The sequence below is a fragment of the Hordeum vulgare genome, chromosome 7H (assembly GCF_904849725.1).
Source record: "Hordeum vulgare subsp. vulgare chromosome 7H, MorexV3_pseudomolecules_assembly, whole genome shotgun sequence".
NCBI classification, from domain to species: domain Eukaryota; kingdom Viridiplantae; phylum Streptophyta; class Magnoliopsida; order Poales; family Poaceae; genus Hordeum; species Hordeum vulgare.
This window is the reverse complement of record NC_058524.1, coordinates 611,714,251-611,786,339: the sequence shown is the minus strand read 5'-3', so window position 1 is coordinate 611,786,339 and position 72,089 is coordinate 611,714,251. Positions and strand designations below refer to the sequence as shown.

The following is a 72,089-nucleotide window of genomic DNA, read 5'->3' as shown; positions in this document are numbered from 1 at the left end:
GATGACCCACCTAGTGTATATCACACATAGTTTCTTTTTTTCTTGTAGCATTTTATGGTGATTGTATGAATCCGTTAGATTGTGTTTTCTTTGTTTAGATGCATCAAGATTTCTTACTTCCATACGTCCATGTTAACAAGTGTGTGAATGCATTTACTAAGGATTAATAATTTATATGAAAAAGTATCATATAAACACTTATTGTCTTCAAGGGAATTCCTATATAATGTTGACGATTTATGTCTAATGGAGATGCATTGAAGACTAAAACTTTTAGAGTTAGATTGTTGGATCAACTAATATGGAATTAAGTTTAGGTGGAGAGAGCCCCTTTAATAATTTTACATGTGCATGTCCTCACGATAATGTAAACCAACCTAATCATACAATGGTTTTGGTTGGTAGCTAATTTATCTCTTTCTCTCTCATGCACCTCAATCCTTTTAACGAGCCGTTGTAATATCTATCATATGGACCAATTAATAAGAAACCATCAGGACCAACAGGGCTGGATATGCTTCGACCTATTGGTATCATGATTGATTAAATGTTATTAGTGCTACCCTCTTCCTATAGTCACATCAATGGCATCACCTTTTACCTCCATGTCAAATGCCCTCGGGCCTCAGCCAAACAACATCAGAAAACTCACAAGGAAACACTATGTTATGTGGGAGTGCATCTTACCCATAGCTCCTGTCATGCAAATCGCAAGTTATCTTTATGGATCTCCCTGGAAACAAAGCAAGATCATCGTGGCAACTAATAACACGGGAAGGGAGTGAACCTCCAATTTGGAATATTTAGATGGCTTAGGATCAACATGTCTTAGGTGATATCCTCAAATTTACGTTAAAAGATGGCTTGACATAGCTGGGGGCAAAGACGGGTGTGCCACAAGTATGGACCATGCTAGAGAAGATGTTCTCGAGTATATTTTGAGCACAAATCATCAATAACATGGCAAGGATTGTTAACATCCAGGTGGGAAACATCATAGCAATGTAGTATTCCTCCAATGTGAAAGAACACATGGACGAGCTCGCTTTCATTGACAAGCACATCGACAAAAATGACATGGTGTCATACCTACTAGATGGGGTTGATGTAAGTTATAACATCCTAGTGGTATTATTAAGAAATCTACCCATATTTGTATGAATATGGTATAAGTATGAGATGTGAATACCAACAAAAGATGTATCCATTTAGAAGAATGAAATAATTCAGAAGTCTCTATCTCACACTATGTGATAAATTAACCCCGGCGAGGGGGGGATTTGTAAGACCATGTGACTGATTGTAGGTTTGTTTAGGCTAATGGTTTGTGGAGGAGTTGTAGTGTATCTTAATTTTAGCTAGAATTGGAGGCCAGGACTTGACGCATCTATCAAGGACTCGGATGGGTATAGTAGAAAACTTAACCAAAACCAAAGTTTTTTAAGCCACATATTAATTCAAGTGTTGTAGCCCATATTAGTTTAGCTATTTTAGCAACCAAATACTATTGTACTATGTATTCGTATAATAAGAGATAGACAAAGTATTTATAGTAAGAGATCGATAAAGGCACGAAGTAGGACCTTCCACTTGAGGGCCTAAACCATAGGTAAATAATGTGTCTTCATTGTTGCGAGCTTTGTCGGTGAGACCCTTATATCGCCCCTTCCTCCATGTTTTGGATTACGTACAAACAACCCATATACATGGTTCATGAACTTTATGTGTCAATAGCCTCGACGCCCACATGCTGGAAATAGTGGAAGTGGCAGCAACACCAACACAATAGGACAAGGATGTGGGTGTGGCTATGACAATCAAGGAGGAAAGCTGACGACGTGCCAAGTTTGCCTCATGGTTCGGGATATTGTGTGAGTGTTGCAATCACTTTGATCACAACTAGGTTCATAATGGAGGGCATCATGCCGGTTTGCCAATAATCACATAGAACATAGATTGGTATGTAGAATTTCACATGAGTAGTAAGTGATAACCCACAAGTATATGGGATCGCGATAGTTTTCGAGGGTAGAGTATTCAACCCAAATTTATAGATTCGACACAAAGGGAGCCAAACAATATTCGCAGGTATTAGAAGTTGTGTTGTCAATTCAACCACACTTGGAGATTTAGTATCTGCAGTAGAGTGATCAGTAGCAGAGTAATATGATAGTTTTGATAGCAATGGTAACAGTAGCAGCAGCAACGTAACAGTGATAGCAGTTTTGTAGTAGGTGTAACAGCAGTAGTAATAGTATTAACTTAGCAAGCATAATATGTGGAAAACTCATAGGCACTGGATCGGTGATATTGCTAGATAATATTCATCATATAACAGTCACAACATAGAGCGACGCAGAACTAGCTCCCGTTCATCGATATAATGTAGGCTTGTATTCCGTAAATATTCATACGTGCTTATGGAAAAGAACTTGCATAACATCTTTTGTCCTACCCTCCCGTGGCAGCGGGGTCCATAAGGAAACTAAGGGATATTAAGGCCTCCTTTTAAAAGCATTAACACATAGTGAATACATGAACTCCTCATGCTACGGTAATCACCGGAAAGAATCCCAATTATTGACACTTTGGGGTATACGGATCCTAACACGTAGTAGGTGCATATAACTTGCAAGATCCGATCAAGAACATAGATATAATGGTGAAAACATAAACAGTTCAGATCTGAAATCATGACACTCGGGCGCTAGTGACAAGCATTAAGCATAGCAAAGTCATAGCAACATCTATCTCCGAACATAGTGGATACTAGGGACCAAGCCCTAACAAAACTAACTCGATTACATGATGAATCTCATCCATCTCCTCACCGACCAGCAAGCCTACGAAGGTATTACTCACTCCTGGTGGACAGCATCATGGAATTGGCGATGGGGGATGGTTGGTGATGACGAACACCGAAGATTCGCCTCTCCGGAGCCCCAAACGGACTCTAGATTAGGCCTCCCTATGAAGAACAGGAGGTGGCGGCGGCTCCGTATGGTGAAATGCGATGAAACTTCCTCTCTGATTTTTTTGCCAAAAATATTATTTTATAGCGTTGGACTTAGGGTCAGCGGAGCCACGTGGGCCCCACTAGACACCAGTTCGCACTAGGGGGGGCTCGCACGCCGTGAATTCTATTGGGCGCCTGTGGCCTCCCCTCTAGTGGGTCTTGGTTCTAGTATTTTTCATTTATTTCAGAAAAAACTTCCAAAAAATTTCATTCCATTCCGAGAACTTTTATTTCTGCACAAAAATAACACCATGGTAGTTCTGCTGAAAATAGCGCCAGTCCGAGTTAGTTTCATTCAAATCATCCAAATTAGAATCCAAAACAAGAGCAAAAGCATTAGGAAAAGTATATACGATGGAGACATATCAACTCCCCTAAGCTTAACACATTGCTTGTCCTCAAGCAATTCAGTTGACAAACTAAAAGTGATAAAGAAAAAAACTTTTATAAAACTCTTTTGTTCTTGTTTACATATACATGCTTAGAGAGCACCCAAGTTTTCAGTATAAATCATGGCTAATCATATCGACAATAACCCCTAGAAACTATATTAGCTCATATCAATGTCATAATCAACTAGCGAGCAATATACTGGAATGCAAAATTGATAGGGATGTTGAATGTACCTTGTGGGGCTTCCATGCCACACATACAGATGTTTAATGGTGAAAGATTCATGATACATGCATTTTGCATCACAATTTCATAAGATAAGTAGTCTACTTTCATGCTTTATTTGGTTAGAATTGCATCACTTTTACTCCGAGTTCACCATAAAATTCAGAGAAATGCCTAAGAGAATACCAGAAAAATTTCCATGGGCGAAAATAAAAGTTTCATGAAGAAAATCACTTTCCAAAAGCAAGGAAAAATTAAATAAGATAAATGGGATTAACTTTCGGACCACAATAGGCCATGGGCCAAAGCAAGGGACCTGGGTGTTCCTAGTGAGTCTATACGCCTCAGCTTCGCAGGCGCCTAGGGCTCACATGGCACCCCCGGTGCTCTCTTAGGGTTTTAGGTCTCTCGAGGAAAGGCAGAAAATATTGTTTCTAAGAATATTTTGTTGCCGCGTCTAGGAGAAGTATTTTCATATTTATTCATACACCATTGATTATGTTCACCATGATATATTGTCGTAGTTAAGTTGTGTTCTTGAAGCCCAGGGGAGAAAGTGAGTTGTTAATGGTCATATCAACTTGTAGTAAAGGTCGCTGTTTGATTTATGCTATGGTTTAATTATCTAGCTAGTAGTGATATGGGAACATGGATTGCATACCTCTTCACCTATATGGTCCTAGAGAGAGCATTGTGTTATAAGAAATTTAGGATGGGAGGACAAAGTGATAGAATAATCATTCCCCGAGTTTCTGGTTATAATATGAGGGGTGAAAGGGAACCTAGAGGATTAGGCTATTGTTGGGCTTGTGTCTTAATTTGTCTTAGTATTTTTGAATGCTTATTAAAGAGACAAGCATAAGTATGTGTTACTCAATGGTTTTGCATCATATAGGCTTAGGCTCTATCTCTACAACACTAACCAAGAAAAAGTAATCAATGCAAGTCACTATAGAATTAGCAATTGTGTGTTATTTTCGCTGTCCTGGAGAACTTTTTGGCACTATTCAAGATATCCCTCGATATGCCGATAAATCGGCCGATTTATCGCTTACTGATGTGTGGTCGATAATATAAATCGGCAGATATGCCGATAAACCGTGCGATTTACCCCTTATCCTGCATCGACCAATAAGTTTCTCATAAACAATATCCCCAACATTGCTTGTTAGTCCATATAAGAAACACAATAGGCTTGTCCTTAGCACAATTAATGATTGGGCCACAATTTGCTCATTGTAGTGTTACTCAAATTTAAATTCTTGCAACTCTCAACATCACCACATTTTTTAGCACTTGCAGTAAATCCTTACTATTTTCTGCTCATCAATTCCTTCTACTTATTATTGGATTCAACACTTCTAATTGCTGAAAAGATCTGCAATTGCGCCCCTACACTTGTACAACATCACATCACTACATCAATGGAAGACTTCAATAAGCGGATGGTACCATTCCATGTAGCATGCAATGCAGGGATGTTGAATGCACACTCCATCAGTGAGGGGCTTCAAATCGTAGTGGAGCCATTCAAACATGGCAACCAATGGAACCTCGATAGGGATGATATTGAATGAGAACTTTACTAGTAGTGCTTCACTGGCACCGGCTCGGATGGTTAATCATGTAAGTACCAATTTTGTGTTGTACAACCTTCAGCCGCACAATTTTGTCACACCAACTTACATGCTTAATGAGCGGGATGCAAATGGCATTCTTCCTATGCAAAACAGCATATGTTATCAACAAGCTCCTAAGGATCAACCCAATGCCTTCACAACGGATGATATTTTCTTAACGTGTGCAATGATGTAAGGACTTGTCTGATTCTATCACCGCATAATGCTACTTCCTTTTACTTTTGTTTTCTTTATGGAGATTTAACACTATCTCTAGACTTTTCAAGCTTTGCACATGAATTTGTTGAACTGGTCAGATGTATCTAAATCAAGCTTCGACTCACTGCAGTATTTCATTGGAGATGATGCTTTCGGGCGAAAAGCACCTAAGCCAAGCACATAAATAGGTAAAGCCAAAAGCAAACTAAAAGAGCACATAACATTTTTATTGATTATTCCTAACCACATGAGTATTCACAAAGACCTTACAAAGTAGTACATGAGGTAGTCTGAAGCCACCATCTTAGCAATATGTTTCGCTATTCCTAACCACATGATGAAGGGGTGTCGATACTCCGAGCCTAATACCAAACAGACATCGCATAAAAGCCTAACATCTAAAGCCAAAGACCCCAACCAAGCCACATACTGGCTTTGGGACACAACCTGATCCGACGCACTCTCATGTGTCGTCACCGTCATCTTCCACCAATCCATCTTCAGAGCAAACTAACGCACCGATCTTACTAGGCTTCTGTGTCATCGACGCCACCATGACGCCAGGCAGCATCCTCCTCCTGCATGAGTCCATCTCCACTCATCGGACGCCGAGACTCCACAGTGCCACACCGTCGAGATCCGCCGCCATGAATGTGTAAGATGAAGCACCGCTCCACCAAAGAAGTCGTCCTCCGGTACCTCAAGCCTGTGTCTACCTCCAAGAATGAGGGGGCCAAGCGGAAAATGACACCAGAGAGCCGTCGTCATCCGATCTACTAATTTAGGGTTTCCCCCAAAGGTAGCAGAGAGTTGTGGGGAGACACAAACCACGACGGTGCCTCCAGGAAGGGGCACGGTGCCCGCACGCGACGCCAAAGGCTAGGTCGATAGGGTCGACAAAGGGATTTCTCCCGGTCGTGCTCGCACCATCACACCCGGCCGGCAGCAGATCCGGCGACCAGGTGTTCCCCGAGGGCTGGATCCGACAAAGGAGCAGGCCAAGGAGGTGGATGAATCCTGGATTCAGATCTGACGCGAGGGGCGACCTCTTATGTTGTCGCCTCGCCGCCCACATGGCCGAGGATGACGGCCAGCATCCGTGGTTTCCCCCTCTGGCGCTGCCGCTTCACCACTCGAGGTCGCCACCCTGACGCACCCAAGGCCCTCCGCCCAAGCAACAAAGTAGCCGAGACCCCGCTGTCGCCATCCTCGACATTCGCACAGGCTGGCCCGACTGCTGCCTTCGGCAACGGCGAAAGGGGAAGTGGGTGGGGAGTGGTGGAGAGACGGAAAACCTAATCGCCCTCGGATCGCCCACGAGGAGAGACGCAAGGGAGAGACAACGAAAAGGAGGTCTATGAAAAGCACATGACTGGATGTTTTTTTGGCTTATAAGACACAAATTAAGCCTAACCAAGCACCCCCTTCATGAATTTTGCGAGAGATGTTTCTACATATGCATTCTACGGTTGTTGATCTTGCACATTGTTACTATGAAATTGTGCAAATTGTGGTAGTCTAGTTAGAATCAGGGTTGCGGGCTTGTGTCAACATATACTTTAGCTTTAGAATTGAAACTAATGTGCGTACGGTACTTATTAATACAATCATAGTACTGTTAGAGAATGAGCAACTCATATTCATAGGGGTCAAAGGCTAGTACATATACATGTGGTAGAAGTGCAAGAAACCCCTTATACAATGGGGATATATAGAAAAGGGGCTATACACATCTTACACACACACCCCCTCAAACTCATGGTGGGTCAACAACATTGTGTTTGAAGAGAAAGAACCCATGCTGCGCTCGAGTCTGTGCCTTCGTGAAGAAGTCTGCCAATTGTAACTCAGAGGACACATAGTGAAGAGCGAGAATCTGATCCTGCACAGCAACACACAAAAAGTGGGCATCCACACCGATGTGCTTGGTGAGATCATGCTTCACCGGGTCATGCATGATACTGAGAGCACCTGTGTTGTCTGACAGTAAGGGAGTCGATGAAGTAGCAGGCACACCAAAGTCCTCAAGTAACCATTGTAACCAGATAACCTCAGCCACTAGCACAGCCATCGCATGCAACTCAGCCTCGGTACTCGAGCGAGAAACTGTTGTTTGTTTCTTGGTCTTCCAGGCAATAAGAGAGCCACCAAGAAAGACACGGTAAGCAGATAGCGAGCGGCGATTAGAGGGATCACTAGCCCACGTAGCATCGGAGTAGGACTCGAGCTCGAGTGAGATGGAGCAGGGAAAGAAAAGGCGATGAGAGATCGTGCCACGAAGATACCAGAACACGGAGGAGGTGACTATAGTGGACAGAGGTGGGGACTGCAACAAACTGACTGAGAATGTAGACAGGATAGGAGATGTCAGGACGCGTAATAGCAAGATAGACAAGGATCCCTACGAGGTGGCAATAGCGAGTGAGATTTGGAAGAGGATCACCGTCAGAAGCACGAAGCTGAACGTTGAGCTCCGTAGGAGTCACAACAGTGGGCTCATCAACAAGAGCGGAGCGAGCAAGAAGATCCTGAATATATTTTTCCTGGGAGATGAAGAAGCCATTAGGGGTCAAAGAAATCTCAATACCAAGAAAATAGTGAAGGGGGCCAAGATCAAACATGAGGAACTAGTCGCGAAGGTGGGCCTTAACAAAGGCAATGTAGTCGGAGTCATCACTAGTGATGATCATGTCAACAACATAGAGAAGGAGAAGAGTTCGACCTCGAGGAGGCGTGTGAACAAACAACGCAGGGTCATGATCACTAGGAGAGAAGCCCGCGGTAGTCACCACAGAAGCGAAACGCTCAAACCAGGCGCGAGGGGCATGTTTTAGACCATAGAGGGAGCATTGAAGTCGGCATACCATACCATCAGGAGCATGGTACCCTGGTGGTGGGTGCATATAAACCTCCTCACGCAACTCACCGTTGCGAAAAGCGTTATGTACATCAAGTTGAGACACGGACCAATGACAAACAAAAGCCACAGCAAGGAGAGTGTGTACAGTGGTCATGTGGGCCACAGGAGCGAATGTCTCATCATAATCGTGTCCCGGCTCCTACTGGAAACCACGAGCCACAAGACGAACTTTGTAGCACTCAAGAGAACCATCGGAGCGAGTCTTAATCTTATAGTCTCACTTGCAGGTGATGTGACAAAAACGAGAAGGAAGGGAAACCAGATCCCAGGTGCCATTGCGCTCAAGGGCAGCAAGCTCCTCGGCCATCGCAAGCTGCCATTCAGGTTGAGTCATGGCAGCCTGATAGGAAGTGGGCTCAACCACAACACAGAGACCATAACGGTCAAGAGAATAGTGATCAGGTGGGGGTAAGGCCGTGCATGAAGGTTATGAATCGGGGAAGGCATGAAGGGAGGCGCTCCATAAGTAGAAAGTCTGTTAGTAGAATCATCTTCAACACGAGGGTGGCGCGTGTTGTGGAGAGGAAAAAGAGAGATGGATGATGAGGCCATGAGGGTGGGGAGGAGGATGGCGGGGAAGGTGGTGATGGTGGTGGATGAGGAAAAGTGAGATGTGCCACAGGAAGGGGGGAGACAGGAGGCACATAGGAGGATGTATCGGGAAGAAGAAGAAAATAAATATTGTCCATAGAAAAGCACGAGGAGGAGGGGCGGCGTAGTAAGAACGAGACTCATCGAAAGTCGCATCACTCGAAATGCGCAACCGACGACCAACAGGATACCAACATGGATAGCCCTTGTGCTCATCGTTATAGCCAAGAAAAACACACTCGACCGACTGAGCAGTCAGTTTGGTGCGTAATTGCGGGGCAAGAAGGACATAGCATACACAACCAAACATACGAAGAGTTGAGTAGTTAGGAGAATGACTAGTGAGACACTCCATAGGAATGCCACCCTGCAAGGCAGTCGATGGCTTAATGTTGATGATATAGGTGGATGCGGAAACGGGCTCAGCCCAAAATGGGGTGGAAGGGAAGTGGCGATCATCAGCGCACAAGCCGTCTCAAGTAGATGGCGATGCTTGCGTTCTGCAAAGCCATTTTGAGCATGGGCACCAGCACATGAGAACTGGGCAAGAGTGCCCTCTTCCGCAAGAAAGGCACGCAACATCTGGGAGATATACTCACCAACGGAGTCAGCGCGAAAAGTACGAATAGGCATGGAGAACTGGGTGTGAACCATGACAGAAAATCATTTGTATATAGAGAGAACCTCGCGACGAGATTTAATAAAGTATAGTCAAGTGTAGCGAGAGAAATCATCAATAAACAGAACATAGTAGTGATGACCACCTTTCGAATCAAAGGGAGCAGGACCCCACACATCAAAATGAACTAAGTCAAAAGGACACTGAGGTACTGACTCACTAGTAGGATAAGGTAATTGAGTATGTTTGCCAAGTCTACAACCATTACAATGTAAAGATACATCTCCCGAGACAGACCCTAAGACACCATGATGCACCAACGACGATAAGCAGGAACCACATAGGTGACCAAGTCGATGATGCCACTGCTGGAAGGTCGCGTAAGAGGAGGCATCAAGTGCATGAGAATTGGCAGAAGTGGTGACAGTGGAAGGAACATGAAGCCAGTCAACCTCCCAAATGCCCTCCGACTCCCGGTGCCGAGGGCCAGCACCAACCGCAGCCTTAGTGCAACGATCTTGAATAAATCAAGAGTCACAATCAAAAATTACACGACAACCAGAATCAGTAAATTGGGCAGCGGAGAAGAGGTTCATGGTAAGACGGGGAACATGAGAAACACTAGGAACAGAAAAAGACGAAGTAGAAAGGGTGCCATGACTAGCAACGGGAAGGGGTGTGCCATCGGCAGTGAGAACATTAAGAGGAGAATCAAGAGGTTGAATAGAATACAACGCAAAAGAATCAGAAGACATATGAAAAGAAGCTCCAGAATCCAGAACCCACGAAGATGTACCTGACTGTGTAGGTGCCGATGGTGATGAAGGGGTGGGAGCAGTCACAGCGGCACGGAACCCATCGATGAAGAACCAGAGGAAGTCAGGAAGCGCTTGAGCTGTATAATGTCCTGGCCTGTGAGTGACGGAGTCGAGGAAGATGCAGGAGTCCCACTGGAGGAAGGGAGCCTCTGGTCTCGTTGTTTGTGGCGACAATCAGACTCTAGGTGACCTGGCATGGAGCAGTAGCCACAGAATGTATCACGGCGCGACCGACCCTTCAAAACATAAGGAGGACGACCCATCCCCCCTGTGGGTGTGGGTAGGAGCGGTGGTTGATACGTCTCCAACGTATCTATAATTTTTGATGGTTTCATGCTATTATCTTGTCAAACTTTGGATGTTTTGCATGCCTTTTATATATATTTTTGGGACTAACTTATTAACTCAGTGCCAAGTGCCAGTTCCTATTTTTTCCATGTTTTTGACCCCTTTTAGAGGAGGATTTTGAACGGAGTCCAAACGGAATGAAACTGCCAAAAAGATTTTTTTCCGGAACAGAAAAAGATCGGAGAGCCGGAGAATCAGGGCAGGGGCCACCAGGGACCCCACAAGCCCTCACGGCGCGGCCAGGGGGGCGTAGCCACCAGACTTGTGGGCTCCCTGAGGCCCCTTTGCCCTAGGTTTTGCACCTATATATCCCCAAAAATTCCACAAAAAATCAGGAGATCTCGAAAGTACTTTTCCGCCGCCGCAAGCTTCTGTCTCCGCAAGATCCCATCTGGGGCACGTTTTGGTGCCCCGTCGGAGGGGGGATTCGGATACGGAAGGCTTCTTCATCAACACCATGACCTCTCCGATGATGCGTGAGTAGTTCACCATAGACCTACGGGTCCATAGGTAGTAACTAGATGGCTTCTTCTCTCTCTTGGATCTTCAATACAAAGTTCTCCATGATCTTCATGGTGATCTATCTGATGTAATCTTCTTTTGTGGTGTGTTTGTCGAGATCCGATGAATTGTGGATTTATGATCAGATTATCTATGAATCTTATTTGAGTTTCTTCTGATCTATCTTATGCATGATTTCATATCCTTGTAATTCTCTTCGAGTTGTGGGTTTTGTTTGGCCAACTAGATCTATGATTCTTGCAATAGGAGAAGTGCTTGGTTTTTGGTTCATACCGTGCGGTGACCTCACCTAGTGACAGAAGGTGTAGCGAGGCACGCATCGTGTTGTTGCCATCAAGGGTAAAAAGATGGGGTTTTCATCATTGGTTTGAGTTTATCCCTCTACATCATGTCATCTTGCTTAAGGTGTTACTCTGTTCGTCATGAACTCAATACACTAGATGCATGCTGGATAGCGGTCGATGTGTGGAGTAATAGTAGTAGATGCATAAAGTATCGGTCTACTTGTCTCGGACATCATGCCTATATGTATGATCATTGCTTTAGATATCGTCATGACTTTGCGCGGTTCTATCAATTGCTCGACAGTAATTTGTTCATCCACTGTGATATTTTCTATCTTGAGAGAAGCCTCTAGTGAACACTATGGCCCCCGGGTCTACTCCACACCATATTTTCAGCCTTACACTTTTTACTTCGTTGCACTTTCCGCCTTCAGATCTCACTTTGCAAACAATCTTGAAGGGATTGACAACCCCTTTATAGCGTTGGGTGCAAGCTCGTTTGTGTTTGCGCAGGTACTCTGGACTTGACGAGACTCTCCTACTGGATCGATACCTTGGTTCTCAAACTGAGGGAAATACTTACTACTCCTTTGCTGCATCACCCTTTTCCTCTTCAAGGGAAAAACCAACGCAAGCAAGTCTCCATCAACGTGTCAATTTCTGGCGTTGTTGTTTGAGAAGCAGTAAGAAGAATTTCTAGCGCCGTTGCCGGGGAGGATCAAGTCAAGAACTCATCCAAGTAGGTGTCGCAAACTCATCTCTTGCATTTACTTTGTTTGCGAGTTGACTCTCGTTTTCCTCTCCCCCACTTCACAATTTGCCTTTTTCGTTTGCCTTTTTTCGTTTACCTTTTTCGTTCGCCCTTTTCTCTCACTTGTCTTTCCTTTGCTTGAGTGCTATGTGCCTTCAATATGCTTGCATCTTCGCTTGCTGAAAATCTATTGATATGGATCCTCGCCCACTTGCTAATCTCTTTAAGAGATCCACTTATGTGGAACCAATTGCCAGTGAGTTGAGTGCACTTGACTTTCTCTATGGAGTTTTGCTTGAGATGCGTGAATCTGAAAATCGTGATGAAGAAATTTATTAAGTGATTCACGAGGGCCCCTTGAATGAAAATCATGATTGCAATGGTTTCACTATAAATCCTATTAGTGTCAATCATGCTAAAAATATGCAAAACCCTAAGCTTGGGGATGCTAGTTTTGCTATGTCCACTACTGGTTGCAATGATCATGATTGGGGTGATGATTTTTCTGATCTTGAAAATTTGTTTAAGCCTCATGATGATTATGATATTTGCAATATTATTGAAAGTGGGTTTGGAGAAGTCATGACTCTAGTTGATGATAATCCCACTATTTTTGAAGAGCGTCAACTTTGCATGCATGTGGATCATGAAAATAATATCCTATGTGATAGTTACATTAATTGTTGAATTTGATTATGATCCCACATGTAATTGCTATGAGAGAGGAAAATATTGTGGTAGAAACTTCCATGTTACCAAATTACCTCTCGTTATGTTGAGATTGCTTTTGTCTCTTTCTTCTTCCTTGCATTTGGTAACTATTGGTTGTCTTGACAATTTGTTTTCCTATAAAATGCCTATGCATAGGAAGTATGTTAGACTTAGATGTGATTTTCACATGTTTCATGATGCTCTCGTTGTGCTTCAATTCTTGTCTTTTGTGTGAGCATCATTGAATTATCAATGCCTAGCTAAGGGCGTTAAACAATAGTGCTTGTTGGGAGGCAACCCAATGAATTTATCTTTTTCTTTCTGTTTTGTTGCGTCCACACCATCATAATTCTGTTGTGATTGTGTTTTTTGTGTTTCTTTTTGTGTTTGAGCCAAGCAAAACCTTTATGACTAGTCTTGGTGATGGTTGTTTGATCCTGCTGGAAAAAGACAGAAACTTTTCACTCACGAGATGATTTTTAACTTTTATTCAGAAAGAGCTTTTGAGTTGATTCTTTTTTCTTCTGGTTGATATGCATTTTTCCCAGGCAGTCGTAAGTTTTCAGAATTTTTGAGGTACCAGAAGTATACGAAGTATACATATTGCTACAGACTGGTCTGTTTTTGACAGATTCTGTTTTTGTTGAGTTGGTTGCTTGTTTTGATGAAACTATGGTTAGTATCGAGGGGTACTAGCCATGAAAAAGTGAGAATACAGTAGCTCAACACCAATATAGATAGAATTAAAGTTTTCTACAGTACCAAAAGAAGTGGTAGTTTGTTTTCTTGTGCTAATGTTATCACGAGTTTCTGTTTAAGTTTTGTGTTGTGAAGTTTTCAAGTTTTGGGTGATGTTCTCATGGACAAAGAAATAAGGAGTGGAAAGAGCTCAAGCTTGGGGATGCCCAAGGCATCCCAAGCCAAATTCAAGGACGCCAAAAAGCCTAAGCTTGGGGATGCCCCGGGAAGGCATCCCCTCTTTCGTCTTCAATCCATCGGTAACATTACTTGGAGCTATATTTTTATTCACCACATGATATGTGTTTTTCTTGGAGCGTCTTGTATCGTAGGAGTCTTTTCTTTTTGTTGTGTCACTATCATCCTTGATGCACACCTTTTTGAGAGAGAGAGAGACATGCACTCATCGTGATTTTCCTAGAATGCTCATAGTGCTTCACTTATATCTTTTGAGCTAGATACTTTTGCTCTGTGTGATTCACTTATATATTTTAGAGCACGGCGGTGCGTGACTTGGTAGTTGTCTTATGCTATGAAAGAAGTCCCAAAGGTGATAGGTACCCAAAGAGGATACAAAAACCTCCATCTTCATGTGCATTGAGTAGAAAGAGAAGTATTGATTCCTCTCAATTAGTTTTGAGACATGGATTTGGTAATATTAAGAGCTATGTTAGTAGGGTGTTGTGAATCTAGAAATACTTGTGTTGAAGTTAGTGATTCCCTTAGCATGCACGTATGGTGAACCGCTATGTTAGGAAGTCGGGGCATAATTGAGCTATTGATTGTCATCCTTTGTGTTGAGGTCGGGATCGCGCGATGGTTAACACCTAGTAACCCTTCCCCTCGGAGTATGCGTTTAGCACTTTGTTTCGATTACTAATAAAAACTTTCGCAACAATTATGTGAGTTCTTCATGACTAATGTGAGTCCATGGTATAGATGCACTTCCACCTTCCACCTTTGCTAGCCTCTTTAGTGCCGCGCAATTCTCGCCGGTGCACAAACCCACCATATGCCATCCTCAAAACAGCCACCATACCTACCTACTATGGCATTTTCATAGCCATTCCGAGATATATTGCCATGCAACTCTCACCGTTCCGTCTCATGACTTGTGCCGTCACTCTCATATTGCCATTGCATGATCGTAAGATAGCTAGCGAGATGTTTTCAACGTCATACGCCATGCTAGATTGTTGCACATCCCGGTACACTGCCGGAGGCATTTCCTATAGAGTCATCATCATTCTAAGCTTTGAGCTGCGAGTAAATAAAAGTATGATGATCATCATTATTAGAGCATTGTCCCATGTGAGGAAATAAAAAAAAAGAGAAGAGGCCAAAGAGCCCAAATAAAAAAAGAGGCCAAGTGCCCAAACAAAAAAAAGAGAGAAAAAGAGAGAAGGGACAATGCTACTATCTTTTTCCACACTTGTGCTTCATAATAGCACCATGTTCTTCATGATTGAGAGCTTCTTGCTTTGTCACTACCATATGCTAGTGGGAATCTTCATTATATAACTTGGCTTGTATATTCCAATGATGGGCTTCCTCAAATTGCCCTAGGTCTTCGTGAGCAAGCAAGTTGGATGCACACCCACTAGTTCTCCTTTCGAGCTTTCACATACTTATAGCTCTAGTGCATCTCTTGTATGGCAATCCCTACTAATTCACATTGATATCTATTAATGGGCATCTCCATAGCCCTTTGATACGCCGAGTCAATGTGACCATCTCCTCCTTTTTGTCTCACAACCACCACCACACTCTATTCCACCTATAGTGCTATATCCATGGCTCGCGCTCATGTATTGCATGATAGTTATAAAAACTTTGAGAAAGTAAGAGTGTGAAAACAATTACTTGGCCAATACCGGGGTTGTGCATGATTTACATTAGTTGTGTGAGGATGATGGAGCATAGCCAGACTATATGATTTTGTAGGGATAACTTTCTTTGGCCTTGTTATTTTGAAAGTTCATGATTACTTTGCTAGTTTGCTTGAAGTATTATTGTTTTCATGTCAATAGCAAACTATTGTTTTGAATCTTACGGATATGAACATTCATGTCACGTGAAAGAAGTTGCAAAGGACAACTATGCTAGGTAGCATTCCACATCATAAATTCATTCTTTATCACTTCCCTACTCGAGGACGAGCATGAGTTAAGCTTGGGGATGCTTGATACGTCTCCAACGTATCTATAATTTTTGATGGTTTCATGTTATTATCTTGTCAAACTTTGGATGTTTTGCATGCATTTTATATATTTTTTTGGGACTAACTTATTAACTCAGTGCCAAGTGCCAGTTCCTGTTTTTTTCATGTTTTTGACCCCTTTCAGAGGAGTATTTTGAACGGAGACCAAACAGAATGAAACTGCCAAAAAGATTTTTTCCGAAACAAAAAAAGATCGGAGAGCCGGAGAATCAGGGCAGGGGCTACCAGGGACCCCATAAGTCCTCACGGCGCGGCCAGGGGGACCGCGGCCACCAGGCTTGTGGGCTCCCTGAGGCCCCTTTGCCCTAGGTTTTGCGCCTATATATCCCCAAAAATTCCACAAAAAATCAGGAGATCATCGAAAGTACTTTTCCGCCGCCGCAAGCTTCTCTCTCCGCAAGATCCCATCTAGGGCACGTTCTGGTGCCCTGCCGGAGGGGGGATTCGGATACGGAGGGCTTCTTCATCAACACCATGACCTCTCCGATGATGCGTGAGTAGTTCACCATAGACCTACGGGTCCATAGCTAGTAACTAGATGGCTTCTTCTCTCTCTTGGACCTTCAATACAAAGTTCTCCATGATCTTCATGGAGATCTATTCGATGTAATCTTCTTTTGCGATGTGTTTGTCGAGATCCGATGAATTGTGGATTTATGATCAGATTATCTATTAATCTTATTTGAGTTTCTTCTGATCTCTCTTATGCATGATTTCATATCCTTGTAATTATCTTCGAGTTGTGGGTTTTGTTTGGCCAGCTAGATCTATGATTCTTGCAATGGGAGAAGTGCTTGGTTTTGGATTCATACCGTGCGGTGACCTCACCTAGTGACAGAAGGGGTAGCGAGGCACGCATCGTGTTGTTGCCATCAAGGGTAAAAAGATGGGGTTTTCATCATTGGTTTGATTTTATCCCTCTACATCATGTCATCTTGCTTAAGGCGTTACTCTGTTTGTCATGAACTCAATACACTAGATGCATGATGGATAGCGGTCGATGTGTGGAGTAATAATAGTATATGCAGAAAGTATCGGTCTACTTGTCTCGGACGTGATGCCTATATGTATGATCATTGCCTTAGATATCGTCATGACTTTGCGTGGTTCTATCAATTGCTCGACAGTAATTTGTTCACCCACCGTGATATTTGCTATTTTGAGAAAAGCCTCTAGTGAACACTATGGGCCCCGGGTCTACTCCACGCCATATTTTCAGCCTTACACTTTTTACTTCCACTAGTGGGGATGGGGCCTTTAGCCCCGGCCCGTAAGGGGCTTTAGTCCCGGTTAACCAACCGGCACTGAAGGGGCGGGACTAAAGGCCTACCCTTTAGTCCCGGCCATGTTACAAGCCGGGACTAAAGATGCTCCACGTGGGCGCCTCGTAGCGTCCCAGGGGTAGGCCCTTTAGTCCCGGCTCGTTACACGGACCGGGACTAAAGAGTTTCAGATTTTGCTTATTTTTGGGTTTTTTTTAATGAAATTATTTTTGGGTTTTAGGGTTTTAGGGTTTAGGTGTTCGGGAGATTAACGTGATGCCTCGTTTGGTGTTCGGGAATTAGTTTTCATATAATTTAAATAGAAATAATTATGCATATATATAAGATTAACTTATCTTCCAAGCGAGCATATATATACAATTATATGGAGATCTGAATTATCGGGACTAGAGCCCGTCTATTCGATTACATGGACGAACATCAGTAATGGCCCCTAGCTACACTAAATCGTCATTTGTCATCTATAGCTTCCGTCCTCGGAAAGGTCGCAAGCTCCTCTGCAACAGCAATCGCGCGTTGCTCTGGTAGGACCTTCGTCCTCATGGCCGTGTACTATATAAGAAGAGGAGATGAATATGAATATCAATCATGATAACAAAGAATGACGGGTAAAAATAGAGGTGTGAATGTTCATTGCTTACGTCGAATCTGTGATCCTTGTGCTCAGAGGTAAACGTGCGAATGGTCTCGCAAACATAGTATCCGCATAGATGCGTTCCCCGTGGCTGCTGGTCGCACTTTACGAGAATAGAATATATATAATCAAAATAATAATCTAGCATCATAAATGTATTGAAAATAGAAGTATATCATACTACTACTTACCTGAGCCGCTCTAAAGGTCAGCTTCTCACGAAAGTCGATATGGATTTCTTCGGGGCGGCCGTAGTACTCCCGTGGGACACTCACCACGATCGTCGTTCTCCCATTCTTTGATTCACTTAAGTACCATGTATGCAAGTAACGCATATTTGTTGGGAGATCATCTTTGCTGACCAAAGGCTCTCCCATGACAAACTGTGGCTTAGGGGCTACCACAGCCTTGGGTAACCTGTCGTCTTGGGAAGCCAGAACATCTTCAACCGAGACACCCCATATACAATAGCAAAATTAAACTATTAACACTTAAGCATATACAATAGCAAAATTAAGCAATAATCTAAGAAACACTATTAACACTTAAGCATATACACTATACAATAGCAAAATTAAATAACAAAAAAAATATTTCTTCTTCTTGTAACCCTAAACTAATTTTTCCTCTTCTTCTATTTCTCCTCTTCTTCTGCTACTTCTTCTACTTCTACTTCTCCTCTTCTTCTACTACTTCTCCTCTTCTCTTCTTCTACTTCTCCTCTCCTCCTCTTCTAATTTTTTCTCTTCTTCTACTTCTCCTCTTCTTCTATTTTTCCTCTTCTTCTCCTCTCCTCTTCTTATTCTCCTTTTTCTTCTTTTCTTCTCCTCCTCTTCTTATTTTCCTTTTTCCTAATTCTACATATTACTAACCCTAATAATCTAGCACAAACCTAATAACAATAGGAATTAAATGACAAAAAAAAATATTTTTCTTCTTTTCTTCCTTTCTTCTCCTTTTTCTTCCTTTCTTCCCTTTTTCTTCTTTTCTTCTCCTTTTTCTTCTTTTCTTCTCCTTTTTCTTCTTTTCTTCTCCTTCCCTTTTTCTTCCTTTCTTCTCCTTTTTCTTCCTTTCTTCTCCTTTTCCTTCCTTTCTTCTCCTTTTTCTTCCTTTCTTCTCCTTTTTCTTCTTTTCTTCTCATTTTTCTTCTTTTCTTCTCCTTTTTCTTCCTTTCTTCTCCTTTTTCTTCCTTTCTTCTCCTTTTTCTTCCTTTCTTCCCTTTTTCTTCTTTTCTTCTTCTTTTTCTTCTTTTATTCTCCTTTTTTTTCTTTTCTTCTCCTTTTTTTCTTTTCTTCTCCTTCCTTTTTTCTTCCTTTCTTCTCTTTTTTCCTCCTTTCTTCTCCTTTTTCTTCCTTTCTTCTCCTTTTTCTTCCTTTCTTCTCCTTTTTCTTCCTTTCTTCTCCTTTTTCTTCTTTTCTTCTACTGGCCGGAGTGTTGGGGAGGAGGGGGCGGGGGGCTTACCGGCCGGAGGTGTCGACGGCGCGCGGCGAGGAATGCGGCGGCGCGCGGCGAGGAGGAGGGCGGCGGCGGCGAGGAGGATGGCAGGCGGCGGCGAGCAGGACGGCGGGTAGGCTGACGGCATCGTCGAGTTCGTCGCTGTGCCGTGCCGGGCAGGAGAACGAGGAAGAAGGAGAGAAGGAAATGCGATTTGGGTTGGAAATTTTCTAACTCCCGCTTATATAGGTGGATCTTTAGTCCCGGTTCGGGGCTCGATCCGGGACTAAAGACCCCCTTTAGTCCCGGGTGGAGCCACGACCCGGGACTAAAGGCCCTTTTTCGGCAGACCAGAAGGCGAGAAGCAGGGGCCTTTAGTCCCGGTTTGTGGCAAGAACCGGGACTAAAGGTTAGGCTATTAGTCCCGGTTTTAGAAAAAAGCCGGGACTAAAGTGTTGCCTATATAAACCCTCGCCCCTGCCCACCATCTCCCCTGTTTTTTGGTTGTTGAAGTGTGACCATGCCATGCTCTTGCCACTCTAGTTCATGCACATGACGTGTTCGATGAAATGTTCGAGCCACTCTATTCAAGCTTTCTCCTCTCCAAGCTTGACCTCCAAGCTCCATTTTCCTTAATATTTGTCTAGGTTTGGTCATGCACCAACTGCACAAGTGTTTTAAAAGGTTAGCTACTTCATCATTTCATTTGTCACTGCTAGTGTAGCTCATTTCAAATGCTCAAATTAACTTCTTAAAGTCTGCACATGCGTAGGGTGTCGTCCCATGCCCGTCCTCACCATTGTCGATCGCCCCGCGCCGATATAGTCGCGAGCACCACCGTGGTGAGCCTCTTGTTCTTATCTTCTTTTTAAAAGAAAAAAAATCTTACTTGTATGATTTAGATACATACTTGTATAAATTACTCACTTTCATTATTTTTTGTTATTATATAGTGCGATGGTTTTGGTATCCGCCTACGTCGGCCCTCATCCTGTCTATGATTCGGATGTGGTATATATTATCTTTTATAACTATTTGTTTTATTTAGTGTTTATGACAATTATGACGACCAACGTGACATATATTTTTTAATCTAGGAGGTATGTGAACCGGAAATTCCAACCCACATAGAAATTCTTGTCGAGAAGTTAAATTTGGTTGAAAAAGAAAACAAATACTTGAAGAAAAAATTGAAAATAATTGAGGATAAGAATATGGAACTCGAGTTGCATGTCGCCGATGTCATCGATGATCGCAAGATGAAGATCGATGCGATGCGGTTGAAGATGGATGCAATGCGCTTGAAGATTAGGAATATTAGAAAATATGCCATTGATAAAGAGGCTTGGTATCATTATGTTGTTGGGTCAATTGTTACCTTAGTTGCGATTTTGATCGCATTTTTTGTTTTATTTAAATGTTTTACATAGTTGTATATTGTTTTATGAGAGAACTTTATGTATTTATTTTTTGCAATAATAACATTTGATCACTACTGTTCTTTGGCTTTAATGTGATAATGAACTTGTATTAATTTGGTCATATGTTCTACAATGGTTTTTTGATATATTTAATTTCATAATAGAGATGAATCATCAATGATAATATTTAATTTCATAATACTTTTTGTGTGTTCAAAATGCATCATTCAAAGGCACATCACAAAATTTCAACAATTTCTGATTTCATTTGGTATATTTCGTGCATTTACTTTTTTTTTTGAGCTAGTTGACCCTGAAATTGAAAAGCACTACAAATGAACTCTGAAAATGTTGAAAGTTGGTATGCTATCATCATTTCACCCACATAGCATGTGTTAAAAAGTTGAGAGGGCTACGACAAAAACTGGATGCACTTCGTGTACAAAACGGACAATCTCTCTCGAAGTATCACGGTTTCGAACGAGAACTCATCTCTTACAAAGGGATTTCATTTTTTTGAACTTATTTGAACTTCATACTTTTTGTGTGTTAAAAATGCACCATTCAAAGGAACATCACAAAAATTCAACAATTTCTGACTTCATTTGGTATATTTCGTGCATTTACTTTTTTTTTTGAGCTAGTTGACCCTGAAATTGAAAAGCACTACAAATGAACTATGAAAATGTTGAAAGTTGGCATGCTATCATCATTTCACCCACATAGCATATGTTAAAAAGTTGAGAGGGCTACGACAAAAACTGGATGCACTTCGTGTACAAAACGGACAATCTCTCTCGAAGTATCACGGTTTCGAACGAGAACTCATCTCTTACAAAGGGATTTCATTTTTTTGAACTTATTTGAACTCCATACTTTTTGTGTGTTCAAAATGCACCATTCAAAGGCACATCACAAAATTTCAACAATTTTTGACTTCATTTGGTATTCTTCGTGCATTTACTTATTTTATTTTTTTAACTAGTTGACCCTGAAATTGAAAAGCACTACAAATGACCTCTGAAAATGTTGAAAGTTGGCATGCTATCAACATTTCACCCACATAGCATGTGTTAAAAAGTTGAGAGGCCTACGACAAAAACTGGGTGCACTTCGTGTACAAAACGAACAATCTCTCTCGAAGTATCAGGGTTTCGAACGAGAACTCATCTCTTACAAAGGTTTATTAAAATTCTTTTTGCGTATTTGAGAATTTGACAAAACTATGAAAATGAAAAGTGTTTGAAATTTAGTACATTCCATACATGCATTACATAAAAGGTTTAATACATTATTACATTATTGCACCAATATTCCTAACTATTATTTCTGTTTTCTTCTGGGTCATAGCCATGGAGAATCTTCATCATTCAGTAGGATGCTTGGGTCAGTTTTCACTTTAAAGGGCGGAATTTCATGAAACTTATTATAATCTTCTGACATGTCTGTCTTGTCATCTACTCCCATGATGTTTCTTTTCCCTGAAAGAACTATGTGGCGTTTTGGCTCATCGGACGATATCTTCTTTTGCTGATTTCTTTTTCTCGTTTTTGTAGACATGTCCTTCACATAGAAAACCTGAGCGACATCATTGGCTAGGACAAATGGTTCGTCCATGTACGCAAGATTGTTGAGATCCACTGTTGTCATGCCGTACTTTTGGTCTACAACTACCCCGCCTCCTGTCAGCTTCACCCATTTGCACCAAAACAAAGGGATCTTAAAAGTAGGTCCATAGTCAAGTTCCCATATCTCCTCTATGTACCCGTAATATGTTTCCAAACAGTTCCCATTCTCGTCTGTTGCATCAAAGCGGACACATTTATCTCGGGCAACTGTGTAAAATGTATTCCCATTTATCTCATACCCTTGGAAAGTACATATAGTCAAAGATGGTGGCCTGGCCAAACAGTACAGCTCATCTCCAACGGTGTCGTCATTCATGAGATGTGTCTGCAACCAACTGCCGAAAGTCTTCTCGTGTTCCCCTTTAATCCAAGAGTCAGCCTTCCCCGGGTTTTTGGAGCGTAGAATATTCTTGTGTCTCACGATATACGGAGCCACCACGGTGGAATTGTGTAGAACTGTGTAGTGTGCTTGAGAAAAAGAATGCCCGTCCATACATACTTTTGCTTTCCTTCCTAGTGTGCCTTTTCCTGTCAGCCTACCCTCATACCGAGATTCAGGAACACCAATCGGCTTAAGGTCAGGAAGAAAGTCCACACAAAACTCAATGACCTCCTCTGTTCCATAGCCCTTGGAGATGCTTCCTTCTGGCCTAGCATGGTTACGAACATATTTCTTTAAGACTCCCATGAACCTCTCGAAGGGGAACATATTGTGTAGAAACACAGGACCGAGAATTCTAATCTCTTCGACTAGGTGAACTAGGAGGTGTCTCATTATATTGAAGAAGGATGGCGGGAACAACAACTCAAAGCTGACCAGACATTGGACCACATCAATCTGTAACCCTGATAGACTTTCTCGATCGATTACCTTCTGAGAAATTGCATTGAGGAATGCACATACCTTCACAATTGCCAGGCGAACATTTTCCGGTAGAATTCCCCTCAATGCAACCGGAAGAAATTGCGTCATAAGCACGTGGCAATCATGAGATTTTAGGTTTTGGAATTTTTTGTCTTTCATATTTACGATTCCCTTTATATTCGACGAGAAGCCAGTCGGGACCTTGATACTGAAAAGGACTTCAAAGAAGATTTCCTTCTCTTCCTTAGTAAGAGCGTAGCTGGCACGCCCTTGAAACTACCCTGGATGCATGCCATCTCTTCCTTTATGACTTTCCTGGTCCTCCCGTGCTTCCGGTGTATCTTTTGACTTCCCATACAAGCCCAGGAAGCCTAGAATATTCACGCAGAGATTCTTCGTCAGGTGCATCACGTCGATTGCCGAGCGGACCTCATGGACTTCCCAGTAGGGTAGCTCCCAAAATATAGATTTCTTCTTCCACATGGGTACGCGCTTATCAGGGCCGTTAGGAACAGGTTAGCTGCCAGGACCCTTTCCAAAGATTACTTTTAAATCTTTGACCATATCAAATACTTTAGCACCAGTACGGATGACAGGCTTCCCCCGGGGTTCTGCCTTGCCATTGAAATGCTTGCCTTTTTTCTTTAAGGGATGCTTGGGCGGAAGAAAACGACGATTGTACGGGTACACATTCTTCCTACATTTGTCTAGATATATACTTTCTGTCTGATCCAAACAGTGCGTGCATGCATTGTATCCCGTGTTTGACTATCCTGAAATGTTACTAAGAGCAGGCCAATCATTGATGGTTACGAAAAGCAACGCTCGAAGGTCAAATTCCTCTTGTTTGTGCTCGTCCCACACACGTACACCTGGTTCGGCCCACAGCTGTAAAAGTTCATCAACTAATGGCCTTAGGTACACATCAATATCGTTGTCGGGTTGCTTTGGACCTTGGATAAGCACTGGCATCATAATGAACTTCCTCTTCATGCACAACCAAGGAGGAAGGTTGTAGATACATAGAGTAACGGGCCAGGTGTTGTGACTGCAACTCTGCTCCCCAAAAGGATTCATGCCATCTGTACTCAGACCTAACCATAAGATCCTTGCGTCAGATGCAAATCTCGGGAACTCTCTCTCGATTTTTCTCCACTGCCGACCATCAGCGGTGTGCCTCAACTTATCGTCTTTCATACGATCTTCCATGTGCCATCGCAACAACTTCGCATGATCTTTATTTCTGAATAGACGTTTCAACCGTGGTATTATAGGAGCATACCACATCACCTTGGCAGGAACCCTCTTCCTGGGTGGCTCACCCTCAATATCACCAGGGTCATCTTTTGTGATCTTATACCGCAATGCAGTGCATACCAGGCATTTATCCATATTCTCGTACTTCTCACCGCAGTAGAGGATGCAGTCATTAGGGCATGCATGTATCTTCTGCACGTGTAATCCTAGAGGGCAGACAAGCTTCTTTGCTTCGTACGTGCTGGCGGGCAATTCGTTCTTTCTTGGAAGCATCTTCTTCATCAGTACCAGCAACTTTTCGAATGACGAGTCAGTCACACCGGTCTCTGCCTTCCACTTCAGCAATTCCAGTGTGCTACCCAGCTTCTTCTGGCCATCTTCACAAGTTGGGTACAACAATTTGTTGTGGTCCTGTAACATCTGCTCGAACTGCAACCTCTCCTTTTCTGTGTCGCAACCTCGCCGTGCATCAGAAATGACCCGGCCAAGATCATCAGCGGGCTCATCTGGTTCCCGTTCTTCATCCTGATCTTCTTCTTCATTGTCTTCCATTGCGGTATCAGCATACTCAGGGAACATAGATCGGTAGTTGTCATCATCGTTCTCTTCTTCTTCATCGTCGTCTTCCATCATAACCCCTCTTTCTCCGTGCTTTGTCCAAACATTATAGCCCGACATAAAACCGGACCGAAGCAGGTGGCTCTGAATGACTCTTGAGGAAGTGTAATCCTTCTCATTCCGACATTCAACACATGGACAAAACATATAGCCACCACCATGCTTGTTCGCATCGGCTGCATCTCGAAAAGAATGCACGCCTTCTCTGTAAGCGGTTGTGCGTCGATCACCGTACATCCATGGATGGCTCATCTATGTTATACGACAGTATATCAAATACAATCACGATCCTAAAAATTAGTACCGCACGGTTTAAACTAGGAAATATAGTTGCTAACCTTTTAGAATAAGTAGAAATAAAGAGGAAGAGGTTTAAGCGTGGCTCAGGCATCTCATATCGTAGTTGTGTTCGGTGAACTGAAGCGGCATCGCTCTAACACACATTTCAACAAACACCTCTAGTGCATCAAAAAAAGTGGAGAGCTAGCACACACCCACAATCCTCCATCCAAGAAAAATGCAAGGAAGAGGGGAGAGGGGGTTGTGCTATATATAGGCAGAGGACTTTAGTCCCGGTTTGAGACACAAACCGGGACTAAAGGTGGCGCACATGCGGGCTGCCCACCGTGTAGCCCTTTAGTCCCGGTTTGGGACACGAACCGGGACTAAAGGCTCCTTACGGGCCGGGACTAAAGCCTCGAGGGAGGCATTGAGAATTGGGGCGACGTGTCCGGGCCTTTAGTCCCGGCCTAGAGGCAGGCCGGGACTAAAGGGTCCCGGCCAAAGGCCCATTTTCCACTAGTGTTCGTTGCACTTTCCGCCTTCATATCTCACTTTGCAAACAATTTTGAAGGGATTGACAACCCCTTTATAGCGTTGGGTGCAAGCTCGTTTGTGTTTGCGCAGGTACTCTGGACTTGACGAGACTCTCCTACTGGGTCGATACTTGGTTCTCAAACTGAGGGAAATACTTACTGTTCCTTTGCTGCATCACCCTTTCCTCTTCAAGGGAAAAATCAACGCAAGAAAGTCTCCATCAACGTGTCAATTTCTGGCGCTGTTGTTTGAGAAGTAGCTGTGGTGCGGCGGGACGAGCAGATGACACAGGAGCTCGAATAGCCAACATAGAAGGAACCGCAAGCAACCCAGCAAAACGAAGGCGGGTCTCCTCAGCACGAATCTCAGCAAGTACCTCTGTGATAGGAACACGGCCACGAGCAAGCAAGTGAGCACACCGAGGCTCAAACTCTGAACGGAGGCGTGATAAGAACTCATGGACACGCTGAAACTCCAAGTCGGACCGCATAGTCTGGCAACAACGGCAAGTTTCACAAACAACTATCTGAAGAGAGTCAAGTTGGCGCCAGATGGCGGAACTCTGTGTGTAGAACTCATCAATAGAAGAATCACCTTGCATAGTTGGTGCCATGAAAGATCACCGAGCATCGAGGAATAACAACATAGCTCGAAGAGGACATGATGAGCTCTCTCTCGCTCTCTCTCTCTCTCTCTCTCTCTCTCTCTCTCTCTCTCTCTCTCTCTCTCTCTCTCTCTCTCTCTCTCTCTCTCTCTCTCTCTCTCTCTCTCTCTCTCTCTCTCTCTCTGTTTCTCTTTTAGGCAAATCCGATCTGGATTAGACAACGCAGTGGTCGAGTGAGGCGGCAACCATCAAAGGCAGGAGGTCCCGGGGCCGGGCGAAGTGGCGGCAGCTGGCAGAGGCAGGAGGTGGCGAGCCAGGCATCGGCGGTTGACGTAGTCAACAGTCGCGACCGTCGAGGTAAGCAGCTGCCGCGGTGTCGGACGAGGGAGAGAGCGTCGGCCGGATGCGTAGGCAACGCCGACGGCAGCGAATCCGGGCGAGGTCAAGCGTAGTGCAGCCGGCGGCGGCGGATCCGGGCGTGGTTGGGCTGATGGTGGTCGGCGACGATGGATCCAGGCAGGGCCGGCCGAAGAAAGGTCAGTGGCGGCAGATCCGGGGGTCAGGCTGATGGTGGCCGACAGCAGGTCGGGGCAACCGTATGGGAGGAGGACAGCCGGAGTGGCTAGGGGCGGACGGAGCTAGCAGCGGCGGTGGAGGTGGAGCATGCGAGTTGCAGCGTGCGGGAGAGGAACCTAGGCATCTTATACCATGTTAGAGAATGAGCAACTGACATTCACACGGGTCAAAGACCAGTATATATACATGTGGTAAAAATGCAAAAAACCATTATACAATGAGGATATACAGAAAAGAGCGATACACATCGATTACTAATCAATTGGCATGCTACAGGATACCAATATATTTCTATGTGTGGACAGCTCGATCTTCAACGTCTTACGAAAATAAGAAGCACCGTATGCATAGGAGCACTTCTTTTAAATGGGTATTCTTTTCTGGAAATCATAAGAAATATTATGTTTATTGCGAAGAACAAAAGGTGCTATGATATGCAATGTTGCTTCTTTCTATGGGATACGTACCCCTGCAAAGTGAAACACATGGCTCATGTCTATGATTGTGGGCTTGGACCCATGCATTATAGACATGACGTATGTCAAAACTGTGTAATTAAAAAAATTTGAGGGAAGCATCGTTTGTGGAGCAACGCGGGAAGACAGAGACAGGAGGTGGAGTGTCTTCGTCATGTACGGAGCTTCGGTGGTGATGTCAGAGCATGCATGGCCGACAGGTGCTACGCTTTTTCATGTCTGTTCGGCGCGTGCTACGCACGACAGATCTTACGAGTCTTTGCGTTTGGATGGATGAGCGCAAGAAGGTCGATCCATTCGTGCTGCTCCAGGGGAAACCCTAGGATCTGGTTTTCCAGATCGAACGATGGCAGCATTGCGGTGTCGTTCCTCTCTAGGGAGCATCGTCTGTGGAGAAGCACTGGAAGACAAAGTCATGAGGTGGAGCGTCTTCGTCCTGCACGGAGTTTCGGTGGTGATGTCAGGTCATGTCTGACCGATAGGTGCTACGCTTTGTCATGCTTGTTCGGCAGGTGCTACGCACGACAGATCTTACAGAGTCTTCGCGTCTGGATGGATAGGCGCAGGGAGGTGGCACGGTTGGGCGCCATGGTGGTGTCAACGGATGGCCGGACTGGCATGGATGATGCGGATTTCTCTTCTGAAGTTGGGTCAGCGGTTCGATGATAATGACGGCTTCTAAGACGTGTGTGTGATGTACGCTTTAGGTCTGCTGCACCATCTATTAGTTCCGATAGGTTATGTGGATGGATCGGCGACGACACCGGTTTAGATCTGGGGAGTGAAAACACTCCACATTATCGCGTTTTGTAGGTGTGAGTGGAGGCTTCGGGTGGCTTGATGTATGTTCTTGTCAGACCTTTGTTGAATAAGTAACAAAGATGGTTGCATGCATCGATTGATGCAGAGGCCGGGAGTCTCCTTTTTCAAAAAAAATGTATGCCCAGAGTTCAATATTCATCGCAACAGTTTCAGCGCAAAAATAAGTTTGCATTTTTAGAAAAGAGGCGTTTGCCCGGCTTTAACGAACTTAAGCCCTTGCATTCATGATTCACATATGACTGCTTAAGTTTTAGAATTTCTGGAGTCGAGTGACGAGTTATTGAATTTGCAGTTGCACTAATATGTTATTTTAATTTTTGTACCTATTGCCCTGTAAAAGAAAGGCAACACCTTTCATTTTTTGCATGTAACCACATATTTATTTCCCTCAACTGTGAAAATCAATGGCGCCTTCTTACTGCTACATCTGTGCAATGTCCTTGTTATACTGATCTATCCATCCATGTATGATCTCAACTTCCTGTCTCCTTTGTTCAACAACCCAGTCTGGATCATCCTTGGTTGCAGATCTGAAGTCCAAATGATGGGCCCCTGAGCATCACCACCACAAGAAGTAGACATGCGTAAGTAAGTTCAGAATACTTGTAACCTTGCATATTTTCTGCAACTTCATGTTTACCTTTCTCTGTGACTAGAGCGATGATGCTGGATGATATGTTCTTGAGCACCCTGGTAGCAGTTCGAAAGGAAGACTATTAGTATTGTTTATACTATGGTAAAAAAAAAACAACTGAACGGTTGAAACTATCTACTGAATAATTCAGATAGTGAAACCCTTTACTCTTACCCGCCTCGACTCCATGGGTCTCGCATCCCGTTGGAGAAGATGATGTTGCTCCCAAACCTCTTGAGAACTTTGTCAATTTTCTGCAGTGGATTGTGCAATTCAGTAGCAGCAGGTTAGCACATACCACCCAACAACTGTTGCTACTAATGGTTCATATGTAAACACTAAAAAAATCTGAAATAAACTTACATGGCCACCATATTCAGTAGTGATCCAGTGCATCCTCGGACGAACATCATAGGCGGCGATGCAGCCCTCGGACTTCTCCTCGTAACTGAAGCCGGATGGCGGAAACATGCTCTCGTTCGACACCGTCATTGGCATGACCATCTCTGTGCAGGCCTGCATAAGAGTTGTTTCAGGATTCAGTCATGCAGTCTTGTCAATAAAACACATGTATGCCACTGTCAGTAAGGATTTTACCTGCCAGCCCCAGCCGCTGAGGCCATGGGGGTCATCCCCACCTTCCACCTCGAAGCACTTCTGGTCGCCTGTGTAATTGTAGTAGAGGCTCGCTGCTGCAAAAGCTTTTTCCACGACGTCTGCTCCGGCGGGAAAAGAATCAATGATTTTGCACATCTGCAGAAATGTCAGGGGAATTACAGGCTCAGCAGAGGAGAATGAAAAACAGGTCCTGTTTTTGAATGACATTCGGTTTGGTAACTCTGAAACTATTGTTTCTCAGCTCATTCACTTGATGGAATGCAGGCAAGAGTAAGGGCTGTAAATTGGGTTACAAGGGGCTAACCTCTTTGACAGGGTAAGCAGGCAGATTTTGCATGAAATTGGCTGGAGTTGGATAGTCCACCATGGCTGTGTAGGTGAATGCCGTCGATAGCCAGTCGAGCAGCGAATTAGGGAGGAGCACGGTCCTAAAAGTTGAAGGATAATACAACGTCATGAACCCGAGTCAGTCATCCTCCATTCGTTCAAATACAATCCTCTTCATTAGTTCACTTGTCAAAGATGAGGTTTCCATGTCCAGTCATGTAAATACAGCTGAGCTGAGTGTCTATGTCAGCAGCAAATCTATCATTTGGACTTAATGTACATTCTCTAACCCTGCAAGTCATACGTTTTCATGTATTTCCTGCCTACAAGGTTTGACTATTTGTTTGCTTTACTTCCACTTCACACATAGAAAAGAATGCTTGCAGTCCAACCTCCTGTTTTTCTCCCTATATTAATGATCTTTTTTTACTGTGGGGTTCTCCTCAACAGTTTTCAGTCAAAATAAATAAATATATCACTTGGACAAAGCTTACTTGCAGGCCCTGAAGGTTTTGCTGAGCTCCAAGAGTCCTGTGTCGTTGGATCCCCTGACAGTGAGCACATCCCAGACCGCCTTGATGACACTGAAGCAATTCAGGCTCTCAGACTGCAAAATCAGTTGGATGTTACAGTCAGCAAAATAAACAGCTGTATCTTTCTTGGAAACTTCAGCTTGGAAGAAGGACTAATCCAACACCAATCAGACAAACACGTCACTAGCAAGATGTCATTATCCCCATTCCTTGTTATGCCTTGTCTCTACTGCATTATTAGTAACAGCTGCGTCATCGGTCATCGATAGTGAACAAAATACAGCAATTTGCATATTTTTCGAAAAACCGAGAACCTTATTCATGCAACCGCCTATCGATAGCCCTTGGGCGCGGTTGAGCGTCGCAATCAAGCTAATCAACGGCTGAATCATTAGCCATGAACTCACATTCAAGACCTCACCAAGACATCCACATCACTGGCTGCTGCATGATCATGAAGAAAAGTGCCATCACCAATTCATAGCCCACAACAGAAAGCCATTAAGGCGACCCTGAGCCTCGGGTACTACCAATAACAGTACAGGAAGAGAGACATGCTAGCAGACGACAAGTGAAATTCAGTACGTACTACACTACTAATAACTCAGAGCCGACACCGCCAATCAGTCTGCACTGCAGGCTGCAGCAGACGGGCGTACTGCACATGCATGTCGATCTGCCGTCCGCCCGTGCGTTCTCGAGAGTCAAGACCAGCGATTTGACCGGAAATTATACGACCAGCTAATCTTTTTCAGAGCAGTGGTAATCAGTTCAGGTGGTGCTGTACCTTGAAGTCCTCCGAGACTGCCTCGTAGAAGCTAGACCACGGCGTGATGTCTTCGAACTGCAGGATCGGCGCGGAGGACGCCAGGGCTCCAATGGCGACATGCGGGTACTTGAGCCTGAACCACGAAGCCAGCACTAGCAACAACAGCCACAAAACAACGGCGTGATTCAATGTAATTTTTTTTGGAAGATCCACGTGACAGCGTCAGTTTCAGATTAGCTCGTCCTAATCGCGACAGTGCTATGAGCCGGCAGATGACCCAGTCACTCATGGAAATAAACTAGTCAGGGAGCAGATCCATGATTATAATAGGTTAATTGGCGAGGGGCTTACTGCCGCCGTAGGAGCCGCCGAAGACGACGACGGGGGCGTCGACGGCGGAGAGGTTTTGCTTGAGGCTGGTGATGAGGACGGCGAAGTCGGCGAGCGCCTGCGTGGACGTCAGGTACCCCAGCGTGTCGGCCGACTTGTACGAGTCGTTCCCGAACGGCTTCGACTCCCCGTAGAACCGGTGCTGCACAGCACCCACACACACACACACAAATTTCAAACATGAAAGTCGAACATCATCAGTCACTGTTAATTACTGTCGAGTGCACTACTGATAAGCATCAACTAACATTAAGCACACAATGCTAAAACAACAAGGACAAAAATGGTGTCTGGTGTGCAGTGAAAGCAACCGCCTTTTGGTTTTTCGGTGTGGCCTCGGGCGAATCAGCAGGAGGACCGAAGATTTGGACCGAGGCACGGTCACCGATGATAGGATGGTATGATGATGATGATGATGATGATGGTTAGCGTAGCAGGAGGAGAGTATGCATGGGTACCTCGATGAAGACGAGGAGGGCGCCGAAGTCGGGCGCGATGTCGAACATGAAGCCGGTGTTGGTGGCGAACCACTCGATGTCGCCCTCGTTGCCGGTGTACACGAACAGCGGGCCGGCGGCGGGCTTCCGGCGCCAGAAGGTGTCGTTGAGGAGGTACTTTTGGGAGAAGAGGTTGGAGGCGTTGGGCGTGAAGGTGAAGTGGTCCAGCTCCTGCTGGAAGTAGTGCGCCGTGAACGGCTTCGCCGCCGCCGCGGCCGAGGCCGTGACGGCGTTCGTGCCGCTCGCGCTCGCCGCCCTTTGCTGGTGATGCAGGGGGGCGAGTCCGGCGGGGAAAGGGGGTGGCCGGTGGGTCGGGCGCCATGAGGAGCTTGTTGCCGCTGCCACCGGCGGTTCCGGCGCGAACGCCGCGAGGAGGAGGAGCAGCGCCGGGACGAGTGCGGCGGGCATGGAGGCCGTCATGTTTGTTTGGCCGTGGAGCGTCGTCGGCACTCTCTCTGCGCGGCCTGCTCGGGGTGGGGTGGGGTGGGGTTTGAGAATAAGAAGGCGCGGGTGCGCGAGGCCAAGACGACGGGACGGGCGTGCGCCAGCGCCTCATTGAATTACTACTCGTAGGTAATAGGAGGTGTGCTCCTGGCAATGGACGGGCGCAGGTGATTTTTACACGAGCGACGCCAAACCTGTGACAGCAACGGAAAAAGTCCAAAATAAACCCAGAATTTATAGACGGAAGCTAAATCAAATCTTGAATTCTCAATCATTGAAATGAGCACATCAAACTTTCTGATCTCGGTCTATTTTCAACCTTAAAGGTGTCTCGCTCGGAATTGCTGAGGTGGCAGTCAAATCGGGTCGACCCATTAAATCAGTCGCTTGCACGCCCGCTCTGCCATGGTTTAACCCATTTTTTTACACATGCCTAATTTTTCTCAGTACATGAAATATATTTTCAACATGCACATGAAATATTTTTGACGAACTTTTGAGATTTTTCAAATATCTTATGTACATGTTTGAAAAATACATGTTTTCAACTTTATTTTGAATACACGGTTACATTTTGGAATACTGTTTTCCAAAACACAAACAATTTACAAAATTCTAAAAATATTATTTGAAGAATGTGACACAATTTGTGAAAATCCTGAAGATTTTTCAAAGCATGTGAAAACTGTTGGAATTCTGAATATTTTTTCGTAAATGTGATTTTTTTTAATAATCGCGGACGGTTTTTAAAACTTTGAATATAATTTCAAAAGTACAGTCATTTCAAAAACAATACAAAGGGAAATTAAATTCGGGCCAAAAATAAGAAACATAAATATGCGAACATTTTTAAAACTACACGGATTTTTGTTGTGCTATAGTGGGCCAGCCCAAATTCTCGTCTTTGAGAGAAGAAAGTTATCCCGGTCGGGATTATAGTAATCCCAGTGTGCCAAACATGTCTAGGGTTTAAAATAAATCGGGATTACAAGTTCAGAGTGCCAATTTCCAGGATTCAAAATTCAAGGTTTAATTTAACTTTCGTCTACAATTTCAAGGTTTGTTTTGAACTTTTTCCGACAGCAACTCCATCAATGCGCTGCTCGCTGGCTTGGCTTGGACGCATTTTCGGTCCACGGCAGCATGGAGACGGCCAGCCACAAGGCAACGCAACGTGCGCCGGCGTTCCCTCGCCGGCCACACACACACAGGAGGTGGTGGCAGGTCCGAATCTGACCGGCCGCGTCGCCGTCGCATCGTCCGAGGCGCGTACGTGCGCGCGAGACACGACACGACACGGCCGTCGTCGCCGTCGCTGGTGGCGTTGTGTTTGGGCAGCAGAGGCGGTGCAAGGAAAAGGAAGTGCCTGTCCCTGTTGACTGTCGTGCGTTCTCGATCAATGGCTACTTAGAGCAAGTGTATAGCCAGTTGGTTATAAATCAGTTGTTGGCTATAAGACATTGTCATGTCATTCATAATTTATTTCAACATGTACAATAATTCATTGCAAAACTGTACTATTTTTTTATTATATGATCTATCTTTCATACTCATAAAATGCCTATGACCACGTGCTAGAGCTGGTTCTTAGCTAATAGCCCGCTTATCTTCTCTCTCCTCTTATCTTTCCTCTAACTAACCAAAAATATATTACTCCCTCCGTCCCAAAATAAGTGTCTCAAGCCTAGTACAATTTTGTACTAGAGCTAGTACAAAGTTAAGAAAGTTATTTTGGGACGGAGGGAGTAGTTTATTCCTTATAGCCAGCTGACTCATTTCTATTGTACTTGCTCTTAGGCCAACTCCACCGCACGATCCGGTTTAATCGGATTTTGTATGTTTGGAGCGGCAATTGGTTCGTTTATGTTCGTTTCTATCCGTTGGGTCATGCGTGCACCTATCGCGCGGTCGCACCCCAAATCATGTCTGTGTTGGACGTGATTAAAAAAATAGAAAAACTTAAATAAAAAGTAAATAAACGCATTTAAAAAAAACTTAAAACATAAAATTAAGGGTCACGGCCACAAAACGGTCCAGTTTCACCGTCGTTGACATAATTAACATAAAAAATTAAAAAAAACGCCTGTCGATGTCGTGGTCGTCGCCGTCTTCAGTGGCCGCCGGTGTCGTCGTCGTCGCTGACGAGGTCGACGTAGGCCGGCGGCGTCCAGAGACGGGTCGACGGTCCGTGGTGCGCGGGGCGGGGCTGGAAGCTGGCAGGTGCCTGCACCACCTCCTTCCATGGCAAGGCGTCTTGCTCCGGTGACCGCGGCGGCGTGGGGCACCAGTTCACGCCCCTCACTGCGTGTGCCATCTTCGGAGTTGTGCACGACCAACTCCACTTCTGGCCCACCAGATCCGAGTGGAACGCGGCCACCGGGCGTCCTCCATCACCTCCTCTGCCTCCATCAGCTCGGGGATGGCTACGTCGCCGGCCGCAGAGAGGGCCATTGGCGTTCATCAAGCGTGATCATGGAGTCCTCCATGACACGCTGCATGAGCCGGGCCTCCTCCTGCGCTGTCATGCGAGGAGGTGGAGGTGGTGACAAGACGACGGCATGGGCGTGAGACCGCGCACCCGTGTACGCCTGCGGACCTCCTGACGTGGCCGTCGCGGCCCCGACACCGTGTCGGGGAAGGACGAGGCGTACCTGTCGTCGTAGTAGAGGTCGTCAGGGAGGAGGAGGCGGCGGCGCTCGATCTCGTCGCGGCGTGCACGGCCGCTCGTCGGCACCGACGGGATCGGGACCCGGTCGGCGGAGAGATGTCAGTTGTTCGGGAGATGGATGTGAACGGCTTCGCCGCCGCCGCCGCCGCCGCCGAGGCCGTGACGGCGTGCCTGCCGCCCGCGCTGGCCGCACGTTGCTGGTGATGCAGGGGGTGAGTCCGCCGCGGCCGAAGCCGTGATACGTGCGCGCGAGACACGACACGACACGGCCGTCGTCGTCGTCGCTGGCGGGAGTGTTTGGGCCGCCGTGACAGGAGGCAAATTATTTCACCGTATTTTTAAAAAAAAAATTAGACAGGTGTGTTACGCCTTCCCTTATCTCCGTATTTTTTTTAAAAAAAATGTAAAAATATGAAGTGCCTGTCCCTGTTGACTCTCGTGCGTGCGTTCTCGATCAATGGCTAGGTAGACCGGGAGAGCGATGGGTCCCCTCCCCAGTTTTACGCTTGTCCAATCGTAATAACACCAGAGGCGACCTATGAACCGCACGTCGTGGCGGTACCATCATTTTAAAAAAAAAAAAAACAGTTCAGAACGATCGTACATGCACACATATGCTGTACGTGTGTGAACCGGTAGCATCATAAAAAGAAATAACGATTCAGAACTATCGTACATGTACAACCGACCCCGATTCAGATTCGCTGACTTCTTGTAGCAAATGTAGTGGACCTTTGCTCAGTCTCGTCCGTCGGATCAAAAAGCGGCGGTCCGGATCGGATGGTATCATACTCTCAACAGTTATTCGTGTGAACAGTGATTTATGTGAACAGTGATCATGTCAATGCATTGTACCCTGAGTTAAAAAGCCTCAGATTTGTCTTTTTTTGTGCTGTCCTCATTTTAACATATTTTTTCAAAAAAAAAATACATATGTGTGTGTTACGCCTTCATTTGGCTCTGTATTTTTTTCAAAAAAAAAATGTAAAAATATGAATTTTAAGGCCGAGCTCCAAAAGCAATTTCCGGATCACGGCCCTCCTTTCTTCCTGCGGCAGAGTCAGCGGGTACTTGTTGTGACTAAGTCGGTGAATACGGATCCTAGACCCCGCCTCTGTGAGCGTCTTTAAGAGACTGAGTTGTCGCATCACATTCAGTCCGAAATAGGGTTTCCTCCTACTTTATATTATAAAGCATACCACCAATCCACAAGCTCAATGTGCACGGGCAACAACAACAAAAAAGTAAAATAGGTCTGACTCGAGGCACAACACAACAAAACCCCAAAAGAAAGCAACTAACTAATGAGGCTCCGGGGGTGGAGGAGGTAACGGTGGCGCGAGGGAGATGGCGGTGGAGCGAAGTCCAACGGTGATGCTGTTGATGCCGTCCCGATGATGCCACTTGCTAGGCGGTCGCCAGAGCTACAAGAATCCGCACATTTTGTAAATGGCGTCAGCGGCCGCATCACATTCAAAGATGTCACAAACGACTTCGTCGTCGACGAGAACCTCTCTTGCGAGTGAACGCACAGCGTCCGAAGGCGTGAAACAAATTCAGAAAAAGACGACCGCAAATGTCAAATCTAGGACCGGCTTGAACCCTATTGGCTTGGTTTTACCACAAAAAGACCGACCGTCTAAGTTATTTGTGTAGCATCACATATTGAAGGGGATATTTGTATCGTCTTTATATATGTTATGTTTGACGATTTTCACAAAGGGAAACTAGGGAACTAGATATTTATATCACATTTGTATATGTTATGTTTGATGATTTCCACAACGGGAAGCTAGATATTTATGGACTAGATTTTTCTATGCTTAGGGCATCTACAATCACGCTGAACAAATTTGGTCTTCTAAAAGTAGGCGGACACGTCCGGTCAATGTTCGGGTGTCTCCGTTTCGACTTCCTATTAGTACCTTCACATAGTCATGTCCCTCACTTTTTTCTTGTATGTCTGGTCACATACATGTGATTTGATAGAGAAGGAGAAAAAAAAAGTAAAAACAACAAAGAAAAAAATGCTCTATGATGGGCCAATTCTATGTGACGAATACAGGATTGCTGATCAGACACGTCATGGCACTCCTCATACTCATCTCATATATGAGGGGTGTCCGGGCATGTCTGGGCATTTAAGAAGGCTTTGCGGGTCCGGTTAGATCAACTTTTTTGCTTATATTTCCTTTCCAATCAGTGGTTTTGCATCTCTTCAGTCAATTTCAGGTCCGCTTGTAGATGCTCTTACTCTCACGCCGAAAGATTTTGCCACCATGAAAAAATAGGCCTGTAAATTTGGGGCTATCCATTATTTTACAAAGATTAGTAGAAAGTAATCAATCTTCCTATCTTAATGGGGGATTCATTTTAGCGAGTGTAGTTATTGCCCACGAAATTCTCCATTTTGTCCACTCCAAAATCATCGAGGCCTAGTCCTCAAACTAGACTATGAGAAGGCATTTGATAAAATAAATCTTGATCAATTTTCTAGCTGAGGTACTAAAAAAATAGGTGATAAATGGCTCTCGTGGATTCACCAAATAACAAATGGCGGTTTAATGGGCTTTAGATGACATCATTCTCTTCCTTGACAAGAACCCCAACCATGCCCCAAATCTATGAAATCTCTTAACTATTGTCAACAAGTCTTTGGGTGATAATTATTTACAATAAGAGCTTATCCACATCAACACAGATATATAGGAGCTCCGACCTTTTATTGAATCGTTGGGGTCTAAAGCTGGGGAGTTCCCCATTAAATACTTGGTGATCCCCCTCCATTATGACAAACTTAGAAAGGAAGACACCCAACCTTTATTACATAAGATTTTGAAAAGGATTGCAGATTGGAGAGGGAAACTACTCTCTTATAGGGACAAATTCATCCTTATATAGTTCTGTCTTGCTGGTATCCCCATTTACCTCCTCTCTTTTTTTTAAAATCCCTAAGTGGGCAGTTATATGATTAGTTCTCATATGGCTCACAGCCTCTTGAAATGATTTGAGGGGCATATGAAGATCATCTAGCCAATTAGAAACTAGTTTGTATGAAAAAAGAGTTTCTGGGTTCAGGAATTGCTAAGCTATAGGAAATAGACATGTGCCTCCTAGGCTCCCCGGTGAAGAGATACTAAGAAGGCAATGGTAAGCTTTGGAGACAAACTGTTGATCATAACTGTATGGTCAACAAACCCAATATATTTGTTCATAGTTCCAATATCAACATTTATGGAATTTGGAAAGGGATTAAAATTAACATTCAGGCTCTTAAATTTGGTTTTAGATGGTCATTTTGGAGCTATTGCAGATGTTGCTTATAGCTAGTTTGGAGCTATTGCAGCCTTATATGTATTGGATAGATCGTTTTGGTTGTCCTTCTACGTTGTTGTTGCTCTTAGCTTTCCCTTTGAGTTAACTTGAACTGCTCTTTTAGGAGCTGATGTTGGAACATTGGTTTCATTCTGATAATGGAGCAAGGGAGAGCCTCCCCTTTTGTCTAAACAAAGTCTTTGCATATGTTCCTTGTGCTTTTTAATTTTCTCAATGCACTACGTACAACGTAAAACACACCACCACACTAACACATGCACGGAAATAATGGCTATTGAAGATCATAGTCTCAGAACTTCAAGAATACCGAAACCATCACGTGCTTCCTTTCCACAAAACACACAATGATTTTTTTTCACCATGAGTACATACAATGTAGGTTTGGTAAAACAAACCTAAGCTTATCATGTTGTTGCGAAAATATATCAGGGTTAGATTTTTAAGCATGACCTCATCTTCATTGGTTGTCACTTTGTTTCTAGTTCATCAATAGAGCTCTCCTCCTTCACCATCCACACACACAAAAATTACTATTAATCCAGGCTATTATGCACCCATGCTCATTTGCACGATTGTCTGAACAATAAATTAAAAAAAATAGGCATCCCAAATGGTCGTGTGTATGAAAAAAAATCATGGTGTTTGGACATCCGAGGAGCTCATGCCAAATAAAAGTCTGGTGTCCAAGAAACTTATAAAAAAGAACACTATTCGAAGTTGATTTTACTTTTTTGGCAAGAACTCCTCATATGTACAAACAATTTAAAATTTTGCATGCACCTTGCGCACATGAGCATATTGGATGCCTATTAAAATCATAACTTTTTAAATTTATGAGTGAATTTCGTCTTATACCCCCTATTTTGATATTTTTACACCAATTACCCCATTTAGCGGGATTTCATATGTTTTACTCCATTTAGCAAAATAGCTGCCCTAGTTTACCTTGTTTAAAATGTTGAGTGCGTTCTGATGGGACGGTCCCAATTTTTAGGTCCAGCTGGCATGCCACATCAACAGTTTTTTCCTACCTATTTTTCTTCATGTTGAACCGGTCCTCACATATTCTCTCGATCGTGCTGGCCTGATATGATCGCACCAGAGCAGGTCACTCGCGTCACCGGCCAATGCATGGGTCAGTTGCAGAAGAGTGGGCTTGTTTGTGGAATGGGATACGAGTTAGAGGGCTTGTTTGTTCACCAACCTCACTGATTTGTTGAACCAGCCATTGCCATAGCCCCGTTCATAAAATAGCCTGATGGGGTCCTGCTATGTCGCCAAAGTAGGAAAAACAACTAAGTATAACCTAATAATGTCATGTACATGCACACACCCACACCAATGTCGGGGAGCTCGACACAGCCATCGGATTCCACGCGGTCGTTTCTTGCCTTGATGTCAGCAAGCTTGACACAACCCTACTCGAGGAGGTACGAAATTGCATCGCGTTGCCTAATAATTCATAACCCTAGGTTCGAATGAGCCTGGCGGGTGCGTGCGGTCGGAAGCCTGGACGGAGGATGCAGTCGATTGTGGGAGAGTGTGGCGTGCGGCCGACTCGGGCATTGTGCGCCGAACGCGATGCATACGACCTCCATCGGGCAGGGCCAGGTGGCAGAAGCTATGATGACTGGTTTTGCAGAAATAAAAGTAGGGAGGAAAAAACCATCGATGTGACCTGACAATTGGTACCTGCCGATCAGAACGTTCGCAAAATTTTAAACAGGATAAATCGTGGCATAACTTTTGTTAAATGGGGTAAAGCGAATGAAATCTTATTAAATGGGGTAACTAGTGTAAAAAAGTCAAAATGGGGTGTAAAAACCGGTATTCACTCTAAATTCGTTTTGAATTTACGGCTGGGCACCGTTTTGAGTTATCTGAGCATGAGCTATGTTATTGAGCTTCCGTGGTAGTCCTTCACGTCTTTTCTCTACTCATGATCTACGCCAGTACCAACACACAAGGAGCAGTCATGCATGAGAAATGATGAGCTTCCATAATTCTCCTTCACTTTTTTCGACTTGTCTCCCCTCACTCTCATGAATTCAGTGAATCATTTCATCCCAAGATCCGAGTTGCGCACTTCGCACAGTATATATCGACCCATCACCCCATGCAACAGTATATACCCATCACCCCATGCAATCTACTGGCACCTCATCATGTCCCCCCAACGAACCACACGGACGAGCAATGAGTGAGCTCCTGCGTTAAAATGGAAAGGAAAAAAACCAACATTTTCCCCGCAGAATCCAGCAGAACACATAAGGAGCGGTGGAATCTGCACGCGGGGAAGGCTGATGGAGTTATTATAAGAGCCCATCATTTGACCTGTCAAAGGTCCACTGCCGGTCTCAATGATTCAAACATTTGACCTAAAACCACACAAAGGACAAAGCTTCTTCAAAAGACAGACCATACACAGTTTTTTTTAAAATAATCACACTGTTGAGAGCAAGTACAATAAGATACAATTGTTAAAGCCGTAGATCGACTAGGCATAGATAGATCCGGTGTTACCATGTACTCACATAATCCCGAGCCCGATGAACTCCCTGCTCCGGCCATTGGTGCCGGTGTAGTCGTCGGTGGCATGAGGGAGGAGGTGTGATCGTGGGTGGTGCTTCCCGTGAGCACTGCGTAAACCCTAGATCGGAAGGGGTTTTAGGTGGGGTGTCTGGCGGCGCGGTGAACCTCGTACCGTGCGCCCCGGCCCCCACCACTTTATATATAGCGTAGGTCACAGGGGCCCACCAACCATAACGGGTTGGGCGCCCCCGATCAGGGCGCATAGATCAAGGGCCCGATGGGCCGTTGGGCCCACGCGGAAGAGATCAACCTAACATTCTCCCCCTTGATCTCAACTTTCACTTTGACTTTATACTTTTATTTATTCCATCACATATAGGCGTGCAGAGCATGTCTCATCGTCACAGCTTGATTGCCGATAGAATCATACAACCACAACACACCTTTTGTTTTGAAATAAATTCATTTACTTCTCGGCCTCTTATTATCCAGGGATCATAGGCTTTCCATCAAACCCATGCCGGCTAAGTGTTCCTTGAACACACTGGGTGGTAAGCCTTTCGTTAGCGGATCCGCAAGCATATACTTCGTACTTATATGCTCGAGACTTATAGTTTGATCCTTGATTTTATCTTTCACAACATAATACTTTATATCTATTGTCTTGGCAGCATTGCTGGACTTGTTGTTGTGAGCATAGAATACTGCGGGCTGGTTGTCGCAGTATATCTTTAGTGGCTTGTGGATACAATCTACCACTTTCAAGTCGGGTATAAATTTCTTTAGCCATATCACCTACCCGGTGGCTTCAAAACATGCTATGAACTCTGCTTGCATCGTAGACGATGCAACTATGGTCTGTTTAGAGCTTTTCCATGAAATAGCTCCCCCTGCGAGAGTGAACACGTACCCAGACGTGGATTTTCTATCATCTCTATCTCCCGCAAAATCGGCGTCGGAGTACCCTTTTATCTCTAGGGAATCAGATCGCCTATATGTCAGCATGATTTCCTTTGTGCCTTGCACATAACGCAAAGCTTTCTTTGCCATCTTCCAGTGCTCTTGGCCTGGATTTGCTTGATATCTACCGAGTACTCCGGTGATAAAAGCTAAGTCATGGCGTGTGCACACTTGTGCGTACTGTAAACTTCCAACAGCCGAAGTATACGGTACTGATTTCATTTCATTGAGCTCATACTGGTTCTTGGGACATTGATATTTCCCAAAACTATCGCCCTTGACTATGGGAGCAGGTGTGGCTTTGCTCTTATGCATATTATACTTTTGGAGAACTTTCTCTAAATATGCTTTCTGTGAGAGTCCTAAGACTCCATTCTTCCTGTCTCGGTGAATTTCAATGCCCAAAACATATGAAGCTTCACCAAGGTCTTTCATGTCGAAATGTGAGGATAAAAACTTCTTTGTCTCTTGTAGTAGACCAATACCATTGCTTGCAAGCAAAATATCATCCACATACAAGATTAGGAAAATATATTTCCCATGTTTAAACTTAGCATAAATGCAATTATCCTCAACATTTTCTTGGAATCCAAATCTTTTAATGGTATCATTGAACTTGATGTACCACTGTCTAGAGGCTTGCCTTAGCCCATAAATGGATTTCTTTAGACGGCAACCTCGATCTTCCTTGCCTTCCATGATAAAACCCTTGGGTTGTTTCATGTAGACATCTTCTTCTAAATCACCGTTTAGAAACGCTGTCTTTACATCCATTTGATGCAGCTCTAAATCAAAATGAGCAACTAGTGCCATTATGATTCTGAAGGAATCCTTACAAGAGACCGGAGAAAAGGTCTCGTTGTAATCTATCCCTTCTCTTTGTGTAAACCCTTTTGCGACAAGTCGGGCTTTATACTTGTCTACATTCCCATTAGAGTCATACTTTGTTTTGTAGACCCATTTGCAGCCTACTGTCTTTGCTCCTTTAGGAATAATCTCTAAGTCCCAAACATGATTGGAACTCATCGATTTCATCTCATCTTCCATTGCCTCTATCCATTTTGATGAGTGAGGGCTTTTAATGGCCTCCTCATATGTGGTGGGATCACCTTCCATGTGGGCCATTTCTATGTTGTATACTTTATAATCAGTAGAAATAGCGGGTCTTCTTATTCTATTAGACCTTCTAAGTGCCTCATTGTCAGGCACACTTTCTACTATTTCTTGCTGCACTTCCAATTCATGATCAACAACGGGTTCAGTCGGCTCCTGAAGGACAGGTTTCGGGTCTTCTCCCGCAGTTGTCATGGTTGGAGTTACGTCGGGTAGTGAAAAAAAATGGCTCTTGAATCATCGGAATGGGTGCATGCACCCTTTTCTCCTCAAGATCAATTGTCCGAGCTACCCGGCTCCCCCTCATCATCTCGTCCTCTAAGAAGACAGCATGTCTTGTTTCCACAAACTTTGTGTATCTTTCTGGACAGTAGAAACGAAAACCTTTTGACCTATCAGGGTAGCCAATGAAATGGCAACTCACTGTCTTCGGGTCTAACTTTCCAAGATTTGGATTAAACATTTTGGCCTCCGCAGGGCATCCCCACACTCTTAAGTGTTGTAGGGATGGCACTCTTCCTGTCCAGAGCTCGTGCGGTGTTTTGGGCACCGACTTGCTTGGAACTCTGTTGAGAATGTGAATGGCGGTTTTAAGCGCCTCCATCCACAATCCCAACGGAAGGTCTGAGTAGCTCATCATGTTGCGTACCATATCCATGAGAGTACGGTTACGCCTTTCAGCTACTCCATTTTGCTGAGGCTCGCCCGGCATGGAATACTGGGCAACAATGCCAGTCTCTTGCAAGAATTTTGCAAAAGGTCCAGGGACTTGGCCATATGGAGTGTGTCGACCGTAGTACTCCCCCCCACGGTCAGACATCACTATCTTAATCTTTTTATCAAGCTGATTTTCAACTTCAGCTTTGAATATCTTGAATTTATCCAATGCTTCATGTCGGTCTTTGATTGGATAAATGTAACCGAAGCGGGAGTAATCGTCTGTGAACGTTATGAATGAATCATAACCGTCCACACTTTTCACCGGAAACGGTCCACAAATATCAGTGTGGACAATTTCCAGTGTTCCTGTGCTTCGGTTTGCTCCTTTCTTTATCCGTTTTACATATTTCCCTTTAATGCAATCCACGCATTGTTCTAAGTCAGAGAACTCCAACTTTGGAAGAATTTAGTTTTTGATTAATCTTTCTATTCTCCCCCTGGAAATATGGCCTAATCGACAGTGCCATAGTTTCGAGGAGTCGTGAGTTCTTTTTCTTTTCTTTTGATCGTTGTTCGACGAAGTACTTTGTTCATTCACATTCAACACATAGGGCGCTTTTTCACATAGCGATAATAAATAAAGCTCATCATGAAGAAATGCATCCCCAACATAATCATTAAGAGACCAAATGGCGCATTTGCCATGTCCAAAGAAACATTGATAATCATCTTTGTCTAAATAGGAAACACTTATTAAGTTCCTATTACATGAAGGTACGAAAAGCACATCCCTAAGAAGAAGTTTGAAACCACCGGCTAGCTCCAAGGAGACGTCACCCACAGCTTCAACTTCGGCTTGGACACCGTTCGCAACTTCAATTCCTCTTGAATTTCTTGGCAAAGTTATCGCCGAACTGAATCCCTGTAAAGAATTTGCAACATGAACAGTTGCTCCTGAGTCAATCCACCAAGTAGATTTCATAAACTTTGTATACAAGGATTCATTAACAAAAGAAACTATATCTTTACCTCTCTTCGCCATGAAGGTCTTTAGAAAAACAGGGCAATCCTTCTTGTAGTGCCCTTTCTCCTTACAGTGGACGCAAGTTTCCCTGTCCACTAGAATATGCCTATGCTGAAAATAGACAGGAGCTTTGCCATTGCCATTGCCATTGCCATTGCCCTGTGGCTTGGAGGGAGAAGCCTTGTTGGGCGGAAAGCCCTTCTTCTTATCCTTCACATAGTTGATAGATCCACCATGTGAGGCCTTAATCCTCTCCTCCTCCTCCTGAGTGCACATTGAGATGACTTTCTCTATGTCCCAAGTCTCGGGCTGCATGTTGTAATTGACAACAAACGTCTCGAACTCCTTGGGCAAAGATGCCATCACCAGGTGGACAAGGAGAGCTGGTTTTATCTCCAAGTCCGCATCCATAGGTTTGAGCTTAGCCGCCGTGTGGCTCATCCTAAGGATGTGATCCCTTATGCCATGGCCACCACCATGGTAGCTCTCTGTCACCAGCTGCTTGATCAGCTGGGTGGCATACGTCTTAGAAGAGCCAGTAAACTGACTCTTTATCTTATTCAGCATTTCTTTTGCCGTAGGGCAATCAGCAATTGATCCCACGATAGTGGTCTCAATGGTGTTCTTTATGAACGCCAAGCATTTCTTGTTGGCATTCAACCAAAGCCTGTTGCTGATGGAGTGGGACATCACCTCCTTTTCATAATTTCCTTTCTTTTTGTCCCAGCTCTCATCATCCTCATCAGCCTCTCTGACTGGGTCTGCAGGTGCAGCTGGTTGTGGTTCCTCCAACACTCAGTCTACCTCTGCAATGCAGAGGGCCACGTCCACCTTCTTCCTCCACTCACAGTAGTTGTCTCCCCTGAGTGTCGGAATTTCCTTGAGGCAACTCATCAGATGGAAACCTCCTGAAATCACCAAATAAGCGAAGTCAGTACGACAATCATATGCATTAAATAACGTTGGTTAATATAATCATATAATTGCCTATGCATATTAATCTACATTACCGTTGGGCAAATGATAGAAATAAATGCATCATTTTGCAATATGCAATATGACCGTGTGATTAAACAACGTCGGTCAAAATAACAACATGATCATATTCCATATTGCTTATAGCAGCGGAAAACGTGAAATAAAATTTCATGTGCCTCATAACTTAACAGAAAATAATTCTGACATTTAAAATAAAATTCATGAACTTTATTAATGCTTTTATAAAATTCATGAACTATTCCTTTTCTGAGAAAGCTATTTTATTCTCAAAATACTTTCTACCTTTCTTTACACAAAAATTACATAACAATTCTGTATAAAATTACAGAAACTTTGAACATTTTTACTTTCTATTTTTCTAAACATATTTTCATAGAAAAAAACGTCTAGAAAACACTTTTATATTTGTCTAAATAGACAGAGAACGAAAATTCTTTAAAAAAGGAAAATGGTCGTCCTGTGGACCCTTTTTCTTTCGGCCCGAGGCCCCGAGCCGCCGTGGCTCCTGCGGCCTGGCCTGGGCCGGCCTGGCTCCCGCCGGCCTATGGCCTTTAATTTCGGCCCGTGGCCTGCACCGCTTAGGGTTAGCAAAAGGGGGGATCCCAGCCGTCCACATGGATCCGACGGCCCCCCGTGCACCTCGCTATGAACAAAAGGGGTGAAGCCGGCTGGAGGGAGAAAACCCTAAGGCATTTCCCCCATAGCCCGCCGCTCTCCTCCAACAGCCCGACGGCTCCTCTCCTTCATCAGCCCGATGGTCGGCTGGAGCTGCTCGTTCGCGGTGGCGCCTTGCCCCGCCGGCGAGAGCCTCGGCCGGCCCTTCTTCTTCCTTTTGCCGTCTCGGGCTACTCTGCGCGGCGGCGTCTCGCCCCGCCAGCGAGAGCCTCAGCCGGCCCTCTTTCCTCTTTTGCCGGCTCGGGCTTTTCTGCGCGGCGGCGCCTCGCCCCGCTAGCGAGAGCCTCGGCCGGCCCTTTTTTTCTCTCTCGTGTGGAGGCTCTTGCCCCGCCGGAGATGCAGCGGCGGCCCCTTCCGCTCCTCTTGTCGGTGCGCGCCCTCTCCCGAGGGAGAGTGCGCCGCCGTCAAGGGGGGCGTTGGGGTGCCATCCACCCTGCCGTCCTTTTCGTTCTCAAGAGAGACATAGTCATGGCGCCGTGGCCTCCCCTTTCGCCGGTGGCGCGTTCCCTTGTGGGAGCGCGTTGCCGTCGAATGGGTTGGCCGTGGTGCCTCGTTGCGATCCGCAGGGCGAATCTTTCTTTTCTTTGCATGTTCCTCTCCCCCTTTGTTTTTTCTTTCCTTTTGCGGATCGGATCCGTATACTTTTCTTCGTTTTTTCTTTTGGATCTAGATCCGTACATTGCCTCCGAGGAGGTAGGTTCTTCTTCCCCACACCTCGGCTTGCCGATGCGTGTGGGGATCGAGAGGAACAGGCGCGGCCTTGCGGCAGCGCTTCTTTTCCGACGAGGCTTTAGGTCGTCTTCGGTACTTGCCCATCTAGGGTTCATGTGGGGAGGGGAAAGACATTTGCTTTTCTTTAACCGAACGAATCCTTGCCTAGCGGCTCTGATACCAATGTTAAAGCCGTAGATCGACTAGGCATAGATAGATCCGGTGTTACCATGTACTCACCTAATCCCGAGCCCGATGAACTCCCTGCTCCGGCCATTGGTGCCGGTGTAGTCGTCGGTGGTGTGAGGGAGGAGGTGTGGTCGTGGGTGGTGCTTCCCGTGAGCACTGCGCAAACCCTAGATCGGAAGGGGATTTAGGTGGGGTGTCTGGCGGCGCGGTGAACCTCGTACCGTGCGCCCCGGCCCCCACCACTTTATATATAGCGCAGGTCACAGGGGCCCACCAACCATAACGGGTTGGGCGCCCCCGATGAGGGCGCATAGATCAAGGGCCCGGTGGGCCGTTGGGCCCACGCGGAAGCGATCAACCTAACAACAATCAGCATGATGTAAGGATTAAAATACTACTTTGCTGAGTTAGATGAAAGAGAAGATGAGAAATAAGGGAAGCAGGCTTTTCGTGAAGAGCTAGCTCTAGCACGTGCTCCTAGGTGCTTTGTGAGAATTAAAGGTGAACCATATTTGATAAAATTAGTATTACTTTTTTATAGTTAACTATTATACAAGCTAAGTATAAGATGAGTTATAAGACTGTTTGTAGCCAACAGTTGGCTATACTATTAACCATGCTCTGAAGAAAGATTGACAACACGAACACTGGCATACATTACAATTGTACAAATGACTTTGATGCAGATTAATAAAACAATTTTGTAACCATATTCATGTCATCGTGGATAGGAGTTTCGAAGGAATATTCATGCTAGAGAGGATGATAGATTTTCTATGGAATTTACGACAACCGGTTTCTTAGAAAATACGTAGAACTTGAACATCTTTTGTGTGCTAAACTCTTCCGAAATCTTGTGGAAAATCCTTTGAAGCAAAGAGGTCCTGAACCGTCCACTCGCAACTTTTCTTCAGGGTACGGGAAATAGCAGGAACCCGGTGAGGTAGTACATGCACATGGACGCCTGCACACCCGGAGACAGTGAACAGCCACATCGTAGTGGCGCCAGTGCAACGAGCCTGCCCATCCTGGTTGACGTGCAGCAGCAGGTGCGCCAACAGCAAGATAGGAATAGACGTGCTGGGCTGCACCAACAGAGCGAAAAGGCTTGTGGTTGTGGATCAAAGTGACTTTGACAACTTCTATGCTTCTATTTATTGATGCACCTTATCTCCTCGTAAAACTATGAGGATTGGGGAACCCACGGAACGCCAATGATAAAGATACGGACCACCAGTCCACCACACGCACCATATCTTGTTCGTTGCGAGAGTCAACCCTTTTCAATTGAACTTACGCTAACTCCAAATCGTCCGGGTGTATCCGTTTGAGGTAAAATGAACAAAATAAACGACCCATCGCGCGGGAGCCTATTCATGTTTTGTCATGTCTGTGTCCGTTTCTACCTTATTTTCAGACCAAAGTTGCTCTGGGTTTTGTGCCAAAGCGGACAGAAAACGTCCGCCTACGCGTCCTCTTGGTCCGCCTGTGTTCGCGTCTGGCCCACATGTCATCCTCTCTCTCCCGTGACCACCATGCCGCCCGTGCTGTCCGCCGCCACCGCACGCGCTGCCCTCGTCCCCACCTCCGATGCTGCCATCGCGGGGCGCGGGAGCGGCCGGATCTGACCAAGTTCTTAGAAATGGGGTAAAAATGAGGTAGCATCGTTGGATGGAAGGACTTTGTCCGGCCTTTGTCCGGCCTTTGTCCGGCGTCCGCTGTCCGTTTTTCTACTCTAAACGAACGTTCGTTTGGGTCGTGTGATGAAGTTGGCCTTACGTAGTCCTGCTATTGCACTAAGGATGTGTTTGGTTGCCGCTGCATGTAGCATCTTTTAGTTTGTGGACCTTTTGGTTGTATGTAAATACTGTTAGGCCTACATAGCATGACTTTTTGAGCAACTTTAATTGTGCGATCAAAACGGACGCAGGTTTTATTCGATTTTTTTTCGTTTGGGTCGGTCAAGTGAGAGTGCTCGTGTTGGATTTTGCAAATGGATCGGCCAGTCCATCCAACACATGCCTTCACCCAAATTTCAAACAGTGATTTAAAAAAAGACTGCCCAAACTTTGATAATTAAACATTAAAGCATCGGTCAAAAGCCGGACCAAGTCCACATAAACTTCATTAAACATAAAAAAATCTTCGCCGCATGGCCTACGCTAGGCGTCGTCGTCCTCATCGTCGTGAGGAGCGGTGAGGTCGATTAGCTCTGACGCTGGCCCAGCCCAGGGAAACGCCGCCTCCCAGGCCTGAGCAGCATCGTGCGACGGTAGCACTGGCGGCCGGGGCACATGCTGCTGATGCCCGCTCCCCCGCCTCCCTCTCCCGACGCTCCTCCTAGTCCTCCTGCGCTCCAGCGTCATCTATGCCTCGGCCTGGGTGCGCTCCTCCGCCAGTGCACGTGTCTTCTAGTGTAGGAGATACTACGTCTCCTGCTCCGACGTGGCGCTAAGCCAGATGGGAGGCATGGACAAACACTCCCGGAGCTGGCCTTTCCACTTTTATGCTCCGATTGGCGCTCTTCCGCCTCGACCTTGGGCTTGGGAAGTGTCGAAGGTGTCGGTGAAGAAGGAGCCAGAACGCACTCGCCCATCACGGACAACGTGAGGGCTAGCTCGAGACCCTCCGAGTGCGCGTCCTCGTCGTGTCTGCTCTCCTCGATGGCATAGGCCAGTGTCTCCTCGAGGGCGGCCTCGTAGGCAGCCTTCGCCTGCTCCTCTGGCTTTGTTGGGGAACGTCACATGGGAAACAAAAATTTTCCTACGCGCACGAAGACCTATCATGGTGATGTCCATCTACGAGAGGGGATGAGTGATCTACGTACCCTTGTAGATCGTACAGCAGAAGCGTTAGTGAACGCGGTTGATGTAGTGGAACGTCCTCACGTCCCTCGATCCGCCCCGCGAACAATCCCGCGATCAGTCCCACAATCTAGTACCGAACGGACAGCACCTCCGCGTTCAGCACACGTACAGCTCGACGATGATCTCGGCCTTCTTGATCCAGCAAGAGAGACGGAGAGGTAGAAGAGTTCTCCGGCAGCGTGACGGTGCTCCGGAGGTTGGTGATGACCTTGTCTCAGCAGGGCTCCGCCCGAGCTCCGCAGAAACGCGATCTAGAGGGAAAACCGTGGAGGTATGTGGTCGGGCTGCCGTGGAAAAGTCGTCTCAAATCAGTCCTAAAACCTCCGTATATATAGGTGGGAGGGAGGGGACCTTGCTTGGGGCTCAAGGAGCCCCAAGGGGGTCGGCCGAGTCCAAGGGGGAAGGCTCCCCCCCCAAACCGAGTTGGACTTGGTTTGGTGGGTGGGAGTCCTTCCTTCCCTTCCCACCTGCCTTTTTTTTCTTTTCTCTTTGATTTTCTTTCCTAGGCGCATAGGGACCTCTTGGGCTATCCCACCAGCCCACTAAGGGCTGGTGCGCCACCCTCATGGCCTATGGGCTTCCCCGGGGTGGGTTGCCCCCCCCCCCCCCCGGTGAACTCCCGGAACCCATTCGTCATTCCCGGCACATTCCCGGTAACTTCGAAAACCTTCCGGTAATCAAATGAGGTCATCCTATATATCAATCTTCGTTTCCGGACCATTCCGGAAACCCTCGTGACGTCCGTGATCTCATCCGGGACTCCGAACAACATTCGGTAACCAACCATATAACTCAAATACGCATAAAACAACGTCGAACCTTAAGTGTGCAGACCCTGCGGGTTCGAGAACTATGTAGACATGACCCGAGAGACTCCTCGGCCAATATCCAATAGCGGGACCTGGATGCCCATATTGGATCCTACATATTCTACGAAGATCTTATCGTTTGAACCTCAGTGCCAAGGATTCATATAATCCCGTATGTCATTCCCTTTGTCCTTCGGTATGTTACTTGCCCGAGATTCGATCGTCAGTATCCGTATACCTATTTAAATCTCGTTTATCGGCAAGTCTCTTTACTCGTTCCGTAATACAAGATCCCGCAACTTACACTAAGTTACATTGCTTGCAAGGCTTGTGTGTGATGTTGTATTACCGAGTGGGCCCCGAGATACCTCTCCGTCACACGGAGTGACAAATCCCAGTCCTGATCCATACTAACTCAACTAACACCTTCGGAGATACCTGTAGAGCATCTTTATAGTCACCCAGTTACGTTGCGATGTTTGATACACACAAAGCATTCCTCCGGTGTCAGTGAGTTATATGATCTCATGGTCATAGGAATAAATACTTGACACGCAGAAAACAGTAGCAACAAAATGACACGATCAACATGCTACGTCTATTAGTTTGGGTCTAGTCCATCACGTGATTCCGCTAATGACGTGATCCAGTTATCAAGTAACAACACCTTGTTCATAATCAGAAGACACTGACTATCTTTGATCAACTGGCTAGCCAACTAGAGGCTTGCTAGGGACAGTGTTTTGTCTATGTATCCACACATGTAAATGAGTCTTCATTCAATACAATTATAGCATGGATAATAAACGATCATCTTGATACAGGAATTATAATAATAACTATATTTGTTATTGCCTCTAGGGCATAATTCCAACAGTCTCCCACTTGCACTAGAGTCAATAATCTAGCCCTCACATCATCATGCGAATTACATTGTAATAAATCTAACACCCATACAGTTCTGGTGTTGATCATGCTTTGGCCGTGGAAGAGGTTTAGTCAGCGGGTCTGCTACATTCAGATCCGTGTGCACTTTGCATATATTTACGTCCTCTCCCTCGACGTAGTCACGGATGAGGTTGAAGCGTCGTTTGATGTGTCAGGTCTTCTTGTGAAACCGTGGTTCCTTTGCTAAGGCAATGTCACCCGTGTTGTCACAGAACAAGGTTATTGGATTCAGTGCGCTTGGCACCACCCCAAGATCCTTCATGAACTGCTTCATCCAGACACCCTCCTTAGCCGCCTCCGAGGCAGCCATGTACTCCGCTTCACATGTAGAATCTGCTACGACGCTTTGCTTAGAACTGCACCAGCTTACTGCACCCCCATTAAGAATAAATACGTATCCGGTTTGCGACTTAGAGTCGTCCGGATCTGTGTCAAAGCTTGCATCGACGTAACCTTTTACGGCGAGCTCTTCGTCACCTCCATACACGAGAAACATCTCCTTAGTCCTTTTCAGATACTTCAGGATATTCTTGACCGTTGTCCAGTGATCCACTCCTGGATTACTCTGGAACCTACCTGCCATGCTTATGGCCAGGCTAACATCCGGTCTAGTGCACAACATTGCATACATGATAGAACCTATGGCTGAAGCATAGGGGACGGAGCGCATATGCTCTCTATCTTCATCAGTTGCGGGGCACTGAGTCTTACTCAATCTCGTACCTTGTAAAACTGGCAAGAACCCTTTCTTGGACTGTTCCATTTTGAACCTCTTCAAAACTTTATCAAGGTATGTGCTTTGTGAAAGTCCTATCAGGCGTTTTGATCTATCCCTATAGATCTTAATACCTAGAATGTAAGCAGCTTCTCCTAGGTCCTTCATAGAGAAACTTTTATTCAAGTAATCCTTTATGCTCTCTAAAAACTCCACGTTGTTTCCAATCAGCAATATGTCATCCACATATAATATTAGAAACGCCACAGAGCTCCCACTCACTTTCTTGTAAATACAAGATTCTCCAACCACTTGTATAAACCCAAATGCTTTGATCACCTCATCAAAGCGTTTGTTCCAACTCCGAGATGCTTGCACCAGTCCATAAATGGATCGCTGGAGCTTGCACACCTTGTTAGCATTCTTAGGATCGACAAAACCTTCGGGTTGCATCATATACAATTCTTCCTTAAGGAAACCGTTAAGGAACGCCGTTTTGACATCCATCTGCCAGATTTCATAATCGAAAAATGCAGCTATTGCTAACATGATTCTGACGGACTTAAGCATCGCTACGGGTGAGAAAGTCTCATCGTAGTCAACTCCTTGAACTTGTGAAAAACCCTTTGCCACAAGTCGAGCTTTATAAACGGTCACATTGCCGTCAGCGTCCGTCTTCCTCTTAAAAATCCATTTGTTCTGAATAGCCTTGCGGCCCTCAGGTAGTACCTCCAAAGTCCACACTTTGTTATCATACATGGATCCTATCTCGGACTTCATGGCTTCTAGTCATTTGTTGGAATCTGGGCCCACCATTGCTTCTTCATGATTTGCAGGTTCATTGTTGTCCAACAACATGATCGATAAGACGGGATTACCGTACCACTCTGGAGCAGCACGTGGTCTCGTCGACCTGCGTGGTTCGACAGAAACTTGAACCGGAGTTTCATGATCATCATCATTAACTTCCTCCTCAACCGGCGTTGCAACGACAGAGGTTTCCCCTTGCCCTGCGCCACCATCTAGAGGGATGAGAGGTTCGACAACCTCGTCAAGTTCTATCTTCCTCCCACTCAATTCTCTCGAGAGAAACTCCTTCTCGAGAAAAGCTCCGTTTTTAGCAACAAACACTTTGCCCTCGGATTTGAGATGGAAGGTGTACCCAACTGTCTCATTTGGGTAACCTATGAAGACGCACTTTTCCGCTTTGGGTTCCAGCTTTTCAGGCTGAAGCTTTTTGACATAAGCATCACATCCCCAAACTTTAAGAAACGACAACTTTGGCCTTTTGCCATACCACAGTTCGTATGGTGTCATCTCAACGGATTTTGATGGTGCCCTATTTAAAGTGAATGCAGCTGTTTCTAATGCATAACCCCAAAACGATAACGGCAAATCAGTAAGAGACATCATAGATCGCACCATCTCTAATAAAGTACGATTACGACGTTCGGACACACCATTACGCTGTGGTGTTCCATGCGGTGTTAACTGTGAAACAATTCCACATTGTCTTAAGTGAGCACCAAACTCGAAACTCATATATTCACCCCCACGATCAGACCGTAGGAACTTGATCTTCTTGTTACGATGATTTTCCACTTCACTCTGAAATTGCTTGAACTTTTCAAATGTTTCAGACCTGTTCTTCATCAAGTAGACATAACCATATCTACTCAAATCGTCAGAGAAGGTGAGCAAATAACGATATCCGCCGCGCGCCTCTACGCTCATCGGACCACACACATCGGTATGAATGACTTCCAACAAGTCACTTGCATGCTCCATAGTTCCGGAGAACGGAGTCTTAGTCATCTTGCCCATGAGGCATGGTTCGCACGTGTCAAGTGAATCAAAGTCAAGTGACTCCAAAAGTCCATCAGCATGGAGTTTCTTCATGCGCTTTACACCAATATGACCTAAGCGGCAGTGCCACAAAAATATGGCGCTATCATTGTTAACTCTAACTCTTTTGGTATCAATGTTATGTATATGCGTACCGCTATCAAGATTCAATATGAACAATCCTCTCACATTAGGTGCATGACCATAAAAGATGTTACTCATAGAAATAGAACAATCGTTATTCTCTGACTTAAAAGAGTAACCGTCTCGCAATAAACAAGATCCAGATATAATGTTCATGCTCAACGCAGGCACTAAATAACAATGATTTAAGTTCATCACTAATCCTGATGGTAACTGAAGTGAAACTGTGCCGACGGCGATTGCATCAACCTTGGAACCATTTCCTACGCGCATCGTCACTTCATCTTTCGCCAGCCTTCGTCTATTCCGCAGTTCCTGTTTCGAGTTGCAAATATGAGCAACAGAACCGGTATCGAATACCCAGGCACTACTACGAGAGCTGGTTAAGTACACATCAATAACATGTATATCAAATATACCTGATTTTTCTTTGGCCGCCTTCTTATCTGCCAGATACTTGGGGCAATTGCGCTTCCTGTGACCCATACCCTTGCAATAGTAACACTCCGTTTCAGGCTTAGGTCCAGTTTTGGGTTTCTTCGTCGGATTGGCAACAGGCTTGCCGCTCTTCTTTGAATTACCCTTCTTGCCTTTGCCGTTTCTCTTGAAACTAGTGGTCTTATTCACCATCAACACTTGATGTTCTTTACGGAGTTCAGACTCTGCGACTTTCAGCATCGCAAACAACTCGCCGGGTGACTTGTTCATCCCTTGCATGTTGTATTTCAACACAAAGCCTTTATAGCTTGGCGGCAGTGATTGAAGGATTCTGTCAGTGATAGCCTCTTGCGGGAGTTCAATCCCCAGCTCAGCTAGACGGTTTGAGTACCCAGACATTTTGAGCACATGTTCACTGACAGACGGGTTCTCCTCCATCTTGCAAGCATAGAATTTATCGGAGGTCTCATACCTCTCGATCCGGGCGTTCTTCTGAAAGATAAACTTCAACTCCTGGAACATGTCAAATGCTCCATGACGCTCAAAGCGACGTTGAAGTCTCGGTTTTAAGCCATACAAGACTGCACATTGAACTACTGAGTAGTCCTCCTTACGTGCTAACCAAGCGTTCTTAACATCCTGATCAGCCGTAGCGGGTGGTTCATCTCCTAGCGCAGCATTAAGGACATAATCCTTCTTCCCAGCTTGTAAGATTAGCTTAAGATGACGAGCCCAGTCTACAAAGTTGCTTCCATCATCTTTCAACTTAGCTTTCTCTAGGAACGTATTAAAATTCAGGGTGACTGTCGCGTGAGCCATGATCTACAACACAAATAGATTCAAAGTGGACTTAGACTATGTTCAAGATAATTAGAGTTTAACTTAATCAAATTATTCGCTAAACTCCCACTCAAAAAGTACATCTCTCTAGTCATTTGAGTGGTTCATGATCCACTTACACTAGCTCAAGTCCGATCATCACGTGAGTTGAGTATAGTTTCAGTGGTAAGCATCCCTATGCTAATCATATCATCTATATGATTCATGATCGACCTTTCGGTCTCATGTGTTCCGAGGCCATGTCTGCACATGCTAGGCTCGTCAAGCTTAACCCGAGTGTTCCGCGTGCGCAACTGTTTTGCACCCGTTGTATGTGAACGTTGAGTCTATCACACCCGATCATCACGTGGTGTCTCGAAACGACGAACTGTAGCAACGGTGCACAGTTGGGGAGAACACAATTTCGTCTTGAAATTTTTGTGAGAGATCACCTCATAATGCTACCGTCGTTCTAAGCAAAATAAGGTGCATAAAAGGATTAACATCACATGCAATTCATAAGTGACATGATATGGCCATCATCACGTGCTTCTTGATCTCCATCACCAAAGCACCGGCACGATCTTCTTGTCACCGGCGCCACACCATAATCTCCTTCAACGTGTTGCCATCGGGGTTGTCGTGCTACTCATGCTATTACTACTAAAGCTACATCCTAGCAAAATAGTAAACGCATCTGCAAGCACAAACGTTAGTATAAAGACAACCCTATGGCTCCTGCCGGTTGCCGTACCATCGACGTGCAAGTCGATATTTTCTATTACAACATGATCATCTCATACATCCAATATATCATATCACATCGTTGGTCATATCACATCACAAGCATACCCTGCAAAAACAAGTTAGACGTCCTCTAATTTTGTTGTTGCATGTTTTACGTGGTGACCACGGGTATCTAGTTGGATCGCATCTTACTTACGCAAACACCACAACGGAGATATATGAGTTGCTATTTAACCTCATCCAAGGACCTCCTCGGTCAAATCCGATTCAACTAAAGTTGGAGAAACGACACTTGCCATCGTGATGGTTTTATCCAAAATTAGAAGAATGAGGAAAAGAGGAAGCAGGGGCGGATTGGCCAAGACCTGTTTGCCTAGGAAATGAGAGCTACGTAAGTATCGCCAATGTAGCCGGCAGTGAAGGTTGGCAGTCCTATCTTACGCATTTTGCGGTGAATTGTCGACCAATCGCACGTAAAATCCGACGGCCCATCTATACTGGCTAGAAAGTGCCGATTTTGGGAATGTTCTACAGGGTTTCCGGAGGGTTTCATCGGCTTTACAATATTCTAGAAGATTCCTGAACTGGTTTTCTGTTTTTCCTTTTTTTTCTGTCTCTTTTTCTTCATTTTTTGTTTTTTGTTTTCCTGTTTCTTTTTTAAAAATGTTTTGTTAGTCCCTTTTTGTATTATTTTCTTTTTTCCTTTTTTTTATCTTTAATCCCTTTCCTGTTTCTTTATTCGAATATTTCAAATATTAGTTTGGAATTTCAATATATGTTCTCGTTGTCAAAATTTGTTCATAACTAAATAAAATGTTTGTGTTTCAATAAATATTTTCATTTTCAAAAAATAATTACATGTTTTCACAAACAAAAATCAGGAATTTCAAATATGTTCTCGTTGTTGAAACTTGTCGGAAATATACTGTTCAGTAATTTCCGAAAATGTCGTCCTTTTGCAAAATTACTTATTTTTCGTGTTTGCAAAAACATTCAGGTATTTCAAAAAAGTTTTACAATTTCAAAATATGTTCTCCTTTTGAAAATTGGTCCCCGCTTTATAAAATGTTCTTGTTTCGAAAACTAATCAGTAAATTCAAAAAACAATCTCGCTTACAAAATTTGTTCGGCATTTCATAAATATTCATGTTTCAAAAAATATTTAGGAGTTTCAATAAATGTTTTCGTTTTGCAAAAGTTGTTCACAGTTTACATAAAATGTTTGTGTTTCAAATAATGTTCATGAAATTCACAAATGATTCCCGTTTTCAAAATTTGTTCACAATTTTAAGATTTTTTAGTCTATTTCAAATGATGTTCAATTTTTCATATAAACCATTCGTGTTTTTATTAAATTCTAGATTACGAAAAAAATGTTCAGATTCTTTTGTAAAATGAAGTTTTGGAATATCGAAATAAAATTGCTGCATTTCAAAATTGTTCGTAATTTTCAAGAATATTTTCCAAATGTCAACCATGCTGCGTGTTCTTGTCCATTCTCAACTACTCCCTCCGTTCCTAAATATAAGTCTTTTAAGAGTTTTCACTAGGAAACTACATACGAATGTATGTAGACATATATTAAAGTGTAGATTCAATTATATTGTTCCGTATGTAGTCCTCTAAAAAGACTTATATTTAGAAACAGAGGGAGTAGTTGCTAGGAAGGTGCCCACTTCGCCCTCCCCTCTCTCCGTTGTGGTGCTCTTATTTAAGTTTTTGAGGTGTGTGACAGGGAGGAAGTACGACACAGGGCACGGGGACACTGTTCTTTTTTTCTTCACTCTACTTTTTTCTGGATTTGGAAAAACAAATAATCATTACTCTTCCCATCTTAATTCACAAGCCCTCGTACGCAAATCAACAATGAAATTCGTGCAATGGGACCGTTCCTTCGGGGTTTTTCAATGGTCACCGGGTATAGACCTTCCCCACGTGAATATATTGATATTCAAACCATATTGTTTTCTTTGCGAAATGGCCTGAAATCCTTTAGAAAAATCCAGCAAAAGTACAAAGTAAGTCCCATATAACAAAGATTACGTTGAGCTCTCTCGACCGTTAAACGAGCATTAATACTACCATGACCACATTGTTCTTTCCTTACAAGAGGAAATCAAGAGTGGACGAAAGGTAAGCCATGACCTGGCGACATTTCTTTATGCAATGTCTTTGAATTAGAAAATACGGGGAGATAAGTCAAACACACTTTTACATATGGTGATCCTTGAGAGGTGGTACTCGCCGCAAAGATGAGAGCGATGCGCGATCACTGAGTGAGGTGGCACTCGTCTGGCCAAGCCAATGAGAGTGATGCGTGATCATTGAGTGAGGTGGCACCCGTCTGGCCAAGCCATGCTGTAGATGCTTTGAGTTTCATTTTAGTTTTTTGATGTGATCTACACGGGATCACACATAACCGAGTTTAGTATATGGCTCAAGAGTTTTAATTAGAGTCAATTACACCACTGATGTTACAACTTGGTCCAAAAAACCAGTTTAGTGCTAAAACTTGTGGCGTACATTGAACTGGTGTCATAACTTGACTCTGGCGTGCATGTACAGTGCAAATCATGTTTCTGTACTAACACAGTGCTAATTAGGCGTGCCACCGTGGCATGAATCCCGTTGTCAGCGACTAGACGATGTGCCTGCTATTTTGCGGGAAAAAAACCAACATTTTTTATTATCATGGAGAAGCCCCTAGGTGCCACCTATATTTTTCTCATTGATGGAAGCATGTGGGGTTCATTTGTTAGCTACCCATAGTATTGTGCAAAAACTTGTATGCCACGGAGATTCGATCCCCTGACGTGCCGGATGTTTGAGTGCAAGGAAAACCAAAAGACCAAAGAGTATTCATTGAAATTAAATGATACGTAGATTATACAAGCAGTGTTCCCTGTGATAACTTTTTTTCTAGGGACCTTGTGATTAACTTTTTTAGGGGGGGCTTATGATTAACTGATACGTAGGATTATACAAGGAGTCCCAACAGTCCATTTTGTAATGTTATTTTCAAAAATGAAAATAAAATACATGTAATTTAATCGTGTGTTATATATAAAATAAAATTCAAAATGACAATGTATATTTGTATGTATTACATAATTTATCTATTGTAATCATGACATTTTAAACTTATATTAGCATTTTTGAAATAAAATATTCAAGTAGTTTATTATTTTTTATTTAATAGGCCAATTATTACATGATTTTTTTGTAATTTATAAATTAATTATATGAACTAATACTTGAATATTTTACAATGTAATATTATTCCACATTATTATTATTTATAATAAAAGAATATAATTAATTATATGAACAAATTTTTGTATCAAAAATATTTTGCATGGGTTAAAAGTAAGATATCATATTTGTTGTGCGTATATTATCGTGCTATTTATGGATGAGTCGTCGGAGGATTTTTTTTAAACACCCCCCCCAAACCATCCCGGTAAAAAAATAGCACACATGGGCTAACTAAGTTATTGTCTCCGATGGGCATATATTACCATGCTAGCTAGTTAGACTGAAGTAAGTTACTGTTTTGTTTGTATGTGAGTTATCAGTTTTGTTGTGCATATATTATCACGTTATTTTTATCGAAGTTATTGAGTGTATGCTTTTCAACAATTTTGTTCTTCTGAGTATTATCCAGATGGAAATTTGTTGAAAGTTCGCCCAAAGAAGGAGTCTTCATTTACATGGCAGAGCATAGTGGCGGGTATTCAGACTTTTAATAGAGGGTGCATATGGAGAGTGGGATCCTGTTCTCATATTAATATTTGAAACGACCCCTAGATACCGACTAGTGCAACACGAAAAGTGATTACACCAAAGGGACTTTAATGTTATCTAAAGTTGAGGAATTGATAAACCCTTACACGGGGCGGGTGGGATGAACATCTTCTACGAGATTGCTTCTCATCTGTTGATGCACAACGGATCTTGCAAATTCCACTTAGTAGTAATCTAGAGGAGGACTTTGTGGCTTGGAACTACATGAGATCGGGGACCTTTTCCGTCCGATCAACTTACTATAAGGAACTTGATCACCAGTTTGGCGCCAGGCTATCTAGGTCCGATGGACAAGGAAATACCCATGTTAATAGTCATATGGAAAGAGGCTTGGAAACTTAAAGTCCCTGTTAAGGTGAAACACTTTGCATGGAAAGTTTTACACGGAGTCTTGTCATGTCTTGGGGTATTGGTTGCATGATATATTCCGCTTTTGCCCCAATGCCCTTGCTGCAAAGTTGGGATGGAAGATATCCAACATACACTCTTCAACTGTCGAGAAGTTCAGAAGGTCTGGTCGCAACTGGGTCTAACGGATACAATACGGGAGACAATTACCGAGGATGGATCTGAAACGATGGAAATTCTTCTCAAGCTAGACACAATAAGTGATGGCATTCCTATGGCAGACCTTGTATCTGTTGCAGCTTGATTCTTGTGGTGGCAACGACAACAGATTGTGAAAGGCGTGTCAGCACAAACACGAGAGATGACAACCATGTCCATCAAAGTGTTAGCAACCAATTACATCAGATCACTTACCTTTAAGTTGTCGGTGAGGTTGGGAGATCATATATGGAAGAAACCGACTTGTCGCATGGTGAAGGTGAATGTTGATGCATCATTTCATGCGGATACACTTTCAGAAGCAAGTGGAGTTGTGGTATGAGATGATAAGGGCAACGTTATTGCTGCAACCAACTGGTTCATACCGCATGTCCGTAATGCTGATACCGCTGAACTTCTTGCTATCATAAATGGCATTTATCTTCTTTCTAGCATTGGATGCACTAAAGCAGATGTTGAATCCGATTGTTCTTTTGCGGTATAATCCATACAACTCTTGGACAATTATATGGGGCCTCACAGTGTTGTTATTGTGCAGTGCAAGCAATTATCCATCGACTTTGCTAGACTTTCTTTTGGGCATTGCTTTAGAGAGGCAAACCAGGTAGCTGATGAGTTAGCTAAACAAAGATTTAGGACTACATCTTCTCGTTCTTGGTATTTTTCAATCCCGGACATTATTTCCCACCTCCTTATAAACAACATGACTATTATATAAGGAATAATTTTTTAAACCGATAAAAAAAATCACGTGCTTCTACCAGCTACACGAGGGCTGTACGAGTCTCATTGAACGCACCAGGTACCAATTCTTCAATTATTTGTGGATTTCATGAGGAAAATAATTCTGAATTGTTTTTTTTTTGCAAAATAGCAGGTCAAACGTTCCCTTTGTCGTCAAGTCGCTGACAACAGACCCCAATGTCACGTTGGCATGCCTAATCAACGCGTTGTTTGTATAAAAACTTGATTTGCACCGTATATGCGCACCAAAACCAAGTTTTGAGACCAATTCAATGTATGTCACTAGTTTTAACACTAAGCTGACTTTTCACGCCAAGTTGCAACATCAGTGGTGTAATTGAGGATGCAGAGTTTCTGCTCCCGAGCTCAAATGAGCTCGGTGAACAGTAAATTCGAAAAATAAATTTGAAAACCATTCAAAAAATTCTGAATTTTTTTGTGAGCAACATTGCACATTTTTAGAGTATCGATTTTTTTTGTCACGCCTTATAGGAATGTTATTTCAGGCCAAATTTTGCATGCACCTATAACTTTTATCAATGCTGCTCACAAAAAACATTCAGAATTTTTTGAAGTTGTTTCGTTTTTTAAAATTTTATGTTCACGGTGCTAATTTTAGCTGTAATTGACTCTTTTAATTAAGTCTCATGTTTCATATACTGATATACCCAGCATGTTAAAGTAACAGCATGGAGTAATCATGCTCAAGGGTCACATAGGTAATTAAATTGATATATACGTCGACTTGTACATGCATGCATGTGCAACCATGCACTAATTATTTTCTGCAGGGACAAATACATGGTTGTCCCTAAGTTCAATGTTCACCACAGCAGTTTTAGAAGTAGAAAAAGGAACCTCTTCATTGATTCACGTATGACTGCTTAAGTTCAAGAATTTTTGGTGTCTAGTTGAATTTGAAGTTGGTCGAATGCATTATCTTAACCTTTTGTGCTTATCACTTTTCTTTTTGCGGGTAAATACTTGTATTACTCAACAAATACCAGGGCTACGATCAACTTTGCTAAGTTCAGCCCAGCCACACTACAGTTCTCTTTTCGGCTCTATGAAAGTTTGCCAAATAGTCCGGTACATTGTTTTGGCCATGTTTATAACAAATAATATAAGTTTTACAAAGAGAAGGAAGATATCTAATCTCTGCTATTACGAAGCAAACACCGACCTATCATAGTCATCATCCTTTAGTAAATTCACCACTGACATTGGTGCTTATTGCCCTGTAGAACAAAGGAAAATCCTTATATTTCACATTCAGCCACATTAATCTTCCTTGACTGTGAAAATCAATGGTGCCTTCTTACTACTACATCTGTGCAATGTCCTTGTTATACTGATCTATCCATCCATGTATGATCTCAACTTCCTGTCTCCTTTGTTCAACAACCCAGTCTGGATCATCCTTGGTTTCAGATCTGAAGTCCAAATGATGGGCCCCTGAACATCACCACCACAAGAAGTAGCCATGCGTAAGTAAGTTCAGAATACTTGTAAGTTGTAACCTTGCATATTTTCTACAACTTCATGTTTACCTTTCTCTGTGACTAGAGCAATGATGCTGGATGATATGTTCTTGAGCACCCTGATAGCAGTTTGAAAGGAATACTATTAGTACTTTTTACTGTGGTAAAATTGTTACCTGAATGGTCGAAGCTATCGTCATGAATGATTCAGATGGCGAAATCTTTTACTCCTACCCGCCTCGACTCCACGGGTCTCGCATCCCGTTGGAGAATATGATGTTGCTCCCAAATCTCTTGAGAACCTTGTCAATTTTCTGCAGTGGGGTTGTGCAATGCAGTACCAGGTGAGCACATGCCACCGAAAGAAATGCTGCCACCAACTGTTCGTATGTAAGCAACTAAGCAGTGAAAATCTGAAACAAAAACTTACATGACCACCATATTCAGTAGTGATCCAGTTCATCCTCGGACGAACTCCGTAGTCCGCGAGGCAGGCGTCGGAATTATTCTCGTAACTGAAACTGGACGGTGGGAACATGCTCTCATTAGACACTATCATCGGCATGACCATCTCTGTGCAGGCCTGCACAAGAGTTTGTTTCAGAAAACACATATATGATCTTCTCAGGTTCATGTGTTAATCAGTACACCACACACACATGTATGTGAGTCAAGCTTGTACCTGCCAGTCCCAGCCGTCGAGGCCATGAGGGTCATCGTCACCCTCCACCTGGAAGCATTTTTGGTCGCCTGTGTAATTGTAGTACAGGCTCGCCGCAGCGAAAGCTTTGTCGATGATGTCTGCTCCCGTGGGAAAAGAATCAATGATCTTGCACATCTGCAGAAATGTCAGGAGAATTACAATCCGAGCAGAAGAGAATAAAAACAGGTCCTCACAAACTCATGTTCCTCTGCTCCTTCATTTGATTTGGTAATGCAGGCGAGAGTAAGGGATGTAAATTAGGTTAGAAGTGGCTAACCTCCTTCACAGGGTAAGCAGGTAGATTCATCATGAAATTGGCTGGGGTTGGATAGTCCACCATGGCTGTGTAGGTGAATGCTGTACTTAGCCAGTCGCCCAGCGAATCAGCGGACTTTACGGTCCTAAAATTCAAGGGATGACACAACGTCATGAACCTGAGTCATCATCAGTTCGCTGAAATACGGCGCTCTTCATTTGTTCACCACTCCGGCAATCTTGTCAAGACCAGGTTTTCGTTGGCTTTTGAACGTGCGTATGCAGCTGTACAGGCGTGCCTACGCGATTCTTGCTTCGGCCGGCTACTTGACGGAACTTGCGTAACTAGCGACACGAATAAAACTGATCGATGGATTTGATGGCTAAAGGTCCGTGTCGAGCCTTTGCTTTGTATTGCTTTTCGTTCTTGTGGTGTTACAATCAACACCCCTAGGATGTCTTTTATACACGTCCACAAGGGACTATGAAAATAGACTAGGACTAGGAATCCTAATACTACTAGGACTTGGTTTGGCTTTCTTTCCTAATCCTACATGACAACGTGATTAACTCACATTCACCCCCTAATCACGATGTCCTTACTTTCGACCTGGGTCCCAAACACGATTGCTGCTTCTCATAACTGTTATCATCGGCATGGCCTTTGTCGTCCTTTGCAGCATTTTATGGACCGTCTTTACTGTCGTTGGCTCGTTCGTAGCTCGATGACAACACTCCTTTTTCGTCGTGTCTTCAATCTTCACCTCTTCTTCGGTGCTTTGTAGACTGTCCTTCGGATCATCGAGGGCACATCTTTTGAACCCGAGCGAGACCAGACTTCGGTCTAACTTTGAGTTCCAAGCTCTTGGCGCTTGCTTTAACCCGTAAAGTGACTTCTTGAGCTTGTAAACTTTCCCTTCTTCGCCTTTCTTCTCGTAGCCGAGGGGTTGTTCCACGTACACTTCTTCTGTGAGATCGCCGTTGAGGAAAGCGGATTTAACATCTATATGATGAACCTTCCAATCCTCTTGTGCTGCCAAAGCTAGGAGCACTCTCACCGTCTCGATTCGAGCAACCGGTGCAAACACCTCATCATAGTCAACTCCTTGATGTTGAACGTAGCCCTTTGCAACGAGTCTTGCCTTGTACTTCACAATGGCACCCTCCGTGTCCTTCTTTAACTTGTAAACCCACTTCAAACCTATCGTCTTTTGGTTTGGAGGTCGGGTTACCAAAGTCCACGTGCCATTGCTCTCAATTGCCTTCATCTCCTCATCCATGGCGTGCGTCCAGCTAGGACTTTTGCTCGCCTCTACGAAGTTCGCCGGCTCCTCAACTCCGAACAGACATAGTCCGGAGTACTCGAGCGTAACTGGCTTTGTGTACTTGTAGACTTTCTTGAGGGTCTTGTAGCGACGAGGCCCTGAGGAGTCCGTTGTGGCTTGCGAGGGAGGCGACACAAATTGTGTCGGTGTTGATGCACTTGAGGAAGACGGCTGAGACCTTGGTGTGTCATCGACATCCGTGTCGTCGGCGTAGTCGTCGTGACCGTGACCATCATCTTGATTGTCGTCGTCACTATGCGCCTCGTTGTCGATGTTGTCGTCGAGATCTTCGCCTGTGTCGTGCGCGGCGTTGTCGCTATCTCCTTGCGACCTATGCGCGTCGTCGTCGGTGTCGGCACCATGATGATCACTACCATTGTGGTCACCTTGGTTGGGCGTCTTGCCAACCACCTGGACATCCTCCCCTGCATCATCATCAGTTGGAAATTCAACTGCAAATATGTTACTGTTTGGAGCATCGTCGGCTGCGGCGCTCCAATTCCACGCTTGGTTTTCTTCAAACACGACGTCGCGTGAAATCTGTAGACGCTTGGTTTGTGGATCGTAGAAACGGTATGCCTTGGTGCCAGAACTGCTCTGGTATCCGATGAACACCATCTTGGTGCTACGATCGGCAAGCTTTGAGAGGTGCGGCTCCGCCGTCTTCACATGTGCCACGCACCCGAATGTCCTTAGATGAGACACATTCGGCTTACGTCCGTAAATTGCTTCATACGGAGTCTTGCTGACCACCGCCTTCGTTGGAGCCTGGTTGAGAAGATAGACCGCCGTCGAGACAGCTTCTCCCCAAAAAGTCCCCGGCAGGTTCTTGCTCTTGAGTAAACTCCTTGCCATGTCAACGACGGTTCGATTGCGCCTTTCAACGACCCCATTCTGCTGCGGCGTGTAAGGTGCCGTGAGGAACCTCTTTATGCCAATCTTCTCGCAGTAGTCGTTGAACTCATTCGACGTAAACTCTCCGCCGCGATCTGTCCGTAGAGCGCGAACCTTCAGCTTGTGTTCCATCTCTGTTGCAGCCTTTAATTTCTTGAACGCTTCAAACGCCTCATCTTTAGATCGTAGGAGAATGACCCACATATATCTCGAGTAGTCGTCTACCACAAGGAAGAAATACTTCTTTCCAGCGTGAGTTGCCGGGGTGATAGGGCCACATAGATCACCATGGAGCAGCTCGAGTGCATCACTTGCACGATAGGTAGACTGAGCAGGGAATGGCCTGCGGTGCTGTTTTCCAACCAAGCACCCGTCACATACTCGATCAACATGGTCGATAACTGGCATCCCGGATATCATCTGCATCTTTGACATCTTCTTCAAGGCGTAGAAGTTAACGTGTCCAAATCTAGCATGCCATAACCACGAATCATCATCACTCTTGGCAAGCCAACACTCCGGTTGAGATTGATCAAGGTTGAGGATATAGAGCCTATTCCGTGTGCGATTAACACGAGCTAGCACGTTTCGGAGGTTGTCAAAGATCGTCATCACTCCGCTCTCTATATTCACCTTGCATCCATTCTCGTCAAGCTTCCCAATAGAGATGATGTTGTTGCGCAGCCGTGGGATGTAGTACACTCCGGTGAGTATGCGATGTTCGTCTGTGAGACCCTCAAAGAGGACAGATCCTTGCCCGCAAATCTCCACAGCTGAACCATCACCGAACTTGACCGAGCCTTCAACATCGAATTCCAGCTCGAGGAATTTCTCCTTGCACCCCGTCATGTGGTTACTGGCACCCGTGTCGAGATACCACGACACGTTCTGATCACCGGATAACTTTGGTGTCACTTTTTCCTCATGAAGTAGCACCTTCCGGCTTGGTTTCACAACCACCGTTTCACTGAGATCACAAACTTCGGCCATCAGAAGACCTGGACCTTCGTCTTCCTGCTTTGCCAAATTTGCCTTGATCTCCCGCTTGTTAGGCTTTGGACAATCCTTCGTAAAGTGACCCATCTTATTGCAGTTATAGCACTTGACCTCGGACAAGTCCAAGTTCCGTGGTTTCTGCTCTTTAGATTGGCCCGCCTTACCACGACCTTGTGGTTTGCCTTTTCCTTTGCCTTTTCCGGTTTGCCCATCGCCCTTCGTCTTGCTTGAGCCTTCGCCATCGTCACGCCTTCCTTTGCTACTTGGGGCCTCCCAATCTGTGCGCAAGTACATGAGTTGGTCACTACCTCCTCCTTTGCCTTTCCGACAGCCACGAGCATTCTCTTCCCATGTCCGCAATCGTCCGATCGCCTCCGTTATGGTCATGTCGTCGATGTCGTAAAGCTGCTCGAGCGTGCCGATGATGTACGTGAATTTATCAGTGACAGAACTGAAAAATTTCTCCACGATCTCGGTCTCATCGAGCTTTGCACCAAGCGCGCGGATCTCTCCCACCAAAGTAGTAAGACGCATGGCGTAGTCATTCACCGATTCAGTTTCCTCCATCTGCAACTTGTGAAATTGGCGCTTCAGCACTTGTGCCCGAGCCTTGGTGACGCGATCTTCTCCGATCCTCATCTCCTTGAGTGCGTTCCACGCCTCTCTTGCCGTCTCGAACTCCGCCAATGTCATTAGCACGGAATCCGGCACGAACTGGGCTATGGCGGCCATGGCACCTTCGTCGGACTCGTCATCGACGTCGTCGTCCGTGATTGCCTGCCACACTCGAAGGGTTCGGAGAATAATCTTCATCTTCACCGCCCACACGCCATGGCACCATCGTCGTCCGTGAGCATCGGGTACTGGATGGGGATGTTGCGATGCGCCTGGACGTTGGCGCCGCTCGTTCCTCCACCACTGGTTGCTGACTTGACGCCCTTCTTCACCTTGTCGCCGTTCTTGTCGGACTTGACCGACTCAGCGTCGCTGTCCGCCATCGTAGATCGTAGATCGTCGAGGCTCTAGATACCAATTGTTGGCTTTTGAACGTGCGTATGCAGCTGTACAGGCGTGCCTACGCGATTCTTGCTTCGACCGGCTACTTGACGGAACTTGCGTAACTAGCGACACGAATAAAACTGATCGATGGATTTGATGGCTAAAGGTCCGTGTCGAGCCTTTGCTTTGTATTGCTTTTCGTTCTTGTGGTGTTACAATCAACACCCCTAGGATGTCTTTTATACACGTCCACAAGGGACTATGAAAATAGACTAGGACTAGGAATCCTAATACTACTAGGACTTGGTTTGGCTTTCTTTCCTAATCCTACATGACAACGTGATTAACTCACACCTGAGTCATCATCAGTTCGCTGAAATACGGCGCTCTTCATTTGTTCACCACTCCGGCAATCTTGTCAAGACCAGGTTTTCATGTCCAATGTCTGCATCTGAGCTTAGTGTCTATGTCAGTAGCAAATCTATCTCTATCCAATATTGGACTTTTTCGATAAAGGGCATTTTTATTAACTCAAACAATAGCATTAGCCGATACAAAGCATGATGAGTAACACTCGGTCTCTGCATAACCAAGATTCACACAGCCAAACACACAAGTGGTCTGACAAAAGAAAAAGAAATAAAAGCTGACATGTCGACAACAGTAGTCATATAGGGCCGAAACTATGCCTATGTCGAAGAAGCTGATGAACCAATTCGGAGAAAATGATGTCACCCATGTTGGGTAAAAAACTCGTCTATCCATTGAACTTAATGTACATTCTCTAAGGCTTGACTATTCGTTTGAGTTACTTATACTTACAAAGAAAACAATACTTGCAGTCTTAATCCCATGTTTTTCTCCTTATTACTAACGAACGCGACCATATGAGGGTCTCCCCAGCAGTTTACCGTTTTTGATCTGTCCCAAGCAGTTTTCAGTAAAGGAAAAGAAAAGAAAGAATCTCCTTCTATGATATGATTTAGAGTAGTTTTTTATTAATCGGTGGGTATGGGGATGTCAAAAGGAAAGGGATGGAGTTTTTCTCGCTTTTGGCGTAGCAGGCCTCCATTTGTAGTGTGTTAGGCAAAGCTTACTTGCAGGCCCTGAAGGTTTTGCTGAGCTCCAAGAGGCCTGTGTGGTTGGATCCCCTGTCATCTAGCACATCCCAGGCCGCCTTGATGACACTGAAGCAATTTAAGCTCTCAGACTGCAAAATTAGTTGGATATTACAAACTTACAATCAGCTGATTAAACAAATTTGTCTTTTTGGCAGCTACTAATCAAGCATCAATCAGACAAAGATGTTACTACAAAGTGACTCATCAATATTAGTAGAGGCATGAATGATGAACAAAATACACCGTCGCAATCAAGCTACTCAAAAACTGAATCATTACTTCATTAGCCGTGGTGAACTCATTAAGGTAAGGCCTCACTAGACATCCACTTCATTGGCCATCTCAGTCACACACTTAAATTCTTGAATGATTCTAACCAGACACGTCTGTCAATTCACAACTGAAAACCACTAAGGTGACGCTAGGGTAGTGTTAACACGACAGCAAGTGAAATTCAGTACTAATATATGATGCACAATAAAAAAAACTCTAGTTCAACAAGTGAAATTCAGAGCAAGAGCGCTCTCATGAGTCATGACCAATAATTTGACCGGTGACACTACGTACTGGGCCATCCGTCAAGAAAATATTTGACCAACTTACTTTTGAGCAAGTTAAAAAAAGAAGAGCACGATCGATGATGCTATGCGGTACTAGTAGTTATTAATTCCAATTATTACGTACCTTGAAGTCCTGTGAGACAGTGTCGTAGAAGCTAGACCACGGGGTGATGTCGTCGAACTGCAGGATCGGTGCAGAGGACGCGACTGCTCCCATGGCGACATGGGGGTACTTGAGCCTGAACCACGAAGCCAGCACTAGAAATAAAACAACAACATTATTTACTTCAGTTTCAAACAACAGCATTGGTCCATGGATATAATATACGGAGACACGTCAGTGATTGGCTTACTGCCGCCGTAGGAGCCGCCGAAGACGACGACGGGGGCGTCGACGGTGGAGAGGTTGTGCTTGAGGCTGGTGATGAGGACGGCGAAGTCGGCTAGCGCCTGCGTGGACGTCAGGTACCCCAGCGTGTCGGCCGACTTGTACGAGTCGTTCCCGAACGGCTTCGACTCCCCGTAGAACCGATGCTGCACACAAATTTCAAACAAGCAGAACATGAAAGTGATTGCTGTTCGTTGCTGATTAGTAGGGCAACCAAACTACTCAAAAAAGTGATTGCTGTACCTCGATGAAGACGAGGAGGGCGCCGAAGTCGGGCGCGATGTCGAACAAGAAGCCGGTGTTGGTGGCGAACCACTCGATGTCGCCCTCGTTGCCGGTGTACACGAACAGCGGCCCGGCGGCGGGCTTCCGGCGCCAGAAGGTGTCGTTGAGGAGGTACTTTTGGGAGAAGAGGTTGGAGGCGTTGGGCGTGAAGGTGAAGTGGTCCAGCTCCTGCTGGAAGTAGTGCGCAGTGAACGGCTTCGCCGCCGCGGCGGAGGCCGTGACGGCGGCGGCGGCGGCGGCGTACCTGCCGTTCGAGTGCTGCTGCTGCTGCAGGGGAGCGAGTCCTGCTCCTGGGAAAGGAGGAGTATGGTGGGTGGGGCGCCTGGAGGATGCCGCTGCCGGCGCAGGCGCGAGGAGGACGAGGAGCAGCAGCGCCGGGACGACAGCGTGGAGCGACGAGTAGCCTGCCATTTTTGCCGGTCGACCCTCTCTCTGCAGCTCGCCCGCGTGTGGTGTGGGGTTTAAGAGCAGCTACGGCCGCCGAATACATTAAATCAGAATCCATGGATGCGTCCACGGATATAGTGACCTGGTCAGGCCTCAAAATTACATTTTCACGAGAAAAAAGTCCATTTCAAACCTTAAACTCTTAGAGGTTTGATGAAATGGGCTTTAAGTTAGAATCTCCGTCGGTCGCATCCTGAACTATATAATTCCAGTCTATATTAAACCCTGACGTCATTTGTTAAACAGGAATTAATGACATAGCCGGGATTGCTGACATTTTGGCAAAAGGCACACAGCCTGGTCCTTGCTGGGCTGGCCCGCCTTAGGTTTTTGTTTCGTTAAAACGAGAAAAAAAACGCAAAACGGTGCACACGCTGCTCTAGTCGGCCAGCTTTACTTTCTTTCATTAATTAAAAGTGGAACGCTAGCGTTCGTCGGATTATTTTTAAAAATTATCCGTCACCAAGCTAGCCGTCGGATGCCGATCTAACACCCCGCATCCCCGCCAAAGGGTCAGTAGTTATTTCCTGAAACGACGTTCGAGTTGTGGAAACTTTCGCCTTGTTGTAAGAAATAAACTTTGGATCCGTTAATTCCTGAATCAATGGTTGAGTTTCAGAAATAATTTGCTTGTTGCAGAATTTTTTGTTCTTCGTCTTTCTGTAACATAGGTATTTTTA

The 72,089-nt window shown here is 44.7% G+C and overlaps 2 protein-coding genes across 2 annotated transcripts; both read right to left on the bottom strand.

Moving 5' to 3' along the window:
- Positions 1-28,786: 28,786 nt before the first annotated feature.
- Positions 28,787-32,670, bottom strand: LOC123407303 (lysosomal Pro-X carboxypeptidase-like). Its single transcript, XM_045100407.1, has 10 exons — positions 32,159-32,670; positions 31,662-31,842; positions 31,329-31,462; positions 30,503-30,615; positions 29,986-30,109; positions 29,661-29,816; positions 29,427-29,579; positions 29,238-29,317; positions 29,070-29,119; positions 28,787-28,981 (listed from the first exon to the last, which is right to left on the bottom strand). The coding sequence occupies exons 1-10, from the start codon at positions 32,615-32,617 to the stop codon at positions 28,851-28,853; spliced, it is 1,581 nt and encodes a 526-aa protein (XP_044956342.1). The 5' UTR covers positions 32,618-32,670; the 3' UTR covers positions 28,787-28,850.
- A 30,295-nt stretch (positions 32,671-62,965) lies between these two features.
- Positions 62,966-71,448, bottom strand: LOC123407301 (lysosomal Pro-X carboxypeptidase-like). The gene is made up of 10 exons (XM_045100406.1): positions 70,921-71,448; positions 70,643-70,823; positions 70,414-70,547; positions 69,706-69,818; positions 64,417-64,540; positions 64,119-64,274; positions 63,867-64,019; positions 63,671-63,750; positions 63,506-63,555; positions 62,966-63,410 (listed from the first exon to the last, which is right to left on the bottom strand). Exons 1-10 carry the CDS (start codon positions 71,371-71,373, stop codon positions 63,280-63,282), a joined length of 1,575 nt encoding a protein of 524 aa, XP_044956341.1. The 5' UTR covers positions 71,374-71,448; the 3' UTR covers positions 62,966-63,279.
- Positions 71,449-72,089: the final 641 nt, after the last annotated feature.

Coding starts and splice junctions, on each gene's coding strand:
- LOC123407301 (XM_045100406.1), bottom strand. CDS start 71,373: ATGGCAGGCTACTCGTCGCTCCACGCTGTCGTCCCGGCGCTGCTGCTC. Junction 63,751..63,866: donor CTACTGAATATGGTGGTCAT/GTAAGTTTTTGT, acceptor ACCCCACTGCAG/AAAATTGACAAGGTTCTCAA. Junction 63,411..63,505: donor TGCTCTAGTCACAGAGAAAG/GTAAACATGAAG, acceptor GGTGATGTTCAG/GGGCCCATCATTTGGACTTC.
- LOC123407303 (XM_045100407.1), bottom strand. CDS start 32,617: ATGACGGCCTCCATGCCCGCCGCACTCGTCCCGGCGCTGCTCCTCCTC. Junction 31,463..31,661: donor CGGCGGCTCCTACGGCGGCA/GTAAGCCCCTCG, acceptor TGTTGTTGCTAG/TGCTGGCTTCGTGGTTCAGG. Junction 29,817..29,985: donor CTGCTTACCCTGTCAAAGAG/GTTAGCCCCTTG, acceptor ACATTTCTGCAG/ATGTGCAAAATCATTGATTC.